At 33.3% G+C, this 64,755-nt stretch overlaps 1 protein-coding gene and 2 pseudogenes across 1 annotated transcript; 1 reads left to right on the forward strand and 2 right to left on the reverse strand.

Annotated features, from left to right (window-relative positions):
- Nucleotides 1-16,300: 16,300 nt before the first annotated feature.
- On the reverse strand, nt 16,301-20,060 carry LOC120216379 (annotated as a pseudogene).
- Nucleotides 20,061-31,319: 11,259 nt separating this feature from the next.
- Nucleotides 31,320-32,608, reverse strand: LOC120216499. Its single transcript, XM_039213904.1, has 5 exons — nt 32,536-32,608; nt 32,413-32,442; nt 31,819-32,003; nt 31,502-31,699; nt 31,320-31,406 (listed from the first exon to the last, which is right to left on the reverse strand). The coding sequence occupies exons 1-5, from the start codon at nt 32,606-32,608 to the stop codon at nt 31,320-31,322; spliced, it is 573 nt and encodes a 190-aa protein (XP_039069835.1).
- A 4,782-nt stretch (nt 32,609-37,390) lies between these two features.
- Nucleotides 37,391-47,617, forward strand: LOC120216500 (annotated as a pseudogene).
- Nucleotides 47,618-64,755: the final 17,138 nt, after the last annotated feature.

Below are 64,755 nucleotides of genomic sequence, written 5' to 3' on the forward strand. Positions count from 1 at the left end.
AATAATTTTTTATGGTGGAACTGGGAAATCTATCTTACAAGTTAAAAGCGGAACATAAAATGTTATAAAGCAGAAAACTTATTATGTTATAAAGGTAAAAATATAAGTTATAAACAATAAATGTTATGAATATTATTAATATTTTAGGTTGTGCCTAAAATGTTATTAAAATTTAAGCTGATGAAGCATTGAATTTTCACACGATAAAAAAATATGTTAAAAACTGAAAATGTTATGAATATATATAAGAAATATGGTTGCGCCTAAAATTATCATGGTTCATTAAGAAACATGTTGCGATTTAGAATGTTAAAATTTTTATTAATAAAATAGGTTGCGCCCAAGAATGTCATTGTTCACTAAGAAATAAGTTGTGATCTATAATGTTCATAATTTTATTAATAAAATGGGTTACGTCTAAGAATGTCATGGTTCACTAAGAAATAAGTTGCGATATGAAATGTTAATATTTTTATTAATAAAATGAGTTGTGCCTAAGAATGTCATAGTTCAATAAGAAATATGTTGTGATCTGAAATGTTAATATTTTTATTAATAAAATGAGGTGTGCTCAAGAATATCATGCTTCACTAAGAAATAGGTTGCGATCTGGAATGTTAATATTTTTATTTATAAAATGATTTGCACCCAAGAATGTCATGGTTCACTAAGAAATAAGTTGTTATCTAGAATGTTAATATATTTTTTAATAAAATGGATTGCGCCCAAGAATGTCATGGTTCACTAAAAAATAGGTTGTGATCTAGAATAAAATGGGTTGCACCCAAGAATATCATAGTTTACTAATAAATAGGTTGTGATATGGAATGTTAATATTTTTATTAATAAAATGGGTGACACACAAGAATCTTATGGTTCACTAAGAAATCAAGTTGCGATCTGGAATGCTATTTTTCTATTATAAAAAATTCGAAAGTATGTATACTTTTCTAAAAATATCGATACTTTAGAATTTAAAGAAATATATGGAAAATGATAAGGCTGCAAAGTATCGATATTTTTATAAAAGTATCGATACTTTTAAATTTGAAAGTTAAAATATATTTTTTTCCATTTTTTTTAAAATTTCAAAGCATCGATACTTTTTCAAAAGTATCGATACTTTCAAATTTAAAGAAAAATAGAAAATGAGAATGTGTCAAAGAATAAATATTTTTCCAAAAGTATTGATACTTTTAACTTCGAAAGTTAAAATATTATTTTCCATGTTTTCTTTTAAATTCAAAAGTATCGATATTTTTTTAGAAGTATCAATACTTTTAAATTCGAAAGTTAAAAATATCATTTTTTTATTTTTTTTTTAAATTTTAAAATATGGATATTTTTAAAGCTTTTATGCAAACCAACTTAATTTAATGAATATAAAATAAAAAAATAAAACACACACGACCGTCACAACCCATATTTTTCTAAAATAATCAAAATTCTGATTCTAATTCTAATTCTAATTTAATGAATATCATCTTTTCAAGATGAACGCATGAACCAAGTTAACTATAAAAGCGTTCAAATTTCATCGTCATGTTCGACTGGTTCGTTGAAACTGTATTCTCACTATAAGCTTCAATTTCATTTAGATCGTTGAAATCCTTAAACTGCAATGAGAAATTTTTTGACAACATGGCCTTTGTAAATGAGAACAAAAATATCCGATTCCAGAAAATGCTTAAATTGCAAAGCAGATCATCCAAGTGAAGATACACAGGAATTCAACATCTGTATACTATTGCCACAGATCTCATGACATATAATTTACAACCCTTAAAAAATATCAAATCTTGTAAATAGTTGTATTCCCAGCAGATTGAATCACTTAAATTCAAAAGTATCGATACTTCTTAAAAGTATCAATACTTTTAAATTCGAAATTTAAAATATCATTTTTTATTTTTTTTAAAAATTCGAAAGTATGGATATTTTTTAAAGCTTTTACGTGAGTGCATGCAAGATTTGCTCCACTCTCCCAAAATATTATTACCAACATTTTTTATATTTTAATATCGATTTCTGATTTCAAATATTAATATTTAAATCATTAAAAAGTATTGATTGATGAGAATAAATATTGATATTTTTTTAAGTATCGATGATCATGTGTATTATTAATAGTCAAGTCAAGTCTTTCAACATTTCTTTTATGTAAAACAAAGAGCATATACACATCATTTATATTGTTGTGTGATATTCTAGTGCTTCATCACCAACAATTCTCGTAATTAGACTTATTAAATGGGGTATATTGGGTCTAGTTAGGTCATATTGATTCAAATTTTGAAAGTTTTAAGCTATTTTCTTGATTTATTTTAGATTTGATTTATTATAATTTTAAACTATTTCATATTTGGATTGTTTCAAGCTACTTTTAGATCACTTTTTTAGTTTAGATCATTTTCAGGTTTAGATTTATTTATTTATTTATGTTAAGTCGATCTCGATTTTATTTTGTTTTTTTTTCATTTTAGGTGAATTATTTTGAATTTAGATCATTTGAATTTAAATGACTTTAATATCAAATCAAATAAAGTTATGTCTTCAAATAAATAAATAATTTCAAGTCACTTTGAGTTTTGTTATTCGTGTTTAACACTAGGGTTGAAATCATTTTATGGTTACTTGTTCAAATTGTTTAAGGGTTTAGAGATGAGTTTAAGGTTAAGGTTAACAAATTATAATAGTTGACCTCATATAATGTTAAGGTTAACAGATTATAATAGTCGATCTGGAATGTTAAGGTTAACATTCTTTTGTGAAACCTATTTTATCAATAAAAATATTAGCATTCTAGATCGCAACCTATTTATTAGTGAATTATGATATTATTGGGATTAACCCATTTTATTAATAAAAGTATTAACATTTCATATCGCAACCTATTTCTTAGTGAACCATGACATGCTTGGGCGCAACGTATTTTATTAATAAAAATATTAACATTCCGGTTCACAATTTATTTTTTAGTAAACCATGACATTCTTGGGCGCACCCATTTTATTAATAAAAATATTAATATTCCATATCACAACTTGTTTCTTAGTGAACCATGACATTTTTAGGCTCAACCGTATTTCTTATATATATTTGTAACATTTTCAGTTTTTAACTTATTTTCTTATCGTGGAAAAATCCAATGTTTCATCAGCTTAAACTATGGTAACATTTTAGGCGCAAACCATTTTATTATTAAAAATATTAAGATTCCATATTGCAACCTATTTATTAGTGAATCATAACATTCTTGGGAACAACATATTTTATTAATAAAAATATTAACATCATTACAACGCGTCGCACTGTCAAATAAATTTATCCTTAATCTCATTAAAAATAAATATAATAGTATAGAGAGAGAGTAAGTGTCGATCCACAGGGATTAAGGAAGATGCTGAAACGATTGTTCTTGATATCTGATCTAGGCAAAAAAAATGCATGTAAAGTAAAAGGGGGTTTGTTGAGAAATTGAATAAGAAAATAATGATTCAAAGGAAGATAAAGAATCGAAGAAAGTAAAATTAAAAACTAATATGATGAAATTAGCCTCAGGCTTCCGCGTGCCTCAAATTCCAATCGATCATTGAATAGGATTTTTCCTCCAGTTAAATGTCGGTTTGAGTAAGTAAGGTTCAATCCTTGTAGCTCATTTTACTCTTTGCTGATTCACTTTCCCAAATCTATTTAAGGAATTGTAATCCTTGTTCGGATTAACTTCGACTATCGTTGTTAACTCAAAATAGTTTAAAAGCGCTTGGAAAAACCTAACTCGAATTATACTTTCTCTATGAAAGTCGAACTCGATCCCAATTTCCCTTAGCGTACCATTCGCTAAGTGTGTTAAAGGGAATTCGAATCTATTGATTCTATAATCCCAACGGTAAACCAAAACATCATCCAAGCCAAAATCTATTTTTGAAGTGAAAGCGTTTTGATTTTAAGAAAGACTATCTGTCAATCTAGTTTCCAAAAAATTGAGAATTTAACCCGAGAGGGTATGAGGTGCTTTTCGATTCTCGAGATTCAGAATCGAGACATCGCTTTAGCCTTTGGCTATGGAAAACTTAGCTAAGTATGATAGAAACCATACTTAGTATTTTAAAAAATAAAACTTAAAATAAAATAAAAATGAAAACTTAAAAAGAGAAGAAAAGAAAGAACTTTATAAAGCTAGAAGTAAGAAGAAGATTGAAATATGAGTTGTGTGTTTAGGCTTACCTCAATAGGGTATTTATAGCCTCTAAAAACCTAGAGATAAATAAATAAATTAAATTAAAAATAATCCTAAAGAGAATTCCAAATTTTTTCTAAATTCAAACTTTAAAAATTAAAAATAAATCTCCTAACGTAACTCTGCCCGTCCATATTCCAGAAGGCGCTGACTAGATCTTCTAGAAAATTGCCGCTGACTGGACCTTCTAGAAATTGTCACATCAGACCGTGTCATGCCCATGTCTCCAGCCGTGACCAAATAATAAAAAAAATTACTGAATACTCCCGTTTTACTATTAAATCTAGAAGGTAAGACTCTGCACGAAAATAAACATAACACGACCAAATTAGCAGCAATAAATTCATAAGATCGAAGAATTAACGAGCAAATATTATTGATTCAGAACACTCATGACATCACATATCACAACATATTTCTTAGTGAATCATAACATTATTGGGCGCAACTGTATTTCTTATATATATTTATAACATTTTCAATTTTTAACTTATTTTCTCATCGTGGGAAAATCCAATGTTCCATGAGCTTAAACTCTGATAACATTTTAGGCGCTACCTAAAATATTAATAGTATTCATAAAATTTATCGTTTATAACTCATTTTCTTACCCTGTATAATATTTTAGTGCAACTTGTTATATTACTCTGACTGATAACTGTTGAGTTAATCGATCTATGAATATGGCAAAGAGGGGGGTGAATTGGCAAATAAAAATTTCGATGGAAGCTTGTGCAAAAAATTGAAAGTAATTGCGCAGCGATTTAGAGTGGTTTGACTTTCTCAACCAAAGTCTACGTCCACTACCTTAGCTATCCACACTAAGGATTTTTCACAAATTCACTAATTTGTGTTTCTTTTGAGGGCAAAGAGTAACCTTACAAATCCCTCAAGAATTATACCCAAATTCTCGAGAATACTCTCTCCCAAAGAGAACCATACAAATTTTGCAAACTTACAAGAAAATCCTCACAAGGCAAGATGTTTGCACAATTCTAGAACAAAGAAAGAACACTCAAGAATAATACAATTGAGTACAATAAGTGTTCTTGAAAGCAAAAATGAATATTGAATGAAATAGGCTTGAAAATGCTCAAACTTGAGGTTTGATGCTTTCTCTTTGATTCTCTCTTGATTCTTGTTGATACTTGTTTCTTGTTGTTGATCAATGGCTTCTAAGCTTGTTTAAATACACTTTCAAATGATTCTAAACTTTGGGGATGATTAGTGGAGTCAATAGAGCCGTTTAAGTGTGAAAACAATTAATAAAACAGCTTGGAGCGTGGGGGGAATCGGTACCCCCTCATGGGGAATCGGTTCCCTAAGTGTAAAATTCAAATATTTCGACCGTTAAACAGGAGGAATCGGTACCCCTTTGGGGAGGAATTGGTTCCCTTCGAGCATTCTGTTTTTCTTGAAGTCAAACCATTCAGGGGGGAATCGGTACCCCCTTTGGGGGGGAGGGGGAAATCGGTTCCCTCTGGACATTCTGGAATTTTTGGCTTTGAAACGGTTCGAAATACTTTGTAAAATTATTTTGAAATAATTTTAAGATTAAAACTTAATTTTACACTTGAGTAAGGATTAGAAATGACCTTTTAAAGATTTAAAATAATATTTTGATATTCGAATAATTATATCGAATATACTTAGAAAATCTTTTGGAAAATCTTAAAATTCATTTATCTTAATTTGTTATATCGAAATATCAAAATGTTTTCAACAATCTCCCCCTTTTTGATATAACAAAACATTTTAGTAATTTAAGATTTTGAAATCAAGTTTTGAAATTACTCCCCCTTGCTGTAACACTTCTCCCCTTTAAACACTTTAACATTTCTCCCCCTTTTTGTTAAATCAAAAAGAATTTTAAAAGATTTTAAACAAGGTTTTGAAATCATTTAGCCAATTGATGATAAATATATATAGCTTAAGCTGCTAAGATCATAATCAAGAGAAACATTAGCCATTAGTTCCATAATCAATATTCATAAACATGCAATGGAAATTGGTCATATATATATAATGATTCAAAAATTGATAAACATTAAACTGAAACATAAAATTCAAATCAAGTATAGGGTCAAACATTCATAAACAAACAAAGTAAAAACAATCCAAAAACATTCAAAATGTTTTAACAATAATGCAAATATCTAAGTTCAATCCAAACAAGCAAAGCAAAGATCAAAGTTCAAGCATCCGTAGGAGGATCGGGAGGAGGGAAATGAGCTTGCATAGCTGCCATTTCATGAGTGAGTGCATTAATACGAGCGTTGGTTGCTTTATTGTTTGCACGCATCTCCCGAAGAATTTTCAATTGTTGAGCTTCCATAGTCGAGAAATGAGATTCTATGGAAGTGAAGCGAGAATCCAAGGATGCATAACGGAAATCAAATGTCTCCATAAATTATTGAAAATATGGAGGCACTTGATCTTCTTGCTGAGCTTGTTCCTCCTGCTGCTCCGGCTCATCGTCGGCTTCGTCAATAGCTTGCATTAATTGTTCAAGCTCGGGATCGTCGTCAGCTTCTAGTGGTGCTTGTGAAGAACTAGCTCCCGGAGTATCCTCAGAGGATCGAACCCATTCGTCGGTTTCTTTATTCTTTATCCATCCCGCTCTCGTTAAGGAAAAAAGATTAATTTGATTTTTGAGAGGAAAGACGGCTTCTAGACCAACTCTAAGCCCGACTTTTGAAAATAGATTACTCAGAATGCAACCGTAAACTAGAGATGAACATAGTTTCTTATTAGGAACAAGATTTACGGTTTCAACAATTTCAGCAAAGATAATCTGATGTAGGTTTATTTTAATATTGTTTTGGAAACAATGTAACCACCAAAGATCCAAGGCTCTGAGAGTGGAGTAACGACCTCCGGATGGTCGAAACCACCAAGAAATCATTAGATGAAGAAAACGATCATGAAGATCTAAGACACTCGCACTATCCCTTCTTTTATAACGAGAACCTAAAATCTTTTTTTCATTAGATATACCATCATTATCTAATCCTAATTCATTGGCTATGTAAGTCGAGTCAAGATGGTAGAATTATCCTAGGAGATAGGAACGAACTCCTATGATTTTGGTTAGAGCTCGATTTTTAATACAAACGATATTAGAATAGAAGATACGAACAAGTTGATGGTAAACTATAGGTTCAAGGTCACAAAGTTTATCAAATTTCCACTCTTGTAAAAGAGGAAGATATCTAAAATTGATATCTATCATAGCTTAAAGAGATGGGATACGTTTTTCTCTAATTTTGTAAGAGTCAAAATACTGATAATACAAAAAACGATGATTTCTAGGACCAGGTTGATTGAAGCACGAGTTTTGGATAGTCATATTAGGATCAACGGGATTAAGAATAGGAATTTCAGGAATAGGAGGAGGATTTGGAGGTGGATTTGGTTGTTGGTTTGAACGACTAGATGAAGACCTAGCACGTTTAGGATTTGACATGGTTTAAGAAAATCGGAATAGAATGAATAACCTGCAATTATAAAACACATGTATGCAATGTAATCAATCCCAAAACTTAATTGAGTCCTCAATATTTCAAGGTTCTCTAAACCAATCCTAATGGGCAAAGTTTTGAAAAACTATTGAAAATAAGATTTTGAAAGTCAATATACGTATAATTTTTTTTATAATAACAACATAATTAAATCAAAACAAAACAATTTGAAAGAATCATATTTTTTTTTAAAAAAAAGCGAAAATAAAAATAAATGAAACATTGTGAGATTTTGTTGAAATTAGTTGTAAAATCTAGTTTCTAAATACTAAACAATCAATGCCCGATCACTATTTCAATCTAGAACTAATTAAAACTAGTCATATGTTCAAAATTTGATAAAATAGAAGTTTTAGAAAAATACCTTGAAGATTTTTGGATTTTGTGAGAATGTGATGATTTTTGCACTAGTTTGATGATTCCAGCAGGTTTAGGAGATGATATTTGAAGTAATTCCGATAAGAAACGTTGTTTTTTGAATCAAAGTGATGATTTGGGGAGAGAGAAGAGGAGAACGACGAAGAGGAGAAGAGAGGGTTTGAGAGTAAAGAAAAAGGGTTTTCTGGTGTTTAAAACCAGAACCCGTGAGGGGAATCGGTTCCCCTAGGGGGTATCGATTCCCTCTGCACCAAAATGCTAAAAATCTGTTTTTTTTAAACACTCAAAATGCTAAATTAATTTTCTCTAGTGGTATTGGCAACTCATATATTGAAAATTAATCATGTTCAATCAATCAAATTTATCATTAAATATTATTTGAACATAAAGTTAATTTTCACCAAGAATCATAAACTCCCCCTAACTAAAAGCAATGAATGCAATCAAAAATTACTATTGTATGCATTTTTCATTTATTCTTAAAAGTGCTAAAATTATTTTAAGCAGGTTAGTTAAACCTAATTCTCTCCTAAGTTTCCAAAAACGTTCCTTGTCTAAAGGTTTTGTAAAGATATCCGCTAATTGATGCAAAGTATCAATAAATTCTAGAACTACATCTTCCTTATTGACATGGTCTCTAATGAAGTGATGTCTTATTTCAATGTGCTTAGTTCTAGAGTGTTGGATGGGATTTTTAGTGAGACAAATAGCATTAGTATTGTCACACTTGATAGGAATGGTACCTACTTCAATTCCATAATCAAAAAGTTGATTTCAATCATTTATGGAGACATTTGATTTCCGTTATGCATCCTTGGATTCTCGCTTCACTTCCATAGAATCTCATTTCTCGACTATGGAAGCTCAATAATTGAAAATTCTCCAGGAGATGCGTGCAAACAATGAAGCAACCAACGCTCGTATTAATGCACTCACTCATGAAATGGTAGCTATGCGAGCTCATTTCCCTCCACCCGATCCTCCTACGGATGCTTGAACTTTGATCTTTGCTTTGCTTGTTTGGATTGAACTTAGATATTTGCATTATTGTTAAAACATTTTGAATGTTTTTGGATTGTTTTTACTTTGGTTGTTTATAAATGTTTGAACCTATACTTGATTTGAGTTTTATGTTTCAGTTTAATGTTTATCAATTTTTGAATCATTATATATATATGACCAATTTCCATTGCATGTTTATGAATATTGATTATGGAACTAATGGCTAATGTTTCTCTTGATTGTGATCTTAGCAGCTTAAGCTATATATATTTATCATCAATTGGCTAAATGATTTCAAAACCTTGTTTAAAATCTTTTAAAAGTCTTTTTGATTTAAGAAAAAGGGGGAGAAATGTTAAAGTGTTCAAAGGGGAGAAGTGTTACAGTAAGGGAGAGTAATTTCAAAACTTGATTTCAACAATAACTTTTTCAGTTCCAGTTTATAATATTATAGGTAACGCTTTTAACCTGAAACTTTTTTAACCGTTCACGCCGTTCATTAGCCTTATTTTAGGCGCCTCACATCAGAATTCCCGAGAGTGTAGAGTTTTCTTTATTGTTTAATTACATTAATTTAATACTCCACTAAGAGTGGAGATTGCTGCCATTAGTCCTATATAACTTTTTTTTTTGCTCGGCCATTATTCCTATATAACTATTTGGCATTAACCGTAAACATATTATAAAACTTGTTTTTGTTAAGCTAGTTAACCATGCAATCAAAATGCAAGATCGAGTCAACTATCAATGAAAAAATGCAAGAATTCGAAGTCATTGCTCTCTAATTTGCAGAAACACCGAGTCATTCAATGTTAGTTTACATAAATTTGCATACAGTCTCTTGTTACTTAACATGGGTATGGTTACTATAGTCAAAGCATTAATTAAGCAAACGATGAGCATAATTCACCGTCCTAAACTCGCCCTTCAAAGTTCAAACCCTTGGCATAGAGAATAATTGACTTTATGTATGAAGAATCTTGCAAAAGTGCTTTATTTTAATATTTGGCTCCTGCATCCGAGGAAGTCCCCATCCTCTGGCAACCCTTAAAAGACTGCTTATGGCTTTTTGACTATTTCCAAAGGTCACAAAGGGAACAAAACTAATTTGATTCCCTGTCATGCCATGCCATGCTAGGCTGTAAAATACAACTGCGCCGTGCGTAATAATTAAATCAGTTCGAGAATAAGGAATCTTCCATGCATTAAGTCTTTTAATTCCTAATAATAACTATTACTGATACTGGGAGTCTGAGATGCTTCACATATCGGAGCCTAGTTTAGGGAGAGTGTGCACTGAACTATACATATTCTTTGTCCTATATAGTTTACTATTTTACTTGTTTTGTTTATTAATGATGTCCAGAAAAAAAATGCCGTGATATTTTGTATGATGTAACTATTTATACTAGATTTAACAATGTAAATATAAAATTAAACCGCCGAGCTTGACATCTGAAGTGGAATAAGTAAATTAATAAATTACTCTGTCTAGTAACTTGATATTTTTTTTAAAATAGGGTAAAACTTGATATCTTGAACTAGGGTTTGGACTTTGGAGTTTGGATCTTTTACCAAAACGTCCAGATTCGTCCATCCATATGTCCAAATTCATCCTAATTGAACCAGACACGACTTATGGGGAGTATCACGAGCTTAGTTAAGGTTTTACCTTTCGTCTTTGCAAAATAATAAAAATAATATATTTGATAACATTATAACTTAAGTTAGTGGCTGCTTATTATTGTTTTAGTTATGTTTAAGAGATTTTATTAATAAAACAATGTCTTTGAGGAATTAGATTTTTAAATTTTTACTCCGAACTTCAAAATTATCCAAAACTGACATTAAATTGAACCATCAATAAGTGATGAAGACTATCGTGGTTGTAGTCTTCAAATTCTAACTTAGTTTGTAATATAATGTCGTAAATAGAAATGATTTATGTTGGAGGAATAGATCTTCTGGTGACAAAATGGTTACTAATGGTATTTGCTTGAGATCATATAGAATAGTTGATATCATATCATATTATGAACATTAATTACACGTCAAGTACATGATAACATGTGTTATTTCTCCCGTTAGAATAGAAAACCGTAATGAGCTGCAATCACAAATGGAAGGTGAATTTCTTTCACCTGTTCTTCCATCTTTTCAATGAAGCAATTAGGTATTATTGTCGTCTGTAATTGTACTCACAATAAACTGAGGAAAGTAACAATATACTGAAGGCAGAGACATGAAAATCCTTAAATTTCGTTGGCTAATTGACTTGACTACTATTTTTGCAAACTTTTTTCTTTCAATAATTCAGTGCATCATCATACATAGACAAATGATTTATTTTCCCAACTTCCAAACAACACTCAAACCTAGGTACATCAAATTGAAACCAAACACATGTGAAATACAGAAACCTAATTAACCAGGAACAAATCTTTCAAGGATCAATGCTACTGTCACCATTCATGATAAAATACTATCTGTTTTAGGTGCACGTTTAAGATGGTGATCAGGCACTTTGTATGAAACTTTTGGAGCTAGTTTTGAAGGGAATGGCCCGCTCCTGGACTGTGGCCAGGAGCAGTAGGCCTGAAACCGTTTTCATTTTTGGGGGGCGAGTCTTGGCTTCCTCCTACTGCTGTTGGTGGTGAAGGCATAGACTGCGTGTTGGCAATCGCTGCTTTGTCGACGGTAGTCCCTGTTTCCTTCTGCTCCAATAACAAATGCCTTCCTACAGTGGACTGATTTTGTAGGAAGAAAACAAGCACAAGAAGAAAAAGAAGAGATAGATGTTTGTTTTGTTGTGCCATAATTTTAGAGGGAGAAAAGGGAGGTAAGATAACCAAGCAATAACTCAGCAAAGCTTGCTTGGAATATCTCAAAGACTTAAACCAGTGAAGAAGACGCTTGATTAGTAGCTTTGCCTATAGATCTCTTCCTCCCGGGATTGCAATTTATACAGGATCCCAAGGAAGAATAAGTTGTAATAATTTAAAACATAATTTGTAACCATGTTATGTTGGCAAATTGTTGCAATTTATACTCCTAGGATAAATTACTTGGTTGAGTGCTTCGAAGGGTGATATGATAATTATCTTGGATGGATGGTTGAAGGATTTATTTTAGTTTTTTTAATCGATGAGATAATGGATTGTCCTCGCAGTTGACGTTCGTTGGGTTGCGAAGAAGAATGCTGTTTATAGTTTGATGCAGTCAGTAATAATGAATCGTTTAACGGAAAGGTATCCGAATGGTATTTTTCACTTCACGTGATCGAAGGCATCCGAATGGCGCAAGACCTCAACGAGTGCTTGGCTGTCGCATAATGCAGAAGTAATTTGTCTTTGATCAATAAGTTAAGTTCAAGTTATAAAATACGACTCGTCAACTCGAATAATTTAAAAATTTTAACTCGACTCGAATATTCACCCCTTAGTCTAAAATGTCTTTAAATGATATATAATATTATTTTAAGAGTTTTTTTTATCTTTTCATTATTATAATATATATTAAAAGATAAGTAACATTTAGTGTCTGGATTTGTTTTTTGTGTGTGTGTTGACGTCTATATTTTTAGTCTATATTGTACCTAAACTTATTTATTGTTTCCATGTTAACATCTAATTCTTTTATTTTCTTTAATACATGAACTTGTCTATTTTCCCTGCATTAGTATCTATTTTAACGGGTTAAATTTCTACAAATTTTTATATTTTATAAAATTATCATCTTTTATACTAATGTGCAGGGGCGTGGCTGAGGGGCGCAAGGTGCGCGATCGCGCAGGGCCTCAAAAAATAGAGGCCCCGAAATCTAATATATCTATCAGTTGTTGCCATTAATAAGTATAAAAATAGGGGTCACGAAATTGAGTATATCTATCAGTTGTTGCCATTAAGAAGCATAAAAATAAAGGCCCCGAAATCAAATATATCTATCAGTTGTTGTCATTAAGAAACATAAAAATAGGGGTCCCGGAATCGAATATATCTAGAAAATAGGGACCCCTTTATAAGAATTTGCACAGGACCCCTAACAACCTAGCTACGGGCCTGCTAATGTGGGTAAAATGGATACATTCATATATTTTAACACAGACAAAAAAATTAAGTATTAATATGAGAAATATTCCTAAACTTTTTAAATTAAATAACTAAAATTATTATTCAATATTGAAACAGGAGTCATAAATCTATATACAGTTTCACCTATGATAATTTATTAAATAAATTGTTATTAGATATACTTTTATATGAAGTAGTTTCACGATAAAACCTAAGAATAATGCCTTAAAATACTAGTTATCTTTATTCTCTGTGCACAGCATACAACTTCATGCAACTGTTGATTATATATTTAATCACCTTTTCGTCTACTGGTAACATGCAAAGAGTAACCAGTGATGGGTCCAGTTTTTTAATGACTGTTAATAATTTTTAGTTTTTATGTAATTTTGGTAATTGAAAGTTAAATTGATAAAACTATAAATCTAAAGAGTTAAAAATAATTTTTTCTATAATTGCTACGTCGATAATTTAAAATAAAATAGATGAAATTTTATTGGAGAGATCATTTTAATGTACAAAACTGATTTATTTATTTTTATAATAAAGAGTTAAAATATAATATTGAGGTTACTATGATATTTTTACTGTTTAATGACGACATTATTAAGATCACTAAAGGGAAATTTATTAAAAACATAAATGATTGTAATTAAATACTGAGGATGTATCATGATCCCGACTCCCGACGTATTAGAGTTAATCATATTTTATTTAAATTCCTTGACCATGGAGAAGCACAGGAACTCTTAATAAACTTGACTTCCAGTCTCCCCCCATTAAAAGATTCTGTTTAGAATAATGCTTTGGTCTTAATATCGTGTTCAACTTTCCAACTGGAAACCCTATCTGTTTTTGACCTTATTCTAACTCATAATCTTTCTAGACTTTAAAGGTTAACTGAGCAGTGCGTAGGTTATTAGAAGCTAAAGTACGCCCTTGCAGGTGAAGTTTATTGTACTTTATTGGGCTTGTAAAGCCTGTTGGGCCGTGCCTAAACTGAAAATATACATTAAATTGAAAATGTATATCAATTTTTTTAATTACATTTGGAGAATCGATACCTAAATTTATTTCTAAATATAAGTATGATGCATGAATCATGTAAACTTAGTGGTTAAAGGATAGTGATTATCTCCATAAGTCTCGAGTACGAGTACGATGTCTCTTCCCTAAAAATAAATATTTGATTTTTCCCCACCACCGAATGCACCGAAAAGGTGGAGGGTTCTCTCTGTACTTCTCCACTTGCAAGTGCACATATAAACAATACCAGCATAAACAATAATTTGTGCTAAAGCTGTGAAAACTCTGTACTGGTGAAAATGTTTTAATTAAGAAAACAGGGTTTTCCAGAAATGGAAAACTAGGAATCACCTGTGATAACTGATGGTTAATAGGACAGCCGGAATTTGACCAAATATCAGTGCCACTAAGTTGATTTTGTTTTATGATTTTCGCAGGTTTCTAAATGCAGAAGGAATGAGACTTCAATGCTACATTATAGAATTTGAATTACTAAATATTATCTATCCTGTGGAGTGGTAGCGTCTCTCTTTATAAAACTCACGCCATCAAAAAACAAGTCCAAGGCATGCCACATAAACAATTGAGATCCGTCCACTATATGAAAAAAAAAACCATACATAGACTGCTCTAGTAGGTGACTTAAACAAATTAGATAGTACGATAACGAAGATAATTGTCATTAGTGAGACGGTGTAGTTTTTCTATTTGTTTAATTATATTAATTTAACTCTCATTATAATTTGAGTCCCTAAAGTTTCTTAATAATCTAATGCACCATCCTACAGTTTTTAATTTACTATAAAAAAAAAATTTTATTACTTTTTTAATTTGTGAGCCCTAGCAAACGCTCCTCTTCCCCTGGCCCATTCTGGGATGTTAAATGCAACCTCAGTAATGGTTTGAAATAATTAAATCAGTTTCGAGCTGAATGAATATTCCGTGGACATATTCTTTTGCTTCCTAATAAATACCTTATATAAACTAGCTCAGTTTTATCATTCTTTAACTTGTTTTCTTTATGCACGAACCAACTTACCTCAATGTTTAAAAGAATCGTTGTTGTTTCTAGATGTCACCCGTTTGAACACCAGCGATTATAGTATGGTGATTGAATGTTTATTTTTAAATTGTTAAGAATATTTAGAACAAATACTATTTTGTAATCATCTTAGCTTAATAAAAAAAACTTGCTTTCTTTATCAATGATGTCAAAATAATAATAATAACTGTAGACACTCGTTTTCATTTGATCTTTCGAATTATTATTATTATTATTATTATTATTATTTTAATTATTATTTTTATAATTAAATATTAAATATATACTAAAATATTAAAACAATAAAGAAACCTAACCATATTTGAAATCATTCAAGGGCCGAAGTTACTGTCACTGTGTAGGGATTGCAGATAGGCATAATTTCATGGATTTCGCACAGCACTCATTCCAATTGAAGTAGGGATGTATATAAGTTTAGTGGGTAATGAGCAGATGTGATCTAAAGTCATTCCAGTCGTGGGTAGTGTGTAGGTGATGGGTTCAAAACCTCATCCGTTCCGCATCCACCCGCCCACTAATTACCCACCATAAAATTTTAGACTATTATAAATTTAAGTATAATTTCAGAAATTATTCTGTAAATCTTAAGATTTTATAGAACATGACTTGTAATTTAACTAAATATTTGGGTATACACTCAATTAATCTTATGTTTATTTTATTATACTTCTTAATGAATATGTTTGTTTTATATTTTTGTTGTTTATGTAATATGTGAGGTTTCTTTTAAGTTGATATGAGTTGGTACAAACAAGTACAAAATAGGTGGTAAATAACCAAATAAGTAGTGGGTATGAGATAAATTTGATAATGTACCTACGTAAACGAACGTGCATTTAAAAATTTTACTTTTCATGAATGATGAATACAAAAATAGTATAAGGGTACAAGAATGTTATATCCACACCCGCACTGCTCATTTGTCATCCTAATAACCCTGTATTATAAGATACGATTTGATTGCAATGTAATGCACGATTAACAAGGCGACCAAGCACTTGGTGAGAAACATTTTGACCTAGTTTTGAAGGGAATGACCGGATCCTTGACTGGGATTTGTGCCTAAAATTGTTTGGTGGGCGGGGTTGGGTCCCTCTCCTACTACCGCTCTTGGTGGTGGTGCTGCTGCTGCTGGTGGCGACTGCGTGTTGACAACAGCTGCTCTATTGACGTTAAGTCACTTATTTTGTGACCAACAAGACTCCTAGTTTCCTCTTCATATTTTAATCTATACCCGGATATAACTCCTAAACATATTTACGGTGAATGCAACGTCTTGCAATTCTAAAACACTATTTTAGTACAGGGCAAACTTAAAAATTTAAAACCACTCTTTTAGAGTGAACAATTGACTCGCCTTTTTCTTCTTCATGAGCTCACGTGTGCAAGCTGTCTATTTAAGGGACCTTTTTCCTCTTCATAAGCTCACATATACAAGCTGTTTATATGATCAAACAAAATTCAAATCAACAAAATAAATGTTACAGTGCTCAATCACCTGACTATACAGCATGTTGAAATTTGAAGCACCATGCCTTTGTTCAGGGCGGCCATCAAACAGGGTGAATGTCCGTCTGGTTAGCTTTGGAAATCAAAATTAGCTGAAGATAGTATCCACACCATTCATTTTTCTTAGTAGTCGGCATGAAGGAAACTTTCATACTCTGTTCCACTTAGTGTCCTGTTCACATCATCCCAGTTCTTCACAAAACCCGATAATGGACCTTCATGTATCTTAACCTGGTGACTTATTAATTCCATCTCTGGAATCCCTAGAAACTCTTGAACGTCTTTTAGTTTCTGCAACAAGCATGATAAACAACAACATTGAGCGGATAACAGAATGAATTACTAAAAGGATTAGTGACAGGTGAATATCTTAGCCTTCTGTTCACAACAAGATCCTCATAGTACAAAACCATGTGACGAGTGCTGTTGAAGTATTCTAAAGCCTTGACAGTAGCCGATCCTACTTCTTTCAGATCACTATTAAAGATGTAAAATTGATTACCAGCTTGTAACTTGAAAGAGCAGCGGCCTAAATTAAGAAACAAGTTCAAGATTGACGACCGAGGAAAAAGGTGAAATGTGAAGGAATAAGCGAATCAGATTGAGAGGAGAGAGAGAGAAGGGGGGTTCAGACAGAGACCTCTTGATGTGAATGAACATGAGACTTGTGGGTTCCATTCAATAGCTTAGCATGGCGATCATATGAATTGGCAAGCACTGAAACCATCCTTCGAAGCAAATTCCTTCGGAAGAGAAATATGGCAGCAACGCCCCGTTGTTTGAAGTATTCCACGATTTCTTCATGGTGCACCATCAATCCCTACATAACAATAAATCTATGGTTAAGCTATTGACCATCAGGCAGCTACTGAAAGGCAAATAATCTCCATCCATCACTGAGGTTACGACCAATCAACCATCTTAATTGCAATCTTTTGCATTTTTTAACTAAAGTAAATCACTGTAATATGAAGAAGTGAAAATCAGATATCTAGAAATAAGTACAGTTTTCTCAGCCGATCCAAAACAAGCATTATTCAATGACAATCCAAATTCCCTTGGCCAAAGCCTTAACAATTCTTTTTTCCTTTAGAAGGGAATTTATCGAATTTTTTAATTTATTAGAAAACAAGAATTAAGACAGACCAAACACAAACATCAATGAACTTAGATGCCTTAAGTGAAACTGTTAATACATCATGCCAATACAAAATCGACTATTAGCTTTGATCCTTTCTCATACAATTGGAACAGCTTGATAAACGCCATGACTTTCTAACTTGAACTTCAAACAATATCTAGGTCAAGAGTCAAGACAAAAGAACAATGGTTCTTGAATATTAATTTAGCTTGAAAATCGTGTCCAGCACATATTTAGACATCGATATGGACATGTCCATATCTAACATTCACACCAAATTCCAAGTAACCTAACAAACAGAAACTAGAAAGATATGAGTCCGGCATCTATAAGAATCAAATTTCAAAGTTCTACGGCAGCTTGTAACAGCTAATAATGATATTTCAACCAAGAATGAAACTAGAGATCTTGACCACATAGCTGATCTATAATAACGGCCACCACAGTTCCAAGTGCAATCATAACCACAAATTTCCACCATCATAAACTACACTCTTTTACCTGATTTAGCATCCACTTGAAGCCAACAGCGGCAGAGCACTCATTCTTGGAAGCGCTATTGAGCCAATCTAAATTGTAAACTTTCTCCAAAGTTTGTATAATGGTAGAAATATTTTTCCTCCTCTCCATAACAGAGAATATCTCCCCATTTGAGCTAACGTTAACATGACTATTTAACAATGTCTCAAACCATCCACTTCCCGACCTTTGTATCGACAATATGACAAAGAACCTCACCAGATTCTGTGTACATTCACCCCTGGAAAAGGATCAAAGCAGCAAAACTTAAGCATGAAAATTTGGCTAAACCCAAAATCATAACAAACAAAACATGTTCAAAATAAAAGGAAATTTAGGTTACCTGCTAAAGGTTTCGGGTTTCGGGTAATGTAATGTAGGAATTTGAGGTTCTAGTTGTGCAGCAATGTTAGTATCTGGAGATGGCCTCCCAATGACTTGGATGTTCATCTTGGTTACAGTACTTATTTGCTTCCTACAGATTGTACAGATATAAACACCACATACCATAGCAAACAACAACACTATTGTCCTCAAGAACAGTGGAGATTTCTTAGAAGGCTTTATAATGAGAGTATCCTGCATTGAAAACGAGAGCATACATAACCAAATTTATCATCAAATCGAATGAGATTGCCAAAAAAAAATTAAAAAGGACTGGCAGTTTCTAGAGGAAAACAAAATATTATGCGAAATGTTTCAAATGATAAAGAAACAGGGAAACAGAATAGTAAAGTTAAAACAGTTGTTAGTTTAGTAATTTACCCTGAAATTGTAATTTTTCTTTTACAAAAAGGTCCTTAAACAGGAAAGGAAATTTAAATGCAATGTTGGTTTTGAACAGATTAAAAGATCAAATTTAGAGCATAAGAATAAATGAAAAGAAAACCCAGATCCAAACATACAAAGAGGTAAACAAAGCATTAACCTTCAAATCCACCAGTATTGAGTAACAACTTGAGAACAAAGAAAAATTAGACTAGGAAATCAAGAAAAACAAAGATTTTCTTGGGAAAAATGTCCAGCTTTTAATACCAACCGACACAACTCAGGGTCATTTAACTAAAATTTGAGTCTTTTTTAAGCATTGCAAAAAAATAAACAGAAGTTGAAGATAAAGGGTACCTTGTTAAATACACAGATATACTCGGCCATTGCTATTTCTGCAGAAGCTGAAGCAACTCCAGAAGAGAAAAGAGCAAGAGATTTGAGTGTCTCTCTCTGTGTGTATATAATCACAAAGACCAAGAATAAGAGGTTTGAAAATCCACTTATTCTCCTTCAGATTCTCAGCTACTAAAGAAACCCCAAAGAAAAGCTAAAACCAAAGAGCATAAGAGAGAAGAAGAAGCCAAAGAGAAGAGGCAGTAAAGTATTTGTTAAGCTTCTTTCTTTTGTGCCTCGTGGGACTGGAAACAATGGCCCGAAAGTTAAACAGGCAAACAGCTGTTTTGTTTATAAAACTAGTTTATCAAAAAATTGGTTTATTAATACAAGTCTACACAGACTGCAGAAGTACAAATAATGGAAAATTATTGTACGAACAAAGGACAGATGCTTGAACCAAATATGGTAAAGGCCCCCATGAAAATACGAAGCTCGAATATAATCAAAACACTCGGTCTTATGCCGGGTCAAATCAAGTGGATGCTCCCAAAATTGTAATAGAAATGTCACGAGCACAATTTATTGCTATAAGTTATTAACATTTTTTAAAAAACATTATTGTATAAAGGCATGAATTATCCAATGTTTATGACTTTGACCATTATTTGTTGATTATTAATCTTCTTTTAAATATTTTGTTGGAATGGTATTTCCTTCCCTGATGATTCAATCTTTGAATGTTTCAAAAGTTGTAAAATCCATTCAATTTTGTTTGTTGGGAAAATAATTGGAATGGGTTAGGGATTTGTTGATATGTCTTTTATTCATAGGAACCATGTTTAATTAGCCAGTAGTAGACTTACAAGATAATATTTGTTTAACTAATCATAATGATTAATGCTATTTGTTTAACTAATCATAATGATTAATGCTATTTGTTATTCATCATGACACTTGCTAAATAGATGTCTTAACCAATTTTCTCTTTAAATTTGCAAGTTCAATACTAAATGGGTAAATGTTAAAATATTTTGTTTAATGACCCCCCCCCCCAAAAGGGATATAATGACAAAAGGGTAAACGTTTGGGTTAACTCTACTATTATAACTATTTTGTTAATTTATAAAAGATATTGTGGTATTAAAACTAATTGATTAAAAAAGTAATTAATTTTTTTGCAAAAATTTTTAAGTTTATTTTAATAAATTGAGAATGTTAAGCTTTTATTTAAAAACTTTTAAAGAATAAACTTATTTGAACAAACGATGAAATATTAAATTTATAATACCTACGAAGATTGCCTTTGAAATTTTTAAAATCACCAACCAAGGTCTTCAAACAGATTTCTCCATCCACTAGAACCTTAACTGGCCTACATCATTTGAAAACATGCGTATAACGAACTAAAGCGTATAAATAAAATTAAAAAAAAAATTAATATGGTCATGTGATGAGCTAAAATGAAATTCAAGGTCTAGCGATAAATCAATATAGACTATCAGACTACAACTAGTTATAATGATCCTCGGTTGACATACACACACTAAAGGCTATTACAAATATCTCGATCAAGACTGAAAGAGGGGATGAACCACCTACAATTACAATCGGTCTTCCTTGAATCTCTTCTTCCTCATGATGATCTACTCTCCTCTTCATCCAAATACCAAAAATGAACCGGCAATTACTAAATATCTTTATCATCCTCAACAAAATCTTTTCAAATGTTTTGAAAAGTTATATAATATTTAACAAATCTAAAGATGAGTTCTTATTTGATATTTTTAATTATAATAAATCGTATATCAATTAGGTTTATAAAATAATTGTTATTGGTAGAACTTTGATAAATCTCAGCGTACACATTGACTTAAAAAAGTTCCTTCACTGAAAATGTAGAAGTTATCTTTTATTTTAGGGAACAAATAATGCCTCCGAGTTTTGAACTCATTATTGAATTTTTTTTTTAAATATATATAACATTAAATAAATTTAAAGCTTATGATCATAAATAAATAAACTTGAATATATTTTTTGTTAATCAATCTTTTTTTAAAATTCTAACAAAGCTAAAGTAATCTAATCCAGCTAATCAGTGTAATTTCAAACAGCCTGCTCTGAGTGTGTGTGTGTGTATATATAAATATATATGGGGTATCGGCACCCATGTTCTGACGCATGCAAATGGAATGGCCATCATTAACGATGATGAGTTGTTCTTCTGTTTTTTCCATAAAGGAGTTGTAGGAATTTCATGAGTGTTGTTTATTCCATTTTTTTTTATTTTGCTTTTCTTATCTTCGTCTAAACGATAAAACGATGAATCAAAATAGTTTTAATACCATTAATTCTCACATACAAATCATTTTATGATAAAACTACAATACAAATGATTAAAATATAATTTTAAAAAATTAAGTGTTTAAAATAGATTAAAAAAAGGTGAAATGAAGCAAATGCAACGGTCTCTTTTGGCAACCCATCCATTTCATGAGTGTTGTCAAACCTTTTTTCTTTTCTTTCCTCCCCTTTAAAATTGAAGCTTCAAGAAGTGTCCCAACTAAGTATGGGCATGCGATCCGAATCCAACGGATTCCACCCAGGTCGGATATTTTAAAATAAGTTTAGGTTTGGGTCGGTCGGGTCGAGTTTAGGGTGAAACATACCCCATCCGACCCGAACCAAAAAAATATATAATTTCACATTATATATTTAGATATATTTAGAAATAATTACAATAATACCCCTCTACACATTATTTTTTTCAATTAATTCATTGTTTTTATTGAATAAAAATAATATTTTATTATTATTTCGGGTCGGATGGGGTCGAGCCGGATTTTTAAGTTATATATCGGGTCGGGTTTGGGTCGGGTGAAATCTTGTTTTGATCAGGTCGGGTCGGGTCTCGAGTGAAGGATTCCTTGTTCTCGGGTCGGTGAACAAAAAATACGACCCAACCCGACCCATACCCATCCCTAGTCCCAACCCAACATTATTTATGATCACAAAAACCATTTATATATAAAAATAAATAAAGATTTGATATCGAATGTCTGCCGACGTAATCCCCACGACATCTATACTTGCAGCATCTAAGAGTTTTTAACATTTTTCATATGTATCGTTTCCAGAAATCGTTATTTAAGGACCGGATTTAATTTATTTGATTTTTGGGATTATAAAAATTGAGATGGTGAGACATCAATAAGGTTGTATAAAACAAAACATAATTAAGTAGACGCATCCCATTGTTGTCTATGAGAGATTCTATCAAAATTTATGGCATTTTGGACATTGGCTTGAATTATAAATTTTAAACCATATACGGAGCAACTAATATGAGACATTTGTATAGATAGATGTTAATAATAATAAAAAATAACAACGTTTGATGCTTGTTTTTGTCGATGAAATGCATTCTTCAACGCTCAATAAAAGAGACAAGTTGGATACAGAGCCATCACATATATTTATTTACTTTGCTTAAAAAAACGTAAAAAACAGAGAGAGAAATACTACAAGTATTTATTACTACTACAATAATTTTTTTATTAAGTTAAAGTGATTATAGAGTAATATCTATTAGAAATGCTCTTAACTATTTAAAAATGAACATTCTTTTTTACTGTAAGAGTATGTTTTATTCATGGAATGTAAGATTAACTTTGAGAATAAGATTATCATAATATTATATTACTCTGAGAATGTTATATTATCCTGTTTGGTTTGCTTAATAGAAATGTAAGATTATATTGTTTGGTTGGAGGAATATAAGATTACTTAGATGTATATTTTATCAAATTATCATTGTCATATATATATATATATATTAACAAGTAAAATTTTAATATTAAATTATAAATATTTGAATGAAAACTCATAAAAATATTTTAATTATTACACAATCTAAGTTTAAAGAAAAAAATAAATTTAACATATAATTAATATAATTAGTATATCAAACTTATAATTTTAAATAATTTTCATAAGTATCATATTTATTTATATAAAATATAATATAATATCAAAAATAATATTATGATCTTGAGTGGACAAATATATTATTTTTTAATATATAAGATCTATTTTTTAATAACTAAAAATTAAATATTATTTTAAATAATTATATTTTTATAATAATAATATTTTAACCTCATAGAATTATAAAATAATTAATATATTAAATATTAAAAATATAAAATATAAAATAATTTTAACTATCAAATTTATTAATATTTTATTAAATTAAACTCTTTGTATATTATTATTTTAAGTTTATAAGCTTGAGTAAAGCACGAAGAATAATAATTGAGAACAATTCATATGGATAAAATTAATATTTCAAGGGTATTTATATCTTAAGTAGTGAAAATTATTTATTACCTAAAAATTTGAAAGTAATAACATCCTCATCATTTTAACCTAAAAATATTACTATTAATAATAAATTATTATCTGATAATGATATTTTCCATGAACAAAGATATGCCAATGATAGTAACCTTCTGAAATTTTACTTTTTGTAATAATATCTACAGCCGATATATAAATCGAATAAAATAGTATTGTTTCTTGATAAAAAAATAATAATAAACAAATAAATCATCAGACTTCTTACCACCAGCAAGTGTGTTTTTTTTACATCACATGTAAATATCTATGCAAATATTTGCTGGATTACTGTCTCAGCATTTCCATTGTATTGTGCTAGAGATGGATTGCATCAGCCCTTGGCAATGCCAGAAATTCCTGCGGCACATTCACATAATATCACACCATTGTACTAATTGTCCAACGTCTAACTGTAAACGAAAATAAATTAGACGAGCTAACTCTTCACCTAGCTTTGAAAAGATGAGGATATCACGAGTTGAGCTTAGACCTGTAAACGAACTGAACGCACACGAACGGAGGTATGTTCATGTTCGTTCATTAAGGAATATAGCTTGTTCATGTTCGTTCATTTAATAAATAAACGAATATAAACGAACACGAACGAACGAACATAAACAAACACAATAAACGAACAACACAAACATAAAAAAAAACTTATTCGAACACAACAAACGAATATAAAAAAAGTAAACAATAAGAATAACAACTTAAAATTCATTAATATAACCTGCAACTTTAGAGTTAATTTGTTCGAATACGACAAAAACATACATAAATCATAAATAAGCTATATGAACATAATAAAGTCTTAAAGTTAATTTGTTCAACAAAACAATCTTCTTAAAATCCAAACAACTTCAATAATCTTTGTAACATATTCAACTTGCCCTCTGTTCGAACATAAATGAACGAACATAAATTAACATAAATAACGAACATAAACGAACATATAATCGAACGTTCACGAACATAAATGAACGAACGAACCCTTTGTTCATGTTCGTTCATTTAATTAAACAAACGCAAAATTTTGTTCATGTTCGTTCATTTAATAAATAAACGCACGTAAACGAACTTCCCGCCGCACGGTTCATGAACTATTCGCTGAACGTTCAGTTAATTTAAATGTCTAGTTGAGCTTGTAACATAATAAAACAAATGCTTTTATCATTTTGGTTAAAATACTGTCCATGTCCCTGCACTCTTCTTATATTTGGAATCTAGTCCTTTTATTTTTAGGAATTTGATCCAAAATAACTTATAATATATGATTTTAACCAATTTTTTTTTGGTTTGCAAAAATAATTAACGAATTCACAACTCAATTTCGAATTCGCAACACGAAAGTCAATTTCGCAACACAGTTTCCGAATTCGCAACTCGAATTTAGAATTCGCAACTCGAATTTGGAATTCGCAACTCGAATTTGGAATTCGCAACACGAATTTACCAAATTCACAACTCAGTTTTTAAATTCGTAACTCGAATTCGGATTTCGCAACTCGAATTCGCCAATTTCACAACTCAATTTTCGAAACATGAATTTGGAATTTAAAAATCGAGTTGTAAATTCGTGTTGCGAAAATGTGGAGAAGGCCAATTCTTTGTGCTGTGATGATTATTATGGTTGGAGTTGGTATGTGTACGGTGGTGATTGCATGGCTGGTCACATGTGCCTCCCATCATGGAGGCAAAGGGAGTGTTGACGAAAACGGGTAAAGAAAACGAAAGAACACGAGAATTTTACGAGGTTCGGCAATGTGCTTACGTCCTCGGTGCCTAGGCGGCGCTAGAAGTTTTATTCAATGATATTTTAGGTCTAGGTTACATCTCTATTTATAATAGAAAACCCTGGTACATAATTACAAAATCAACCCTGTAGCCATACCTAATAAATCTCCACCTTGGCGAATATCCTGCCCCTTGGAAACTTCAATGTGGGTTGGGTTACCTTGCTTCTTTAACAACTCGAAACATTCAACAAGTCCAAGCAATGCTTGAACTTGTCTGTCGTAACTGGCTTGGTAAACATATCAGCGGCATTCTCATCAGTATGTACCTTCTGAAACAAAACCTCTCCAGATGCAACCAACTCTCTGATCTTGTGGAACCTTACATCAATATGTTTAGTTCTAGCACGATACACCTGATTCTTAGCCAAGTGAATAGCACTTTGATTATCACAAAGCAACTGAACTCCACCTTGTTGAACACCCAACTCCTTCACTAAACCAGTAAGCCATAAAGCTTCTTTTGCAGCTTCAGCCGCTGCCATGTATTCAGCTTCAGTTGTAGATACTGCCACGACAGATTGAACAGTAGACTTCCAGCAAATAGGCCCTCCACCAAGAGTAAACACATACCCTGTCGTAGATCTTCTATTATCCAAGTCACCTGCATAATCTGAATCCACATATCCTACAACCAAAGGATTATCCCGCTGACTCCCAAAAACAATTCCATGTCCCACAGTACCCTTTAAGTACCGAAAGATCCACTTGACTGCATCCCAATGTTGCTTACCAGGTTTAGACATGTACTTACAAACTTGACTAACAGCATGAGCTAAATCAGGACGAGTACATACCATCGCATACATCAAGCAGCCAACAGCATTAGAATACGGAACCTTTGCCATATTTTCAGCTTCCTATCTGTCTTAGGGCACTGTTCTGATGAGAGCTTAAAGTGATTCGCCAATGGAGTGCTAACTGGTTTCGCGCTGCTCATCGCAAACCTTTCTAGCATTTTCTCAACATAACCCCGTTGAGATAGCCGCAGTTTCCTTGAGTCTCTGTCCCTGCAAATTTCCATTCCAAGAATTTTCTTTGCAGTACCTAAATCTTTCATATCAAATTCCTGACTCAATAAAGTTTTCAAACCGATAACATCATCCATGTTCTTCGCATCAATCAACATATCATCAACATACAGTAATAGAAAAATAAAAGAACCATCATCAAGGCTCTTAACATAGACACAACAATCATACTCACATCGGTTGTAGCCAATCTTGATCATATAGGAGTCAAACCGTTTATACCACTGTCTCGGAGACTGTTTAACCCGTACAAAGATTTCTTCAATCTGCAAACTAAATGCTCGTTTCCAGGTTGAGTGAAACCTTCAGGTTGCCGCATGTAGATATGCTCCTCTAAATCACCATGCAAAAAAGCAGTTTTAACATCCATCTGCTCTAAATGCAAATCCCAACTAGCCACCAATGCAAGTACTGCTCGGATTGAAGTGTGCCTGACCACAGGAGAAAAGATTTCATCATAATCAACTCCTTTCTGCTGTGAAAAACCCTTCGCTACCAAACGAGCCTTGAACTTCTCCCCCTCTTTTTCTATTACTGCTGGTTTCTTCTTATACACCCATTTGCAACCAATCGGCTTCTTACCCTCAGGAAGGGGAACTAACTCCCATGTGCGATTGTGATTCAAAGACTCCATCTCCTCAACCATGGCTGCCATCCACTTGTCGTTTTCCTGACTAGTAACGGCATCATGAAAAGTAACTGGATCATCACTGCTAACAGTAAGTGCAAAAGATACCAAGTCTTCAAAACCCAATCTGTTTGGAGGCTTTATATTCGTCCGTCTCACCCTGTCTCTGGCGAGACTATAATCCTGCAAATCATCCGTAGTGGAACCACCAGAAGTCGGTTGAGAAGTTTCTGGTTTCTCAACTGGAAACTGCTCGAAATCTACCACTGTCGTGTCTTGCTTCTGCTGCAACATAGACTGTCATCAAAAACGACATCTCTACTAATCACAACTTTCTTCGCAACTGGATCCCAGAACTTGAATCCTTTGACACCTTTCTTGTAACCCAGAAAAATGCACTCCTTCGATTTTGCATCAAGTTTGGATCTCTCATCAGCAGGTACATGCACATAAGCAGGACAACCAAAAATCCGTAAGTTATCAAAACTAACATCATGACCAGTCCATAGCTCTTCTGCAACTTTCCCAGCCAGCGATGCCCTTGGCGATCTGTTGATAAGGTAACACGCCATGTTAACAGCCTCAGCCCAGAAGTGTTTGGGAAGCCCCGCATTCAACCGCAAACATCTGGCTCTTTCATTCAACGACCTGTTCATTCGTTCCGCAACACCATTCTGTTGTGGTGTCTTGCGCACTGTAAAATGCCTCTGAATCCCATGCTCCTTACAGAATTGTAGGAACTGTGAATCTGTGTACTCCGTACCATTGTCAGACCGCAAACACTTGATTTTTCATCCTGTTTGGTTTTCTACCTCAGCTTTCCACAGCTTGAACTTCTCAAAAACTTCAGATTTCTGTTTCAAAAAATACACCCAAACTTTCCGTGAAAAATCATCAATAAAAGTAACATAGTACCTAGATCCACCCAAAGACGATGTCGTGGAAGGCCCCCATACATCAGAATGCACATAATCAAGAATCCCTTGAGTTGTGTGCTTCGCAGTCTTGAAACGGACTTTAGTCTGTTTACCAAGAACACAATACTTGCAAAAATCGAGCTTACAGCTTTTGACACCATGCAACAAGTTTCTCTTGTGTAATTCTGCCATACCACGTTCACTAAGATGAGCAAGGCGCATATGCCACAATTTTGTCGTATCATCACAGGACTCAACAGAGTGAACTCCACCTGCAACGGTACTCCCTAACAATCTGTAGATATTCCCTGCAGTCATCTTGCCTTTCATCACAGTCAATGCTCCTTTAACAATCCGAATGGTTTCCCTATCCTCGTCAGCCTTAGGGATAAAACCATTCTTGTGCAAAGTGCCCAAGGAAATCAAATTCTTCTTCAAGTCTGGGATATGTCGAACACCACTCAACGTCCGAACGGAGCCATCGTGCATCTTAATTCTGACATCACCAATACCAACAATATTGCAACATCGATCATCACCCAAATAAACCGAACCAGAATTAACCGGCCTGTATGTCGAAAACCATTCCCTATTTGGCGTGATGTGATAAGAACATCCAGAATCAAGAATCCAAGCATCCGTCAATTGTGTCGTTGAAATAGAAAGCATATCACCCTCACTGCAATCAGAAGTATCATCCTCGACCACGTTCACAGACTTGGATGAGCCATCACGCTTCTCATCAGTCTGCTTTTTCAACTTCGGACAGTCTCGCTTCATATGTCCCGTCTCCTTGCACTTGTAACAGTGAATCGTCTTCTTATCCCTGGATTTGGATCTGGAATTCCGCTTCCCGGACCCTGCCTTCTCTGGCTTCCGTCCACGATCTCGATTACCCTTGACATATAAGCTATCGGCTTGAGAGCTTTCCCCTGCATTCTGCTTCCGCTGGTTTTGAGCCAACAAGGCTGCAGTAATCTCCTCAACGTTGATAGTCTCTTTCCCATATGTAAGAGTAGTCACCATGTGTTCGTAAGAGGAAGGCAACGAACACAACAGAATCATCGCTATGTCTTCATCCTCAATTTTCACATCAAGCCGAGCCAGATCAGAAACGATTTGATTGAAGACATTCACGTGTTGCGCCAAATCGTGATCGTCCTGCATCTTCAGCCCATACAGCCGCTGCTTCAGATACAGTTTTGTCGTTAAGGATTTGGACATAAACTGACTTTCCAACTTCCTCCAAATTTCGTCTGGAGACGATAGATGCATGACGTGATACATGACCTCGTCCGCCAAGCATAATCGTATGGTTCCTGCCGCTCGCTGCTGCAATTCTTCCCAATCTTCCTCATCTATCGATGCCAGCTTTGTAGGTCGCAAAGCCTTCAAGATCCCTTGCTGCGCCAATAGATCCTTCACCCTCGTTTGCCATAATCCGAAGTTACCCTGACCATCGAATTTCGCGACTTCGAATTTTGCTCCTGACATCTGATACCAATTGTTGACGAAAACGGGTAAAGAAAAACGAAAGAACACGAGAATTTTACGAGGTTCGGCAATGTGCTTACGTCCTCGGTGCCTAGGCGGCGCTAGAAGTTTTATTCAATGATATTTTAGGTCTAGGTTACATCTCTATTTATAATAGAAAACCCTGGTACATAATTACAAAATCAACCCTGTACCGTACCGCGGGGGCTTTGCCCCCGCACCCCCAACCCACATAATTGGTAACCCCACAACGAGACTTTCTTTGTAAGGACAGTTGATGTTCGCTCACTCCGCTCCATCTCCTGTCCTCTTTACTGGTATATTTATGAGCCATACCTAACAGGGAGGCCCCCCATGTTGAAAAAAATTAACATGAATTCAAGCATCGACTAAATGGGAAAATATCTTTGTTAATTTCGCAACTCAGTGTTTCTTCTGGACGTTGAATTAGGTAGAACAATATACGGTTCTTTCTATTATTATGGAAAAATTGCATAAACAATATAAGTGATAGGGTTGTTTAATTTATTATAAATTATTTCCTTCCCCCTCCCAGGTTTTCAACAATTTATCATCTTTTAGGTGGTTGAATCAGGCTGAGGGACTCGGTTCTACGAAGAAGATGACCGGAGAAGATGAGCTATATCCATCTAGTGTTAAGATGAGATTTCCCGTTTTCATTTTCCTCGAGGGTATCAGGCAGGTTTCCCAGAATTTGCTTTGCATTTGCATGCATTTATAATCGGACTTATTTATCTCTTTGAAAAGTTTCCATTAACAGATAATAACAAAGGATTAATGTGTGATATTCTGCAATTATATGAGCAGACATGTTTTTAAACTCGACGAGCTCGGATCGGAGATAGCACTGGTTATTGGTGGCATCCTTGGTCTCCTCCAAGCCATATTTCTGATTTCCGGAGCGAAACCTCTATTGAACTTCATGGGAATCGGTTCAGTAAGTAATCAGGTTGAGACAACAAGAACAGTCTCTTGAACCTCTGTTTTTGTTCAATGTCTTAAAGTTGCGAAATTGGCGAATTCGAGTTACGAATTTAAAAAATGAGTTGCGAATTTGACAAATTTATGTTACGAAATGTAAATTCTTGTTGCGAATTCGTTGGTTATTTTTATAAACCCAAAAAAAATTGGTTAAAATCATATATTATAAGACATTTTCGGTCACTCAAGTTATTTTCTCTAAAACAAATGCTTTTATCATTTTGGTTAAAATGTTGTCCATGTCCCTGCACTCTTCTTATATTTGGAATCTAGTCCTTTTATTTTTAGGAATTTGATCCCTCTACATTTCGGATTTAAAAGTTCAAGTCAGTTGAACGTTACAAATTTTATGGTAAACTCAAGTCCATTACAATGTCAATTTTTTGTTATATGACTATGTAGTTGCTATTTTTATTTATTTCAAAATGCCACATCAACAAATTTAGCAAGAGAATTTTAACTATGTTAACTAGACATGAATTTTTAAATCTGAGAAGTACAGGGACTAAATTCAGTGTGTGTCCTCATCAGCTGAGGCTCCTCGATACCAAGCCTCTTCCCAAAAGCAACCTAACCAAGATAGAAAATCGTATACTTAAGTTTCAAAAATACAAAACACGAAAATATCTGTAAATAAATTGAGATAGTTGCAAAATTTAATGTACTTGAAGTGAACTTGCAAGAGCATGTAAAGGCAAGCCTGTCACAAGTGTATCTTCACTTGGGCGAAGCAATTGTACCAAAGTCTCCTTCAAGGGCTTCAGCAAATTGGGGTCACGAGCAGCCAAGGGGCCTAAATGGGAGCATGCAACCCTTAGAGCACCAGAATGATCACCCAACCCAAGCAGTTTCAGAAACTCAACCTAAAACAAACAGAATGCTCAAGCTAAAATTCTTTGCATCTTATTGGCAATTTAGACACATTTACCTGGAATTTTTAATATTCAAGGCTAAAGCTACAGCCAGTACAAACTACACTAACCTGTTTGAATTGGAACAACAAAACAGGATTTTGCTCAAAGAAGTTTGGATCTAATGCATTAATTTCCTCCACGACCTCAGCAGCCATTCCCCTGCTAGCTAGCTCCTTCATCCGAAGAACAATTTCATATTTTTCTTCCAAGTTGGTATTTTCCACTCCCTTCACAATAAAAACTATGCTATTACCTATCAATTATAGTAAAACACAAAAAATTTCCAAAATGTAACTGTTATAACTTTGATATCCTTGTACTGGCAATTTGTAATGCAGTGCTAACCTCTTGTTTTCCGCATTGACTAAAATGATTATCAGAAGTAAAATCCAGTTCATCACATCTTCTCCTCCATCTCTTACGTTTACTTCTTTCGCCAGGTCCATGGCTTCAGTTTCTCAAGAGACTTGAATTTTCAGAATGATGTGACCCACTGGGGCTACAATCTTCGTGGTTATTGGTGGGCTCAGAAGCAATCTTAATTTGACATCAGTTCCTTGCATGTTGCTCAGATCAGTAGTAGCAGAAGTTTCACTATTTGAACGCTTAGCGCCTCTATGATCCACATCAATGGAAGATTCTGGTGGACTCTAGTTGATTACCTTTCACAGGTTCAGAAAGTGTGCTCATTCCTGAGAAAGGATAAATTGATCAGCATTACAGTCAAGACATGTATAGTAAAAATAAATTGATGTTAAGAGTTTAACTAGATGAAATGAAAATACCAGATTCCACAATTCCCCTGTAAACACAGTACTCATGAACAAGTTCATCAAGCACTGCATCATCCAATCTCATTCGACATATTTCATTCTGCATGCAAAGTCGCAACTTATCAACTGATACCCAAAAACGCCAATTAGATACTCTAGGCCAGACCCAGAAAGATCAAGTGATGTATGGGAGAGATATTTAGAATTTGAAATATTAATTAGACATCATAATCTCCAGTGTAAATCAGAAGATATAATCAAACAAACACTGGAAGTCATTTTCAAACTTGTATCCAACAAAAGATCTCCGTAATCTGTTGACATTCATCATAATTATACAATAACTGAGTCATTTTTAAACTTTTATCCGACAAAAAAATTAGTACTCTGTCAACATTCATCTCTGAGTTAAGGGAAATAGTATCATCACTGATTCAGAAGAGACAACAAAAAACCTGAATTTCCAAAAGTAAGGTATTGGGGGAGGAAGGTATTAGATTGTTAAAAATTTCAACCACCTGAAATGCCTCAAACAGATCACCCTTGACAAATCTCAAGCTATCTGTCGACAATGGTTTTCGTGCGAGTGGCGTTTATATATACGTAATAAATATAATAAATATATTTATATTATTATTATTATTATTCTTAATAGTTACAATTTTACAGGCCCCAGATAAAAATAATTACAACCCGAAGACCTAATTACAAGCATAGCCCAAAAACCCATGTTACAACTAGATTTGATCCAAATAGCCTAACAGACTCGGTTCAAACCAGATCCGACTCAAGCAGTAAAGCAGGCTCAAGGAGCAGGCCTAAGCTCAGTTTAGGGTTTCACACATATTCCAGTGCCGCAAGTTTCCTCAACCGTTCGATGCAGATGAAGATGGAAGGCCCAGATCTTCCATCAGTTAGGGTTTACCCTCTTAGTAGCCGCCGTTCCTCCACAACCATCCGATCCAGGAAGTAAATCGGCGGTCACCAGTGCAACCAGAAAAACCCTAGGGTGCCCATCGCAACCCTAGGGCTATTCCGGCGTCGCCATAGAGATAATGATGACTCCGCTGACGAACTCCCCAACCCAAGCGTGCCACGATGATGCCATATCATCTCAGATCGAAGCAAGATCTGGGTGCATTTAATGCACCCAGTCTCTCCACCACACAACTAATCACCCCTAGGGTGAGTCACCATCGTAGCTCCGGTGACTCATCGGGGTTCATGCTTTTAACCAGTCCGAAGGATGGTTCGACGAGGGCTATAAATGGCCCGATCCTGCAAAGAAAACCACAACAACGAGAAAGCAAGCAAACCAAGGCAGCAACATAAACCATTAAAAATCATAAAATAGGGAAAGAGAGGGAAACCTTACAGTCGTCGGAGATCTCAAACGCCACCGGAGAAGCCAAGTTTCGAAGGTATAACTCTTAGATCTACGTCGGTTTAAAGTTTTTAGAAGAAACGGTCACCAGAATCGGCTTTAGGACGGCCAAGGGGTCATTTTGATGTATTTTGGTAATTTCCGGCCACCACGCGGTGGGTGTTGGTACTGGCGTAAGGTGGTCGACGGTGGTCGGATTCCCTCTGGTGAGGGAATCCTAAAGAGGGTTGAGAGCTTCTCTCTCTAAGAGAGAGAAGCAAAACAAGGAAATGAGAGAAACGTCTCTCTAATTTCCGAACGACGTCGTTTTAGGAGGGGCGTAAATTCGCGCAAGGTTCAATTATACGTGTAATCCTTGTAATTTTTGTAATTATTCGATTTAGTAACTGAAAAGCATGTTTCAACATATTTTAATTTAGCTTTCAAGTTTTAATTAATTTTTATTTTAGTCATTATTACATATATATATATATATATATACATATTTAGGTTAAATAACATGTTTAGTCCCTTAAACATTAATAGTTCGTGTTTTAATCATGTATAAGTAAATTAGGGTAAACTACATACTTAATACATAATAATAGTATTATTTCGAATTAAGATAATTACTTTTTTATGTTTTAAATATTAATTATTGTTATATTAATTATTATTATTAGTACTTTAGGATTATTATTGTACATAATTTATACTTTTATAATTTTGATATTAAATATTATAATAAAATAAGTAATATTTATGTTTTGTATTATTTAGTAATTATCTATATTAAATTTAAATTTAGAAAGCAAGTTTATCATTGACTGCAAAGACACTAACTAATAAATAACGGTACCAATTTTGGGCATTTTTTGGGGTGTTAATCATTCCCCATACGTAACCGACTACCGAACTCATTTTTCTGGTAAGCAGACCCGAGTTGTATTATTCTAATATTATTCTTAGGAATTTTTATTAAAATAATATGACATTTTCGTGACCAAACTCACCGAATTAAAAGATTGGTGACGACTCTACAATTTGGTGTTTTATCTGATTCATGGAGGATAAATACTTACTTTTTCGAGACTAGTTACACCGTTTGGGGTGTACTATTTGCACTCTCCGTCGCCGGGCAGAGAAACGTCTCCATAGCTTGTCGACTCCACTGAGGATTTTAAAAAAAAAATGAGAGTCCAACTACCAATTTATTAATTATTCTTCTTTTCAGTAAATAATAATTTTTTTAAATTTTGTTTTAGTTATTTTTATTATTTTACTAATTTTTATTTTTTTATATGTACATATTTAATTTGAGTCATTAGAATAGAATAATACGTTGTATATATTACTTTATTTCTTTTTATGCTTTTCCTCTCCCACTGTGCACTGCATTCATAACATGAGCTAAAACCCCCTCTCTTTATCTTGTTTAAGTGAATGAGAAACTACTCCCTCGTGTGGTTTTCACCTTCGTATGGGATAGGGGACCATTCTTTGAGCTCACACCTTATGTTCCTCTCGTGGTTTTCACCTCCGTATGGACATAAGGAAGTGTGTTCCTTTGAATTGAACTTAATCCGAAAGTCTGTAATGGACCAGGATTGAGGGTTTAGCAGTCCAAGAGGACACCAACAAAGGACAACTCGCTGGCCCTTTTTACTCTAGAGCCAAAACCCAATATATAGCAAACCTAAAACTAGAGTTTAAGTAGAACCTAACCCAAATGAGTCTTGTAAGAACACAAGGAAAAACATGTTGAGTCTTTTTATTTTATTTAATATTATCTTATTTTCTGAATAAATGCATGCGAACTAGAAATCATGCGGTTAGGTTTATTTTTCCAGACAAAGCATGGAACTAGAAAGCATGAGGTTAGGATGTATATGATCTTTTCTTTCCATTAAGTGATACTAACCATTTTTTATATTATGTAAAAAAACACATTTTTGCTTTAATTTATTTATATTAATTTTTTTTGCTTGCATTGCATAAATCATGACATGGTCAAAGGTGTTGATTCAAGAGTGATCATCAAAATAAAAGATTTTTGTTATGGTCAAAGGGTTTCATGATCAAGTAAACTACAACACAGCCAAGGAAGGACATCATGATCCGAGGATAGAAGAGAGCTATGTGCCCAAAGATTGTATGTCCGTTGAAGAGCAAAAGGAGATACGAGAGATAAAGGAGAAAATGTCCAAGATAATGGATAGAATATCTGTTTTGACCAATGAAAAAAAGACTCCTGCACAAAAGGAGAGAGAGCTCAATGAACCTAATACTACAATCTCATATATACAAGGAACTTTTGATCCTAACCAATATGAGAAATTTTTCACAGTCACCATCCATACCAACAATTCGTCAAGAGACCCTAAGGAAATAATTATAAAAGTTTCCAGAGATGAAAAAAACCCTGTATTTAGAAATCATCATCATTTAAGAGTCATTTCCCAACTTCAGAAACTCAGGATCAATCTAGTTTGGTCGCTGATTATCCTGGCAGATCGATACCAAATGTATTCAAATATAAGAATATCAATAGTGGCATCCAGAAGGAAGGAAATCCGCTGAAGAATGAGGAACAAATACATCATTTGGAAACTGAAAATGATAAACTGAGGGCACAAATGGAAACTATGCGTGAGGATCTCCAAATGATCAGTCAAGCCTTTCAAAAGGTTGGTTTAGGAAATACCCCGGAAGAGTGGATAACAGGGGTCACTAGACTGAAAAAGAATTGTAAGAAACATGAAGATCAAGGTAAGAAGTTTTTTCATGATCTACGGGTTACAGAAGAAATGCGCGATACAACTGACATTAAGTTGAATAGATGTCAAGCCAAAAATCAAATTTTGAATAAGGTCATAATTAAAATGGAAGATTCATATCATATCTATCAGTATGGGATTAAAGTTGAACTAGAAGACATTAAAGCCAAATATAAGAAATTGATGACATTTTTGGATCCTGTACAAGAACTTATTGACCATAAAGATTCCCTTTCAAGGAAAAATGAACAGTATTGTTTACAAGTACATGAATTAACATGTAAGCTAAAGGAAAAAGATAATGTTATAAAGGAAGTTACTACCCAAGCGAGCAATGTGGCTCGTAAACTGATTGATTTAGCTGGCTTTACGCAAGAGTTAAAGCAGATTGAAAACTCTACAGCTGAGCACGAGTGAAAATTAATTTGGCTTTTGAATGAAATAAAGAAATTGAGAGTTAAAGCTATCCCTTATATGTAAAGTTTTGCTTGATATATAAAAACTTTAGTGTTTAATAAAAGTTGTTTTAAGATGATCACTCTTGAATGATACCTTTTTTCATACATACATTTGCATTGCACAAATTGCATTCCCATTTTTGCATTTTTGCACTTGCATTACATTTTTTTAAGTATTGTTACATACATGTAAATAATTCATGAAAGGTTTTTGTAACAGTAAAACCGAGATCATTTATTTATATTATTGTGTCATCATCATGGAAATAATGGGGCAATCTCATGAGGAATTGCAAGATCAGCTGCAAGAACAGTTTGATGGGGTACATCAGGATACGAATAATTCTAATGGAACATTCTCAACATATCTTATTTATCCCAACATTGTACCCTAATAAATTTGTCACTTCCACATCACTATAAATAACTTCTAATTGAATTCCAATTCTCACATCCGTTTACTATTAATATATAAATATGCAAGTCCAGATCAATCAATATCATAACATATCTATTACATAATAAAAGGTACCTGTTATCATCTCTTGATCATCAAAATCTTCATTAGTATTAATATTATACACTCGAGCAGTGGAACGTATTTCCTGTTGAGTAGAGGATTCAGGTTGACTTCTACCTCTTCCTCTACTTCTTCCTCTTTGAGACATCGAAGCAGATCACTCCGACTGTACTGGTTCTCCTGTCCCCAATGGACAATCTCTCATGAAATATCCCACTTCACCACATCGAAAACAAGCTCCAGTAACTACCCTACACGTTCCGTTATGGCTTCTTCTACAAATTTCACATTGTCTAATTTGACTCTGTTGTGCTCGTCCATCACCAGACCCTACAGATTGAGTCTGTCTATCTCTCATCTGACTTGATTCTCTTACAACGGATGCCATCGACTCTGATTGTGCTGGAGATCGGAAACCAAAATCTCTACTTCTCTTAGGTGGTACAAAACTTGATGAAGCCTCAGTTTTTTAGATGGTTGGGTTCTTTGATTTCCAAACCTTTCATTTTGAGCTCTCTCTAAGGCTTTAGCATAATTTACTACCTCTTGAAATGAGGATAAGTTCAACACTATCAGCATCTCTTTTTAAACTTGGGCGTAAGCCCTCAACAAACCACTCGCAAGCATTTTTCTCTGTAGGCACTAACTCTGCTACAAAGCGACTTAATTTATTAAATTCACACTCATACTCATATACAATGCGGTCTAATTGCTTCAGGTTCAAGATTTCTTGCTTCATTTGCCTGATAAACTGGTCTCCTATATATTTGTGTTTGAACTCTTTTAAGAACAAGGACCAGGTCACTTCGTCACTTGTCATTCTCAGAGTAACGTTTGTCCACCAGATTCTCGCTTGACCACGAAGCAAGGAGACCACTCCATCTAACTTCTCTACATTAGAACAGTGGAGACCATTTAACATAATTTTTACATCATTAAGCCAAAGGTCCGCAACAACAGGATCTTCTTCGGCTTCACCTTTAAACTCTGGAGCTCCTAAGCCCTTCAACTCCTTTGCAACATTCATTCTCGGAGTTGAAGTTGCAGGAGGTTGGAAACACGTCAATACCGCATCTAATGTTCTAAAGAACACATCTTGATCAGTTACAAGCACTTCAGAATGTGCATGTTCTTCACCTTGCCTGGCCAGGGCAGGTGAATTACTACTTTTAGCGGGCCTATCATCTCCTGCTTCACTTCTAGAGCTACCATGTCCGGACATCTATAAGAACATAACCATATCATTCTATTAGCAAAACAACATACTTATTATTATATCAGATCAGAAGTTTTCACTATTTTGTTAGCATGAATACTTTATAGGACACTCTAGACTCTGGTTTATGCCGAGAATCGACTAAACCGTAGTTCTGATACCATTAAATGTAACACCCTCAACCTGTACCCGACCCGGATACGAGTCCGAGGTGTCACATTGACTTTTCAAACTTTGACTCTTGACTAAAAATCAAGGAAATTTAAAACTTTCATTAAAATAACATTGTTACTTTACACAAGTTAACCAAAACAAGACAAAACTGATCAGAGCATTTGTAACCAACATTTTTCTTACATGCCAACACTATACACGACAAAAGACATACTTTATCCGTTACTTCTGATCTGATCTTGTAGCAGTGTTGTTGTTCTTGCCACCCTATTTCCGCTCTTCATGATTCTTGGTACCTACGTATAAATCACTTATACGCTAAGTCATAGACTTAGTGAGACATATAAATATAATAATAATGCATTCCGTATGAATATAAATATACAATCTATCTATTCAATCATGTCATATACAATTCAAGGTAAACAATAATAATATGGTAACATATAACTATAACAATGCAATTACCTTTGATAACCTTTTATAGGCCCATGTACATTTTTGAGAACTCAAGGTATTCGAGTACATTGAGGTTGTGCACTATGCTATCACCACAGCTCATATGGGTCCCACTAGGGGCTATGAAATTTGTCCCGAATGACCACTCCTTAAGAACCATATATATATTCCAGTGGATCAAATCTGTCTCAAAAGACCCTGTAAATGTTCCCAATGATACATATATGTCCCGAAGGACCACGTAGAACCCTCGACTCTTGGCATGCCAACTATACCTATAGCTCTCATATCGTATATCATGGGCATTATTCTTATGTTTCATATGTTCATGTATTCATGTCATTTCTCTTATGATCACATAACTCATATCACTTACCATGTCACATGTACATTTGAATCTATTCACATATATCATTTATCAAATCATATGAGCATATATACTTTATGTATGTATTATTAATAATTATCATATATGCATGTTCATAACTATGGTGCTATGAAAATCAACATAGGAATTAGAATTATCACAAGTCTTATTCCATTGTATCATACTTATAATATGTACTCACCTTAGCCTTGCTTTGACTCGATTCTAATCCTTAAATTGTTTCGGAACGAGATTATGTTCTAAATCTACATATTAATACATTGATACATATCATTATACTAATTAATATATTCTAAACTATCATTCCTTAGGCTAATAAGAAAACTATTTTTATCTTTTAATGAAGATATGCATCGATGCACTACACCATGTATCGATGCATCCCTTGACGGGTGCATCAATGCACTATCTATGCATCGATGCATAAATCCCATTTGATGTTTATATTTTTAAGCGGGTGCATCGATGCAATCTTTATGCATTGATGCACTAATGGCATTCGATGTTTCCATTTTTAATGGGTGCATCAATGCACTTCCTGTGCATCGATACACACTGAACAATTTCTGGAAATACCCTTGATGCATCGGTACACATTGAATGTGCATCGATGCACATAGCCTAGAAATGTCATTTTAAGCTCGAAACTCATCAACTCTTCACTCAATTCTTCTAGTTTAAGCCCCTATCATGTCATTAAACTCAACTACCATTACTTAAACCAACTTATATCCATATAAACCCTCTTTATCTTCCATATCTCATCATGATTCTTAAATTTTAAGAATCTTACCAAACTTTCAACTTTGTTATTAATCCTTTCCAACTTCACAAATCTCTTATTCTTTTTTATGGAAAGTCAAATTTAACTTTCAATTCTTATTATAAACTCTATTTCAAGATTTCACTCAAGAACTCCAAACCTTTAATCTTCCCTAACTCCTTTATCTTTTGATTTTAAGATAACTTAAGCTTTCCTTAAGCTTAGTTATACTCTAACGATCATAACCCAACCTTAATTTAACCAGAAATTATCTAAATAGAAAACTCACATTTGCTTGGCTTCACACGTGAAGAAGAAGAGAAAGGAAGAGAACTCTGGAAACCTCTAAACTTTTTTTCCTTCCTTCCACATGTATATATATATATACCATTATTAAATATTTTTTCTTTGCAATTGACCATACTATCCTTTCATTCCTCATTCTTTTCAATTTAATCCTACACCACATTTCTCATATAAGTCTTTAAACCATTCAATTATTCTAATTAAATCTCCAAATTTTGAAATCTTACAATTTAGTCACTAACCCGATATTGAGGATGTTACAGTTTTCATAGATGGCATGTTCTTCCCCACATCTACCTTTCTTCGAAATATTTTACTTTTCAAAGATGGATGGTGAGCCTGATAGATGCATCACAAGGCTCTCATCAAAAGAAGATGGACCAACGCTTCTAATTGACCCACACAACCAAGCCTTTTTTGGTCAACATGTCTTTTGGAGTTACAACCGGTTCCAACGATTCTTGAATCGCATCAATCCAATATCGAGAACTCAAGATACATTCATTTTGGTGAAGATAGTGCATGAAGAAATTCCTATACGAGATTTTGTAATTATTACCAATTTTCAATAATTTTATTTATTATTTGTAATATAATTTAATATAGGATGATGCATTATCATTTAGGATTAGATTTATTATTTTATTAGGAATTAATATCAAGTTAAAACATTATTCTTAGTTTATTATTATATTTATTCATTAGCTATTTAAGACTTTTAGAACTCTCCTATATAGGGGAGGCTTCATTCAACTTTGTAAGAACATCTTTTTATTGAATACAATACATTGAGAGTTTATCTTTGCAAGTGTTGATTACTTGTGCCTTTGACGCTTCTTTTCATTAAGTTCTTTGTAAGAGAGATCTTCACATTCCAGTTTGCTTCTTCATTACGATTAGGAGGGCTAGTTAAAGTCATTTATCTAGTTTGTATTTTCATTGTGACTAGTAGGGTTCGATAGGACAATTATCCATCTATATCCATCTTCCACAACTCCATCATCTTCTTCTTCCATTCAAATTCTTTTACTTTCTTCATCGAGCTTTCTAAATTTGATTCCTCAATGAGAGCAACATTTATTCATCCGTTGTCGCTTCTCTATCAGAGCCTGGCCACTCTAAAATCGTCGGGGCACTGATATTACGGTACCCTTTCGGTGGACATCTACTGGGATTATCGTATGGTATAGGGATCACATTACCTCTAGGGGTTTTCATGAGCGTTGACCCATTGACTATGTTCATCTAATATTTTAATTGATTTATTCTTTATAATTATATCATTATTTGAATTTAAAACTGTATAATTTTTCAATAAAGTTAAACTGACTTTATCATTATGAGAATTGAAAGATAAGTTATTATTGTCTAAACTTCAAGATTTTAATTTTTTAAAATTAAAAATAAAATTTTATTATTTAAGAGGAGTCAATACCTATACCAGACATAATAAAGTTATTTTCGACAGACAAAACAAATTATAATTCTACGAAGGATGTTGGAAAAAAAGGAATTTTAGGAGAGAAGATTTCTCCAATTTTTACTTTTTCAAAGATGAGATAGAGCTGATGTTTACCTACGTATCATTGTGGAACATTGTACTCCATTTTGGAAATTTATTAATTAATTGTTTATTTACATTATCAAACATTATATATATATATAAATACTAAGAAGTTTCATTTGGTTAATGAAACTTTTGAACGGTTCATTATTTGTGTGATTAAGCTGTCTTCTTATCACTAAATTACATCAAAGAGAATTTGAATATCAATGAAAGTTTCAATACGTTTAAGTATTGAAACGGATAAAAGTGATAGTTTTAATACTAAATACGTTATAGACACTCGTTTTTGTCCAAAATTTATTATTATTATTTATTATTATTAAGTATTATTATTATTATTATTATTATTATTATCATCATCATAAATAAATTATTAATATTATTTTGTTTTGTTTATAGGCAGATCCAGTGGAGACACAAATAACCAAACAGTGACCCAACACCACATCCCACAAGGATGAAGACCACAACAAATACAACCAAGCCTGCCCGGTTTCGGCCCAGGACTAGAGCCCAATAGCAGACCCAACTGGAGCCTAATAGCAGACCCAAAATTTGATTAGGGTTTTCTCACCCTTAGCCTAGTGTCGCTCAAACTCATCCACACGATCTGGACTCAAATTAACGATCTAGATCAATAACTATTTAGGGTTTTTAGTAATCCTTCTAGCACCAACCGTTAGATCTGGACCCATCCAACGATTTATATCACTTGAAGTTAGGGTTTTCATCTAAACCCTTCATCTGTCGGCTAGTCCAGCTATTGGATAAGTTCAGATCCAATGATCCAGATGACAAATAGGGTCTGGAACCTTAGCTGCTCTCAATTGCCACCACCGCCGCCTAAGCCGAGCATCTCCCATCACTGCCGCTACCACCTACTGACGCCGCCGTTTCAACCTACAGTGATAGGAAATCAACATCAAATGTGAAAAAAAGACAAATCAATAAAAAAAACACAATAAAAATATAAGAAGAAAATCCTGAGGAAAATCCAGTGAAATGATGCCCCTACCGATAGATCTCATCATTTCTACCCGAAAAGTAACCATAAATCAACATGCAAGGATTATTTTCGGGGGCATTTGAATTCGGAAGAGAGGTTTGGGAACAAGAGGAAACTTCAAACAACAAAAATTTGTGGAGAGAGTGATTCGAAGGAAACCAGAAAAAAACAAACGAAAGAAAAAAAGCTTTCGAGTTAACGAGAAAAGACATACCTTTTAGGGAGATCCGACCGTCGGTAACCTCATCGGAACTAAGAAACCCACCACCGAAGGTAAAGCTTTTTTTTATAGTTCTAGGGTTTCGGACGGGGTTGATTTTGGGTTTTAGGTGTTCGAGGGGTTAGGTTTCAGAAGAGAAAGAGAGAGGAGAGAAAAAGGGGCTTTTTTGTTTGGTTTCCCACACTATCATCGCCGATTTACGGCGACCGTGGCCTTCAAATCTTTCCCCACGGCGGGGAAACGAAGAGAGGAGGGGAGAAGAGTTGAAAGCGCTTTCTCTTTTTCCCTTAGGCTAAAAAAAACAGAAATGAGGCAAATGAGAGGGGAATAGTCAGTTCGGGTTCAGTTTTAAACATACGTACCATATGTGAAACAACTAGTTTTGGGAGGGGGTAGGGTTGTATTTTCGCACGTGAGATAATATCAGTTTTAGTCCTTCTGACTTTGTAACCTGACCTTTTGACCATTAAATGAAATGTTGTGTTATTTTGTTTCGAGTTTTTAATATTTCAATGTTCATATTTAAGTCACCAGTTTATAGATTGTATCATGTTTGCTCATATTTGAATCTGACAATACAGTTTACGAATCTTCTGTTTTGTATAATTTTTTTGTATAAATGCCTTTAGGTAGAATTGTTATTTACCCTTCCATGTTTCTGGTTTAGTTTATTTTAGTCCTTAATATTATTTATGGATTATTGTTGTTTCCAGTACCTTTATCGTTTAATATGTTCGATTGTGGCTCTTGTTTGTTTGATATTGCTGTTTGGTCCTTTAAGTCTTTGTTAATACCATTTTGATCCTTTGAATCACCAAATAGGCCTATTTTCTGTTGTTTGTATTCTGATCTGTATTTCCTTGATTTTTATTCTAGTCCTTTATGTATATATGTATACATATTTGTACGTGAGAGTAGCATTACTAGTACATTATGGTTGAATATGTTTTATATTAAATAAATATTGTAGCCCTATTTACGACGAATATTTTTTTTCTTTATATATATATATATATATATATATATATATATATATGTATTGTTTTTTCTATATATTTCAATTCGTATTTAGTTTTCATCAAACTCTTTTATTTTTTACTCGAATATTTTCAAGAACACTTATTTGTAGAATAGGCGTGGAAAACATTGTTTGATTGAAGTAGTGTAATTCGATACGAAGTTCGAACGAAGTATGAACTTGGAAAACGTGAGCCTTTTTTTATGTATTTATTAAAATGATAGTAATATTTTTATTTTATTTTTATAATATTTTATTTTTTATTATGTTTTATTTAATTTTAGTATTAATGATTTATGTCTTCAAAGAAGCTAATTATAAATTATTTTATGTAAAATTTGATATTACTTTAATATTTTAAATAATTCGAAGATAGAATATTCTTTTACAAATAAGAAATAGGTGAGATAACTTTCGGGGATTGCAAATCTCAATATTTCTTGTCAAGTCAAAGAATTTTCTTTAATAATTAATTCAGAATAAATTAATCAATATTCAATAAATAGATCATAATTTAATTTTTATATTTGAATTTATAATTTCCATCATTTACGTCAGTATATAAGCTACTAAGTACTAATTTTGGGCATTGTTGGGGTTAATCATTCTCCACGTGTAATCAACTTTCGGATCCTAAAAATTGAATTTGTGGTAAATGCATATCCGCTTTTATCTTTTAAATAATTTTTCTGAATTTTTTAAAAAGATTTTTTTAGGTATTTGATCTACCTGGCCTAAAGGTCGATGACGACGTCGATTCGAAATAATTCAAAATCCTAATTTTTATACTAAAGTCATAGTTATTTTTTAAAACATAATTGTTTTTTAAAAATTGGTTACGATACACGTAGTTTACCCTTGAATTTATAACAGTAAACGCTAGTGTTTAGGAAACGACAGATCAAGGGGAAGAAAATGCAAAACATTTGGTCCCTGAGTTACCTAACTTAACGTAATCCAGGTGGTCTACCACCTACTAGACCTACCAATGAGGAATGGGAATGTTACTCTCTTCTCAAATTGCAAAATTATTGACCCTCTGGTTTTTGTCAAATAATTGCATTCATTTTTACTTCCGGCATTGGAATATACATATTAAACAGTGGGTTTAATATTTATTAAGAATAAAAGTTGTTTTTCCTATTTCTCCGATAGGAATTGTTCAAAAAAATTGTTTAAATATTTTTACTGCAGGGATTGGAATATAGTTATTATGTTGGCTATAATTCATAATTGTAGGAAATATTTCCCAAATAGATTAATATTATAATTCATAAAAAAAGTTGATTTTGCAAAGGATTTGCTTCCCAATTATTTCAAGCACAACAACTTTTCCAGCTTCGTCCGTCAGCTCAATACTTACGTAAGCTTTTCATATTCTCAATTATTCTACATCTAGATCACATACGGCATAATTATGTTAATTCCTCCATTATTTAATTTATTATATATTAAACCGTTTCCTTCCAACTTTGAGTTAAAAGATGGGTACTTTCTTTACAATTTTCCTTTTAAAAAAAAATCTCACTGGTTTGTCTTAAAAACTTAATTAAAGATTAAATAGTAGGTTTCATTAAGATGGGGATAGGTGAACTATAATTGGATGAGTTAATTGAATTTGAAATATATCGGAAATGATTACACTATCATATTTAAATAATGATATTAATACTTACTTTTTTAAAATTATTAAATTACTGTTAAATCATAATTACTTATAAAATATCATTAAGTTTTAGTAATATATTATCATTATATCATAATAATTATTTTGTGATATAAATTTAATAATTATTTTATAATTTTAAAAATTTTAATAAATAAAAAATTATTTTAATATAACTTTATCTATTAATTAACCCTTCAAGAACTCTGGTTTTATCAATTTTTTCCTCAAAAAAAAGGTTTACGAATTATTTACAAACATTAGGTGAGGGGTTACGATCGTCTTTTCCTGTTTCTGTAATTCCACGGACTGTGAACATGTATGAATCTACCGTTTTATTACAGGGATTTCGAAAGGTTGTTCCAGACAAATGGGAATTCGCCAACGACAACTTCAAGCGAGGGCAAAAAGAGCTCTTGTCGGAAATCCGTCGCCGGAAGGCGGTGACAACATCGTCGGCGAACGGAAAACCAACTGATGCGACACCTTCATCTCCGACTGATTCTGGTGAGGATCTAGGTCCACTTCCACATCGACATCACCGGGCTCAAAGAACCCGGGATCAGTGGAAACGAAGCCGGCAGCCATGACTGGATTCGCCAATTTATCAGACGAGAACGAGAAACTGAAAAAGGATAACGAGATGCTGAGCTCAGAGCTGGCGCAAGCCAAGAAGCAGTGCGACGAGCTGGTTGCGTTTCTAACTGAATGCGTGAAGGTAGGGCCGGATCAGATCAATCACATCATGCGGAAAGGAATCTGTGGGTCTACCCATGATGGCAGTGCTGGTGATTGCAGTTGCTACGGTGACGATAACGATGATGGTGACGAAAACGGCGATGGCGAAGAAGGAAATGGAAGTTTGAAACTGTTTGGGGATGGTTGAAAAGCACAGGATAGAAGCGGGCACGCGAGGGGAAAATCATGTACGGTGGGCCACACGCAAAAGAGATGAAGACCGTCGATTTTGACCACGTGGCTACGGTGATTAAAAGCGGCAAGGTTTGCAACTGAGCCAATTGGTCAAAATCGATGGTTTCCTTTAGGAATGAAATTAAACGGTTTTTATTTTATTTTATAATTTTAGTAAGTAATTTTATAAATAAATAAAATATGTATATTTGTAGTTCCTTTTACGAGGTATGGTGGGTCAAATAGTCAGCAACTGCGGGATGCAAATGCTCCTTCAACTTTGCTTTTAATGTTATAAATCGTTGTTTCTTTTAGATATTATGGAATTGGGGTTAATTTTCTTACAATTGACCATTTTGACAATTACATCTAATTTCAGAACGTTTGATGGTAACTTTTAATTGGTTGCTTATTTTTATAGCAAATACAGAAAAATGATGATCACTTGTAATGAACGTTAAGAATTTTTTATTTCAAATATCATGAGGTGTGATTAAAATTGGATCAAATCACAACCAAAATGTTTCCAATCCGTATTTCTCTAGTTAGATCTTTTCCTTCGAGTTCTGATCTCATATTAGCCCTCGGTAAAAATTATTTATTTTTGATAGAAAGACGCTGCTTTTATTAATAATAAAAAATATTTAAATTTACAATGAAAATTTACGAGCATAATCATTGTGGACACCAAATTTTGTCTATATGCATATATATATATATATATATATATATATATATATATATATATATATATATACTTAAATTAATACATTTCTTTTTTTTTTCTCTTTACAAACCCAACACAACAAAGTCCAGCAGAAATGTGTGAGGCCCAATAGACCTAGCTTTTCACTCCGAAAGACTCCCCAACATCGTTTCTCACCCAGCTTGGTCAAACCGTCGCTTATCACGCAACCAATGTCGAACTCCTCGGCACCACGGCGACGTGTGAACACTAACAAAGCCAACAAGGCAAACAACCATTAGACTCTCAACAACCCGAGAGTTTTACTCATAATATGATTCTAAAAATAGTATTTTTTTTCAGTATAAATAAACATGTAACTATACGAATTGCAGACACAGAGATTACAAGAAAAATACAGAGAAGAAACGAGAGAAACAAAAGCACGAAAAATTACGAGAGGAACAGAGGAAGACTCGAACGAAAACTAGAAAAAAATAAAAAAAAGGGTACCATATTCATTCGAAGTTAAAAAAAAAAAGAACCGTTCGAGGGGATCCATTAGAGAAAACCAGAAATCATTTCTCAAATACAAAGAAGTAAACAAAGAGCCAAGTAAAAAACATGACCTTTCCTTTCGAAGAAGGCAATTTTCGTTCACCAGAGCCAAGAACCTTCAAAAGGTAGCCTCTTTTCTTTGTTAAACTGTGCAAAAATCTTGTTGTGGGTCTGAAAAATAGCGATCTAAAGTGTTTTGTTCGGAAAAGGTTGTTTGGTGGTCGTAAGCTTCTTATCGGAACACTTTAGGAGTGATGGCCATGGTCATCTTTATCTCAAAGAAAAAGGAAATGTTGAGAAGGAGGCGGTAGAGGTGTCTGGAGGATTAGTTTAGGGTTTTGGTCTTTCAACTTGAATAAAATTTTGTTAAGAAACCTTCGTTTATGACTTGTGCCTGGGCTCCATAGACCCGTCATGATTAAGTGTACCTCGTCCTTTTCAAAACTAAAAGCCCTTTGGTATTTTGCATCAAAAGCTTTTTTATAAAGCTTCTGACATCTTACAATTGCCACCTCTTTTAATCAAAATGGAATCTGCTACTTTCTTAGTTCGTATATCCATGTTAATTTTTTGGTACTCATCTTTTAATGGCTCATTACCCATCCATCATTTATTTAATAATTTTGACTTTGTTCGCTATATTTTTAATTATTATATTCTTATCACTAACCCCGTGTTAAGTTCATGTTTGAATCTGATCATGGAATCTATTATTCTTTTGTTTTAATCACTATGAATTTTAAATGCATTTTCATATAATTATTTACTTTCCCTTTTAGATTTTTGTTTAATTTATTTTAGTCCTTAATATTGTTTAGGGGTTATTTTCACTTTCATGTATTTATTTTTTTATTTTTTAAAACATTTTTATTGTTATTTTATCTTTTTTTTCATCTCTTCGATTTACTTAATATTTATTTTTTTAATATAATATTTTTGACCTTTTAGGGGTAATTTCAATCGATCAAAGATAATTGTTCGAATTGAATTTTTAAATTTTAATTTAAATTCTTAATTTTCGTAATTAAAGACAACCGACAAATTAATTGGTACCGAAAGGGCGGTTCAAGGGTGCTAATCCTTCCTTGACCGTAATCGACTCCCGAGCCCGACATATTTATGGTAAAATACAGATTAGGTAAGATGGTGTCCGACCTACCTAAATGTTTTAAAATGGTCGGTGGCGACTCCAACCATTTAATCCAAGTCGAAGCCCAATTCCGGCCCAACCGAAAGACGGTTCAGACAGCTTGGCGACAGGTAAGTGAGTCAGGCTGAAATTAATTTTCGGTTGTCTTTTTTAGCGAAAGTTATAAATTTTAATTTTAATTTATTTATTCGATTCTAATTATTTACCTTTGATTATTTTCCAAGTAAATAGTTTTACTAATGTTTTTTAATGATTTCAGAATTTTCAAAATTGTCATCTCTAGCTCTATACCCGAGCTCTGAACCCTATTTAAGTGGAGGTGAAAGTGACGCATTCGTGTGAATTTATTCACCGTGCGGGCCTAGCAAGTAGCCTTCGGGATTCATATACCTTATGTCTTCGTGTGAATTTATTCACCGTGCGGGCATAAGGGAATGTTTCCTCTCGAGTTTAACTTAGTCCACACAAGCTTGTAATGAGCTTAGGACTAAGGGTCTGACAAGCCCAAGGGGGCACCAGCAAGGAGAACTCGAGTACCTTTTTAGAACCTAAACCGGGAGAGTACAGGGAATTAGAGCCCACCCCAAGACCTCATTCCAAACCCTAGGCTGCTTTATTTCCTGTTTTATTTTTTGTTCAAAGTATGCGAACTAGACAAATATGCGGTTAGGATTTGTTTGAAATTAGCATGCGGGACAGAGATCATGTCCGGGTAGGAATTAAAGCATATGGGGTAGATATCATGTGGGGTAGGATTTTTCATTTTTATTATTGTTTTGATTTACCTCACTAACTCTTTTTATTTTTTGTTTTCCTTTATTTTGTTTTTATCATTTGCAACATTTAAAAGAGGTGTTGATCCACAAAAAATGTTTGTTAAACATGAATAATCTGCATTAATAGATAAAGAGGTTATAATACAAAGAGATGAAAAACTCATAAGTCCAGCCATAGTCAAAGAATACTCAGGGGCAAAGGTTGCAGGGGTAAGACGAGGAAAATGTTACTGACCTGGAAAATCCCTTCAAAAACAACAAGAACAAGATGGCAAAACCCTAGCTAAGCTGGAGACCATTATTGATAAATTCTAGAAACAAGTCGATAAACTTCGGATGGAGGACTCCGATGGCATTTTCGTTTGGAACAAGCTCGATATAGAGTGAAAGAAAGAGATGCGTCATTCGAGACCTTTTTTGAGGCAAACAGCTCGTCACCTGCACAAGTTTAGCCAAAGGAACCTGAATGGTTTGATAGGATATTCAACCGGGAAAAAGGCGGAAGACGAATCAAATTGTCAGAAGCTGTGGGGGATCTATACCATCAATAAGTTTTCTATCTCTTCAAATGTAACACTTTTGTCACAAATAAGGGTTATTCAGAATAACATGCACATTTTTTAGATCAATGCCTCGGACATTTCATGTATCATGCATCATGCATTTAGATATTTTGCATTTTGTTATTTTTTTGCATTCACATTAACTAACATATACATGTCTCATCAAAAGGAGCAAATACTAGATACACCGCCTCAAGCGTTGGACACACCCCATCCGCATAACACCCGCCTGAAAAAGAAGAAGATGGAAGCAAGAATTGAGAAAATCGAGGAGAACATGTCCAAATTACAGAAAGAGCTAGAAGACAAGATAAACCAAAGCAGTCGAAATACTCTGGAAACAATCACAAAAAACCAAGAGTCCTTGGTTGATCAGATCGTTGCCAAGTTAGTTGGCCTAGAGCAGACCAGTGAGCCTGGGGCAGGTTCACCGGAAGGGGTAACCATACAACCTACCCCGCAAGTGGTTATCTCACCTGAAATCTTACCAGAACTTCGAGGGGGCTCATCTGCTGCAAAAGTGAAGCCCTCGTCCTCTGTATTTAACCCTAAGAACAATCCGGGTTATTACCATGTACCAAATTTGGATGAAGAGGACAAAGCGAGGAAGATGGAGGAAAAATTAAACAATTGGAGGACCAAATGAAGGTAGTCAAAGGAGACCATGACTACCATGAAATCGATGCCGCGGAATTCAGTCTAGTCCCAGACTTGGTTCTTCCTCTGAAATTTAAGTCCCCGAAATTCGAGAAGTTTGACGGGAATAGTTGTCCATCCGCTCACAACACCATGTTCTGCCGAAATATGACAGGATATGGAGGAAACGACCAACTCCTGATCCACTGCTTCCAGGAGAGTCTGTCGGGCTCATCCATTCAGTGGTACAACCAGTTAAGCCGATCAAATATCAAGATCTAGAAGGACCTGGCCAAGTCATTTCTGGAACAATACAAGCATATCAATGACATAAGGCCAGATCGAGTTATGCTACAAAGCATAGAAAAGAAGCATAACGAGAGTTTCAGGCAATACACACAAAAATGGAGGGATTTGACTGTGCAAGTTCATCCACCGTTGGATGAAAAGGAAACCCGAAAGCTCTTCGTACAGACCCTGAAGGCTCCATACTTTGGGCACCTGGTTACGATCACATAAGGAAACTTTTCAGACTTGGTTATGGCCGGAGAAATGATTGAGTCAGCTATAAAGCAAGGCAAAATTAAGGATGGGGAGGCCAGTAGGAAACCTCCTATGCGAGAGCGGGATTGAGAGATTAACAACATCAACCATTCCAGTAAAGGTGTTACGATCTCCAAACCGAAATCAACTATAGCCATACCGTCAGGTATTTCTAAACAAGATTCCAGAGAACCAAGGAGGGAAAGTGAACATTTCGACCATATTCCCATGACCTACAAAGAGCTTTACCATCAACTTCTTGACACCCATGTAGTGTCACCATACCCGGTGGAATCCATGAAGCCCCCATACCCCAAGTGGTATGATAAGAATGCGCATTGTGAATATTACGGCGGTGTCCCAGGGCACACAATTAAGAACTGTTACACATTCAAAAGAGTCGTACAGAAGATGTGTAACCAGAACTGGATCGACTTCAATAACTTGGGGGCATCCAAGTGAGGAAGATCATTTCATCATTTGAGGCATTATGTTTGAACTTGTTTTTTTTCCACTTTTTCAAGTTTTTGTAAGAACATTTGAATAAATTTATGTTACTTTAATGATGACGAGCAATGAATCACATTTGCAAACTTGTAATTCTTTGAATATCATTTGAATTAAGAAACTCTATGAGTGGTTCAAAGTTACAGATCTTTGACAAAGTAACATGTTTTAAAACAAGGACCTTGACCTTACCCAAAATATACCCTCAAACCCTGTACTATACTATTGCAATTAACCAATATAATCTTTTTCTTTCATAAGGTGCAGACACCATGGGGCATCATTTTTCATATGACATTACTATGTTTTTTATTTAAGACGTTCAATGACGATGATGATCTTTACAAATGAAAGAGTCGAGTAGGTGAATCCAGTTTAGGTCAGTTGCTTTAAAATTGAACTCTAAAGATGAAATTTTTGACTTTCAACAAACACCTAGGCTATAACAGGTTCTTCTTGACAATCTTAAGAAATTAAATCCGTAAAACTAAGCTATTCCACTAAGGCAATTGGTTATAGAGGAAACTTCAAAGCCCTGACCTTATGAGTAGATTACGTTCAAACCATGACATTGCTCGGACACTTGATAATTCGGTGTTTGCTCCACTACTCTTGTCAGGCCGAAGACTCTCTGATGAGATGAACCCTTCAGTTAACTTGAAAAAAGTGATTATAATATTAAGCTGTCCCTCTAAAGCAATTGGGTAAATGCCTCGGCTTTATGGATTCAGCTAGCCAGATAACGACAAGTTAAATCAAATTTATCTAAGAAAGAAATTTTCGGTAATGATGGACTAAGGGAGTTAAGGAACACCTGTTATAGTCAACTACACACGAGCACTCAAGAATTTAATTTTTTAGACCGATATTTTTTGCACTGCCTTTATTAGAGGAGCCTACAAAGCTTGAACAAATGGAAGATTTCAGATGACCGAAATAAAAGGTCTAGTAATTGATCATGCTAGTTGTGTTATTTTGTCCGCACCCAATTGAAATGCCAAAGCATGTTGCGATATTTCAAAAAAAATATTACATTTTGGGTTACCAAAACCTTGGAAAGGAGGCCAACCTAAAGACAACTCATCCATTCGAACATTTGTCAAAGAACTATATCTCTGAAAGCATTAAAAGAGCCATTAGTTCCCTTGATATACTTTGAACTCATGTTTATAATTTGATTCAATTGCGAGCATGAATTAAAGAGCAATATTTTACAACATTTTTTATCCTTTTCACTCCTAAAACAAGAAAAAAGAAAAAAAAACATTTTCAAACAGAACAGTCTTATATTTGAAAGGTCTGTAAAGCCAAAGCTCGAAAAGATAATGGGGCACGATCGATTCCATGGACCAAATTGGCAGACAAAACACGAGACTCTAGTCCAAGAGATAAAATATAATTCATTCATGTTGCATGCATCTTAGACATACCTAGGTGCATCACATTCATCATTTTAGCATACATGATTTTTTGCAGCTTTTAGAGTCAAGTTTCGACTTCAGGATGAAGGATACTCGATTCATAAATGCCTTTAAAGAACGATGGCGGTTGCTTAACTCAGTGGTGATCGACTTGACATATCTACAGATCTTAATGTCAACTTCAGATGAGTTCGAGAACCAGTTCAGAATAAATTCAGTTCGACTCAACTCAACAACGAACAACATATTTCAAGTTAATGTCTTCAAGCCAGATTTCAATTCCACGACAGAAGATATCCGGCTGACAGAATTCATTAGTGGGCTTTCCCGTAAAATGGGAGTCATTCAAAGATCATCTCATTTGGTTCAGACTCGCTCAGAGGAACCACCTGAAAAACTACGACCGACTTAGACCTGTGAAGAGAAGCCATTTTTTAAGCTAACATTTGCAATATAGCTCAAGACAAGAAGGGCTATTTGCCAACCAAAGACCTTCGAGTTCGACTACGCTCAGCACCAAGGCACATCATTTGCAGCATAGCTTAAGTCGAAAAGGGCTATCTGCCAAAGACCCCCGAGTTCGATTACACTCAGCTTCGAGGGCATATCATTTGCAGTATAACTCAAGGCTAGAAAGGTTATCTGCCAACAAAAGACCTTCGAGTTCGACTATGCTCAGCTCCAAGGCACATTATTTGCAGCATAGCTTAAGTTGAGAAGGGTTATCTGCCAAAGACCCTCGAGTTCGATTACACTCAGCTTCGAGGGCTCATCATTTACAATATAACTCAAGGCTAGAAGGGTTATCTATCACCAAAGACCTTCGAGTTCGACTACGCTTAGCTCTAAGGCGCATCATTTGCAGCATAGCTTAAGTCGAGAAGGGCTATCTGCCAAAGACCCTCGAGTTCGATTAAATTCAGCTTCGAGGGCACACCATTTACAGCATAACTCAAGGCTAGAGGGGTTATCTGTCACCAAAGACCTTCGAGTTCGACTACGCTCAGCTCTAAGACGCATCATTTGTAGCATAGCTTAAGTCGAGAAGGGCTATATGCCAAAGACCCTCAAGTTCGATCACACTCAACTTCGAGGGCATATCATTTACAGCATAACTCAAGGCTATAAGGGTTATCTGTCACCAAAAACCTTCGAGTTCGACTACGCTCAGCTCCAAGGCATATCATTTGCAGCACAACTTAAATCTAGAATGGTTGTCTGCCAACAAAAGACCTTTGAGTTCGACTACGCTAAGCTCAACGACACATCATTTGCAGCATAGCTTAAGTCGAGAAGGGCTATCTGCCAAATACCCTCAAGTTCGATTACACTCAGCTTCGAGGGCACATCATTTACAGTATAGCTTAAGTCGAGAAGGGCTATCTGCCAAAGGACCTCGAGTTCGATTACACTCAGCGTCTAGGGCACATCATTTACAGCATAACTAAAGGCTAGAAGGGTTATCTGTTACCAAAGACCTTCGAGTTCGACTACGCTTAGCTCCAAGGCACATCATTTGCAGTATAGCTTGTCGAGAAGGGCTATCTGCCAACCGAAGACCTCCAAGTTCAATTACATTCAGCTCAGAGGCAAACCAAATTTACAGCATAGCTCAAGGCAAAAAAGGCTATCTGTTAATAAAATTATCGAGTTCGGTTCCATTCAGCTCGATGACACATCATTCACACTACTTTCCGGTTGCAGTCGAGGTTTTCAAGACGAGAAGAAGACCTAGGTTAACCATGCCTTAGTGACAAGAAACTGTTTCAGAAAAGCTATCTGTCAACGTCCGTTGAGTTCGATTCTATTCAGCTCGAGGGCTTATCAACCACAAGGTGGAGTCAAAGAACTATTTTCCACTTGAATTTCCAACTAAGGTCTTTAAGCCGAGAAAAAGATCGAGGTTGACTACAGTTTGGCAACGAGAAGCCATATTTCGGTTTCAAATTTCGAACTACGGCTTCAGTTCTATTTCAAGATAGGCTCGACTTCACGACGGAGGAGTCATCCGCAACTCAATTCGTTAGGGAGTTATTCTTAATTGAATTATTTTTCAACTCCACCAAATGAAAATTTGTGTCCTTTTATCTTTGTTCTATTTTTCGTTCCACGAAAAAAAGACAAAGAGGGGCAGCTGTGGACACCAAATTTTGTCCATATGCATATAATATTATATATATATATATATATATATATATTTTACTTAAATTAATACATTTCTTTTTTTTCTCTTTACAGACCCAACACAACAAAGCCCAACAGAAATGTGTGAGGCCCAATAGACCTAGCTTTTTACCCCGAAAGACTCCCCAACATCGTTTCTCACCCAGCTTGGTCAAACCGTCGCTTCTCATGCAACCAATACCGAACTCCTCAGCACCACGGCGACGTGTGAACACTAACAAGCCAACAAGGCAAACAACCATTAGACTCTCAACAACCCGAGAGTTTTACTCATAATATGATTCTAAAAATAGTATTTTTTTCAGTATAAATAAACATGTAACTATACGAATTGAAGACACAGAGATTACAAGAAAAATACAGAGAAGAAACGAGAGAAACAAAAGCACGAAAAATCACGAGAGGAACAGAGGAAGACTCGAACGAAAACTAGAAAAAAAAATAAAAAAAGGGTACCAGATTCATTCGAAGTTAAAAAAAAAGAACCGTTCGAGGGGATCCATTGGAGAAAACCAGAAATCATTTCTCACATACAAAGAAGTAAACAAAGAGCCAAGTAAAAAAATATGACCTTTCCTTTCGAAGAAGGCAATTTTCGTTCACCAGAGCCAAGAACCTTCAAAAGGTAGCCTCTTTCCTTTGTTAAACTGTGCAAAAATCTTGTTGTGGGTCTGAAAAATAGCGATCTAAAGTGTTTTGCTCGGAAAAGGTTGTTTGGTGGTCGTAAGCTTCTCATCGGAACACTTTAGGAGTGATGGCCATGGTCATCTTTATCTCAAAGAAAAAGAAAATATTGAGAAGGAGGCGGTAGAGGTGTCTGGAGGATTAGTTTAGGGTTTTGGTCTTTCAACTTGAATAAAATTTTGTTAAGAAACCTTCGTTTATGACTTGTGCCTGGGCTCCATAGACCCATCATGATTAAGTGTACCTCGTCCTTTTCAAAACTAAAAGCCCTTTGGTATTTTGCATCAAAAGCTTTTTTATAAAGCTTCTGACATCTTACAATTGCCACCTCTTTTAATCAAAATGGAATCTGCTACTTTCTTAGTTCGTATATCCATGTTAATTTTTTGGTACTCATCTTTTAATGGCTCATTACCCATCCATCATTTATTTAACAATTTTGACTTTGTTCGCTATATTTTTAATTATTATATTCTTATCACTAACCCCGTGTTAAGTTCATGTTTGAATCTGATCATGGAATCTATTATTCTTTTGTTTTAATCACTATGAATTTTAAATGCATTTCATATAATTATTTACTTGCCCTTTTAGATTTTTGTTTAATTTATTTTAGTCCTTAATATTGTTTAGGGGTTATTTTCACTTTCATGTATTTATTTTTTATTTTTTTAAACATTTTTATTGTTATTTTCTCATTTTTTTCATCTCTTAGATTTACTTAATATTTATTTTTTAATATAATATTTTTGACCTTTTAGGGGTAATTTCAATCGATCAAAGGTAATTGTTCGAATTGAATTTTTAAACTTTAATTTAAATTCTTAATTTTCGCAATTAAAGACAACCGACAAATTACTTGGTACCGAAAGGGCGGTTCAAGGGTGCTAATCCTTCCTTGACCGTAATCGACTTCCGAGCCTGACATATTTATGGTAAAATACAGATTAGGTAAGATGGTGTCCGACCTACCTAAATGTTTTAAAATGGTCGGTGACGACTCCAACCATTTAATCCAAGTCGAAGCCCAATTCCGACCCAACCGAAAGACGGTTCCGCCAATCGTAAACGTAAACTAAATTATTAGTAATAGTAATTTTCTTCATATTTGTATTGCTAATGATTGGGCCTATACTATATGCAGTAGTATTTTCCAAACCTTGCTAATTTTTTGGTTTAGTGCCTATTTTTGATAGTTTAGTTTGGATTAAATGTGAAATTTGGGATATTGTAATAAAATAAAATGGATATGGTAAAAGTAGCAGGTGATGGAAACATGGGGAAGAATCAGAAATGTCTCAGGAAATTGGAACCACTATGGATATGTCGTAATTCATGTACTTGGTCATGTGATAATTGTGGGCGACTGAGTGATGGATCAGGTATATGGGTTTACATTTTTCCTAATTAACTTCGCTGCTCAAACTTATCTATATGTTCAATTGTATCGTCATTTCAAGATCACCAAATGTACAATTACATATTCATATATCTCATTCGATACAATGCCAGCACTATGTATACCAAGAGTCAAAACAATGGATATGAGAATACAAATCTCTTGCCCCTATCCATGCCTCCTTGTCTAACTTTTTGACACCTGTTTTCCTTACTAAATTATTTTAAGTCTTGTTTGTTTTAGCATTAATGATTTTACGTTTTACCATCTTTTGTTCATACTAAAGTGTAACTTATATTTTAAAATTTCTTTTAAATTTTAATTGTATAAAAAATAAAAGGCAATAACAATAATAAAAAAATCAAATCAAGTGATTATACTATTTTATAACTTATAAATATTTTAAATATACTATCTTTTATTTAAGTTATTTTTAAATTAATATTACTCATAATACTTTGTACGAAATCTTTTCAAATTTTAACTGTATAAAGATTATAAATTTGTTAATAAAAAAGAAAATATTAAATATAAACATGTTATTTTTATAATTTATATGTCTACACAAGATAAAATAAAATAAAACCTTTTTATTATTACAATAACGAATATTAAAAATATAAAATTTATTTTAAGTACGTACAGGAGACTAATATAAATAAAATACTTTTAAGTGAGAAGGGTTTAGGATCATAGTTTAGGGTTTTAGGATTTAGGGTTTTCTTGTGTAGACATATAAATTATAAAAAATAATATCTTTATATTTAATTTTTTATTAAAAAAATTTAATATTTCTGTAATTGAAATTTGAAAAAATTTCGTACAAAGTATTATAAGTGACATTTAATAAAAATAACGTAAATAAACGATATTATATTTAAAATATATTTATAAATTATAAAATAGTATGATCACTTGATTTGATTTTTTGATTTATTGTTACTGTCTTTTATTTCTTGTACAATTAGAATTTTAAAATATAAATTATACTCTAATATAAACAAAAGAAGGAAAAACGTAAAAATCACAAATGTTAAAACAAACAAGGCTTGATAATTTAATAAGGAAAATGGGTGTAAAAAAAGTTAGACAAAGAGGCAAGAATAAGGGTAAGGAGATGGGTAGAGATTTTATTCGATTTATAATACATGTTTATCTTTTTTCACAAAACTCGTTTAAATCTAAATTTTTAAAAATAATACTATAAATTAAGTCTAATAAAAAAATTATTAGGTTTGAATCTTTTGACCATTCTTAATTTTGACCTAAACTTCTGTTATATCTTATTAACTGATATTGTGTATCAATTTCGACACTAATAATTTAGTATTGATGCTAAACATCAGAGTATCGATACGTCTAACTTTGTTTTGTCAAGGAATGTTGTAAATGCTAACTAAATATTGGTTTGGAAAATCTCATATACCCTTAAAGGTTTACAATGATTGTAAATTGGTCCTTGTTTGAGTTCTATAAGCTTATTTACTTATTTTTTTTTCAATTGAGTTGCAACTGTTTTAGGTATCAACTTGTGATATCCTCTATCCGTCTGATCATCCAGGTCGGGTAAGGGGTTATTTTGGGTTGTTTATAGGGGTATGGAAGTTGATTTTGGCGGTGCTTTTAATCGAAGATGTGGAGGGGGAACCATGCAAACCACGATTAAAGGGTTCTGAACCGCAAGTCTCTTGTGAGTTCTGTCTTTTAAATCCTTTTCTGATATGTAAAAAAACTCAGTTGATACAAAAAACTTGGCTCATCTCTATATTATTTTACACAGGAGCCAGGAACACGGCATTTTAGGAATAAATCTTTTTCGTGTTATGCTATTCAGAAACAAACGTAAATATATGCAAGCCTTTAATTTCCTTCACATGGTGTTGGGAAGTCATCTTTAATGGGCCTATTCTTTTTCATAGTAGTTGATGGATTGGTAAGCAAGAGAAATACATGTTGTTTTTCCCAATGACTTGGACTACAATTTGTTGGTTACCTTTGGGATTAAAGTTCAGCTTCCACTTGTTTTACAGGAGATGTGCTGCACTTCATTTTGGTAATTTTTGGCGTGTAACAAGGGATATGATTTGCCCCTTTTGAGCTTTAATTCTTGCAAAGGGATTGGAAACAGTCTTTACTCTGCTACAGCTTAACCCCATTTTTGTAACCCGAGATAAAATTATCCGGTTTAGAATGGATCTTCCCATGGGTTATCAGCATCATACTGGAAATAGGGAGTAGGAAGAAAGTTTCCAATGTGAAGATCGTATTTTTCATGAAATGGAATGTGTAAATTCCTATAACATTATGAAACCTATAACATGCAGACGGAAAACAATATGAAACGTCGAACTTACAAAGTTTAATGGAACACATCTACTCTAATATATAAGTAAATACCTGATATTTAAAACTCCATAAGTGATATTTAATTAAAATAAGTATGCTAATCACTTATGGAGTTTTAAATATCAGGTATTTACTTATATGATCTTTAGCATTATCATCTGAACTTATCATTTTACTCGATGTCGAAAATGTATCTTATTTAAATCGTCATACTTTCAAATTTATATTAGTATAATTATTCTTAATAGTATTCATCAAATCATTATGCAATAGACATTATTTATTTTCTACTACAATATATATCATAATATCGTCATAAATCATATATATGGCAGTTGCCTTAGCTAAGCTATCATGCTTAAGTAGCATATGTATACATATCGTGCATATAAATATAATATTTTTAAATTTAAATTTTTAATAATTTATAACTTTATCATTTTATATATTTTGTTATATTAATATTTTTATTTAAAATTTTAAATTCTTAATATTTTTTATTTTATTAATTTTTAATATTTTTATATTTTGATATTTTTAAAATTTTAATAAATTCTTGAATTCTTCATTTTTACTTAAAGATTAAATTAGCCTTTAAACTTTCTATAAAAATCAATTAAACCCTCAACATAATAGAACGTCACATTAACATAGTTAACTATCACATCAACATTATAATGATCAACACTGATTTCCAACTAGTAAGAGATATTTTACTCCAAAATAAAACACAAAAGATCAAAGTACTTCAAGAGATATAATAAAGATCAAAATGATTATTTATCAATTGTTAAGAATGAATTTTGATATTATATGTAATTTAAACAATAACACAAATAAAATTAACCTAAAATCTGAATTAGAGTAGTCTCAGATATTTTATGGGCCCTAAGCGAGATTAAAAATAGGACCATACATAATGAAAGTATATTCTATTATTTTAAATAATTAATTTAATATTGTAATAATAAATCATAAAAAATGATTAAATTAAGGTTCTTAATTATAAAAAGTGACATTAAAAAAATTAGGGCTTTAATTATAAATGTAAAAAGTGAGATTAAAAAATTAGAGGCATCACTTATAAAGGTAGAAAGTAAGATTAAAAAGATTAGGGGCCATGTAATACCCCAAATATCGAATTAGTGACTAAAATGTAAGAATTTAAAATTTAGTAGTTAAATTGGAATAAATTAAAAAGTTTAAGGACTGATTTTGAAAATTTTATTTAGTACTTATTGCTAAAGCTTGAAGAATGAAGGGGTATTGTGGTCTTTTAGCGTGGAATGAATTTAATATTCATTTTTGAAGATATTTTATGTATGCGGGTTAGAGAGAGACAATAGAATGATCTGAAAGCTTGGCTCACTTCTTTTCTTCTTCTCTTCTCGTGACTCCATTGATAAGGTGAGTTATCTTTCAAGTTGGTTATTTTCTTAATTTTTGGGTTGGTTTTAAATCCTTGAGTGGTATGGAAGCTTAAGGAAAGCTTTAAGGTGAATAAAAACTAAGAGTTGGTGATTTAAGGATGAATTAGTAAACTGAGTTTTTAAATGAAAGGATGAATTTTGGTTAGTAATTGAATTCTAAAAACATATTAGACTTTTCAAAAGTCTAATTAGGGGATTTAAAGTGTTAGAAAGGATTATGAACATGTTTGGTATGATTTTTAGTTTCAAGAGTTCTATGGAGAAATTAGGGTGTTAAAGGGGCTTTAATAGATATAAGTTAGTGGTAATAAGTGTAAGTGAGTTTAAAGGCATGAATGGAGTTTAAAGTAGGAGATTTAAGTGAAGTTGGGTAAATATTCGAAGTGAAATAAATGAATTATGGGTAAGGGTATCAGTACTAGAATAACAGTATCGATACTATAAGGTTAAAATGTAAAGGAATAATATGAATACGATGAACAATATCGATACTGATTGAAATAGTATCGATACTGATATGAAGGTATCGATAATGTAATGGAAAAGGTAATTCTAGAATGCTAAAAGGGTATCGGTACTAAAGTGGGTATCAATACCATAGAAGAGAAGTATTGGTACTGTGGTTTGAGTATAGATACTATTTAGTCGGAAATGTTAACTAAGTGTTTCATTTCGCTTAAATAAAAGTTAATGGGTTAGATATTAATTGAGTTCTGGTATTCATATTCGTGTTATGTGTATATTTGATTGAAAGAAAATGCGGAATGAAGGGACGTACCAAGACAAAGTGAAAGAGAGAAGGAGTTTTTTTAAGGCTTAAGTGAGACAAAGGTGAGTGCTAATTACTTATCCTAAATACTATTTGAGGACGACTTACGAGGAGCCAACATACATTATGGTTAAACTAAATGATTTGAGTTATTATGGTTTTAGTTAAATCATATTTTATAAAGTAATGTTTAAATTGTATTGTTGTAAGTATAAATATATAAAGTATGTGAACATGTTTTATATAACAAATGATAATTTGGAGTAAGGACATATGAAATACTATGTTTATACGATATATGTGAATAAATGATAAGTTATTAATGGTTAGCTGAAATGCAATGAGTAGATGATATCTAGATTTAAATCTAATACTATATGAAATACTATGTAAACGTTTCTATGAGAAAAGGGTTATACGAATATGTGCTAAGTGAATATGTTCTATGGAACATAAATGATAAATTAGAAATGTTAAGAACTACTATGAGTAAATCTTGTATGTGAATAAAAGATACTTGAATAATAAATGTGAAAATGTGCTAAGTGAGAATGTTCTGAGTGTAAGTACCCTATGGGAATGTGTTTTACGTGGATAACACAAACTTTTAATAATGAAATGAAGAATAATTATATGGTTAAAGCCCAAAGTATATGTATTAGAATTAGAGGTATAGTTGGCATGTCAAGAGTCGAGGGTTCTATGTGGTCATTCGGGACAAAATTATGTGGTCCTTTAGGAAAAAATTATGTGGTCCTTTAGGACAAACCTATATGGTCCTTCGCAACAAACCTATGTAGTCATTCGGAACAAATATGTGGCACATCAGTGCAAATTATGTGAGCAGTGGTGACTGCATTAGTGCACAACCTCAATGTACTCGCAAATCGAGTTCTCAGCAATATATGTTGGGCTAATTAAATAAATGGATATAAATTAAACAAATTGATATGAAATGAAAAGTGTATAAATCTATATATATTTATATGAAATGTAAAGTGATTATAAGTTGAACAGTGAATAAAAGTTTATTCTTTTTATATAAAACATAAATTGATTTTCATATTAAGTATTTTCCTCTGAAACATTTAAAAAATGTTTTACGGTTAATATTGCTCATAATGTCTCACTAAGTCCTAGACTTAGCGTGTGATTGGTTTCTCAAGTAGGTTCGGAGACATCAGTAGAGTACGTAAGGACAGGACAACATAGCTCTGGAGAATATCATATCAGAGTAAACTAAATAGTATATGATTTGATTGTTGGCATGTACTAAAACGTGTAAGTCATAGATGATCTGATATGGTTGTAACTATGTTTTGTGAAGGTTTGTTTTCATTGTAAAGTTTTAGTCGAATTGTAAATGAGTTAAAGTGTTTGAAAAGTCAATGTGACACCTCAGATTCATATCTGATATTGACTGTAAAAAATGTTTGGTTTGTATATGCCAACGAAATAACAAGTATCTCTGATCTGATAGTGTAATAAGTATGTTGTCCTTGCTAGTATAATTAAATGATTATAGTTTAATAGATATAAGACTAAGAGGTTTTCTGAAGTGAAATGAGAAATAAAGATGATAAGAGAAGTAGTAACTCGGTAAAATGAATAGAAGATGCCTCATTGAGTATTTTTCGGATGCTGGACACAATTCTGAAGTGTTTTCAATCATCTACTTCTCGTATTATTAGAATAAATGTTTTTATAGAGTTAAAAAGATTTACGAGTACCCGAGTTTAAGGATTGAGCTTAGGAAGGTCTTATTTCT

The sequence above is a fragment of the Hibiscus syriacus genome, unplaced genomic scaffold (genome assembly GCF_006381635.1).
Source record: "Hibiscus syriacus cultivar Baekdansim isolate YM2019G1 unplaced genomic scaffold, ASM638163v2 tig00110160_pilon, whole genome shotgun sequence".
Lineage (NCBI taxonomy): Eukaryota > Viridiplantae > Streptophyta > Magnoliopsida > Malvales > Malvaceae > Hibiscus > Hibiscus syriacus.

What these genes read in the sequence shown, in the direction of transcription:
- LOC120216499 (XM_039213904.1), bottom strand. Translation starts at nt 32,608, where the DNA reads ATGAGATTGGATGATGCAGTGCTTGATGAACTTGTTCATGAGTACTGT. An exon ending in ACTTTCTGAACCTGTGAAAG is followed by an intron (nt 32,004 to 32,412) that starts GTAATCAACTAG and finishes TATAATTGATAG; the next exon opens with GTAATAGCATAGTTTTTATT. An exon ending in CTCTTGCAAGTTCACTTCAA is followed by an intron (nt 31,407 to 31,501) that starts GTACATTAAATT and finishes TATCTTGGTTAG; the next exon opens with GTTGCTTTTGGGAAGAGGCT.